The 72,089-nt window shown below is 40.9% G+C and overlaps 1 protein-coding gene across 2 annotated transcripts in view; it reads right to left on the bottom strand.

Annotated features, from left to right (window-relative positions):
• Positions 1-1,329, bottom strand: part of stx19 (syntaxin 19) — a 15,123-nt gene extending 13,794 nt beyond the window's left edge. For both annotated transcript variants that reach the window (XM_034109336.1, XM_034109335.2), the window contains exon 1: positions 1,240-1,329. The gene's annotated coding sequence lies outside the window, so the exon portion shown is untranslated. The remainder of the gene's footprint in view (positions 1-1,239) is intronic.
• Between the last annotated feature and the right edge of the window lie 70,760 nt (positions 1,330-72,089).

Below are 72,089 nucleotides of genomic sequence, written 5' to 3'. Positions count from 1 at the left end.
GTTGATATTATAGGAAAACAAATACATTACGTTTTTTTACGCTTTCATCTAGCAATATTGTGCCACTTGCTAGATATATTTATTTAGTTTGAAAGTATCCATTAAAATTAGCCATAAACTTAATTTTTAAAAGAAACAGGACACCCAAGTTCTAAAAAATGACCAAATACAGTTCAAGCTGAAGGGAAAAGTGAACTGTGCACCCTGGTGTGGCTGGTAGGAGTCAAAGCCGGATCAGTTTTTGTTTACATCATTATAAGTGACTGTCTGAGCATAATGAGCCGGATATGCACTCTGCTGTATAACTGTATGAAAAACAACCTGAGCATTTATCTGAGACATCACTCAAATTGACTCAAGTTCCTTTTCCTATGAAAGCCGGGTAGGTTGTCAGAGCAGGTTTGGTAAATACTACTTATTTACTTAAACTAAACAGAAAATAAAGGCTGCCATATGTCAATTCTGACTGCTGTTTATTAAATATGTAAAATGTTGAAATAAAAATAGATATCTTAACAGCAACTGCTGAGAAATAAGCGACTTGTTTAACCTCCAAGTCTTTAACTCCAGCTGATAACTTCTAAAGCTGAAGTAAACAAGTGAGGTGCTTGTGATTAAAACCGTGTGATACAGAATCTGATTCCCTGTATGCCTTTGATGAGTGAAACACATTCAACTTTAAATTCCTTTGCATTGAAATAGGAATACAAATACATTCCCTTAGTAGCACAGGGATTTGAGTTTTAGAGGCCGTAAACATAATCTGCTGCAAGCACATGATTGTGTGGGGGAAACAGAGTTAGAAATGGAGCATTTCGAATCACAACCTATCCCATTTCTGGATACATTTCAAACAGGAAATTCTATAAAACAATATGACTTCCAATATTTTCTTCAGGCTACTCATCTGCTTCTTAGTCTGTTTTTCGTCATGTTGACATTCTCTCATCTCCATTCTGGTGGAGCAAAAGCCTCCAAATGTTGTATTTTATCGCAGTTCAAACAGATAATTGCTTGTCTTTAAAATGTAACAAGACAAATTATTCTGCTTAAAATAGTCCAAAATTCAACTGTAAATCAAGTCTTACTTGCTCAAGGTAGTCTATCTTTTAATAGATAAATGTAATTCAACATAGAAAAAAAACGACCAAATACAGTATAATCTCAATGTACAGCACACTTTTACACACATTCACAGTCAGTGCCTGGAGAACATTGAGTCTGAAATGAAGATTTTACCTTGATGTTAGAATTCCCAGAGTTCACCAGGAACATAATCCAAAACAAACACATTCTTTGATATCATTACATCCTTTTCAGATCTCCTTGCTTTCACTGTAACTGTTAAGCTACTAACAAGCAGGGTACGTTTTTGAAGAAGTTTGGTTGAGTCAGATTCAAGCACCTCCCCTCCTTTTGAAGCCAATAGGAAAGCAGCACACTGAAGGACCATTTGCTTATCTAAAGAAATGAGATGTGACGTGATTAAGTAAATGAGAAGGGGGAGAGGCAGCACAGGGAGCCCATAAATCCTCCCCTCAGGCTTAGATAAAAAAAAGTGAAAAGCAAATAGAATTGTATTGTGTGCACTAAGGACAAACAATGGGCAATGCGGTTAGAGTGTCAACCAAGGCCTTTGGTTTCCTTTCCGCAAGGTTAATTTCTCTGTGAAGTGTCTGGGTTCACGTGGTAAGCCCTCTTGGTCTGGGGGTATTGTACTCCTTAGGCCCCAGTAACTCCGCTGAGTACTTTAGACAGATTTCTACTGACAAGCTCTCTAAAACCCAGGCGCCTTTTCAACACCGAAAGGGTCCCAGTCACTCTTTGCTATGCAGCATAACAAGCTGTGAAAAAGCTGTTTGAAGTAAGCCATCAGAGGGAGAGAGGGGAGACAAGTGTGTAGGATGAGAAGAGTTCGACAGGGGCAAAAGTTCAATCTTCGTTACTTGGAACTTTGCAGGCTGGTAGCAGAATATCTGTCACACTCCCACCCCTTCAAATGTAGCAGTCATGATGTTAGTGTGATGGCCAAGGATGTGTGGGAGAATACACCAAAAAAGTCTCTACGAAAGGTATTATTGGGTTCCCGGTTTCATGGGTCCATATTGCTAGAAATTTTAATCCTCTAAATAAAGTTTGTAATCAACAAAAATTGGCAACAGCAATATGCCTAGTATCAAATAATCTCAAGTTGGTGGTTGTGTGTTGCTTCAGTGAGAAATAAAAAAACACATTAACCATTTGATGACCAGAATGCTGAGTTTTTATCTCTGTTGCACCATATGTTACCTGTCTGTAACAATGCTGCAGCGGTGTGTAAACTGTGATTCATCTATCCCTTATGGCAAGATATTATGACAACAAAGCAAAACGGGTTTTCCTAGTGTCAGTATTCGCCTTCATCAGCATGGCGGGAGCAAGCTAATTGTGTGTAAGCCTGTTTCCTATGGTTGGTCAGTCATCAGTATCACTGATTATGGAGAACAGGTTCAATGGGATTTGCTCTCATTTCATGATTTCTTAATTGTTCTACTCTATCTATGCAATTTAGACATTCTTTGATAAAACCACAGGCGGAAAGATACTGTGCAATGGGCTTTATTCTCTCGTTTTGGTGTACAAGGGGCTTTTTCATGTCACAGTTTAAGTTGATACAGCACACTCTCTTCAGCGAGCAGTATAGGAGAGACAGAGCCCCTTGGTGGGGGGCTCTGCCTGTGTGTATAGCACTAGGGTTACAATAAGTAACCTTTGTTTGTAGCTTGTAAGTACAGTGTGGCGTTTGACAACTCGAAAGCTCTTTATGGAGAAAAGGAGTAAACACAACCAGGCCCTAAAGAAGAGTGAGGCTTACATTTATCAAAACAACATTTCAAATAAATGCAAACATTCTGATGCATTTTTTATTATGTTAAAGTTTGCTAATATTTTCCCCATTCTGTAACATATGTTCAATTAATCACACAAAGAGTGCAAACTCTTTTTTTAACATTTATATTTTATTAGACATTTCCAAAGACAAAAACATAAGGACAAGGACATGGCTCATAAACATCACAAACAGGACAGGACAATAACATGTAGGGTGGGGGGGGGTAGCGGGATTACAGTGTCAGTTACATGTTATGTATGCATATGGCGTTGGATTTATTCATGATTTGCTTCACAATATAGATATACTTAATTGTTTCCTCATTTTTATTATAAAACAAAAAATATATAATAGATAAATAATTAAATAAATAGTTAAATAAAGAAATATATATATATATATATATGCACACATATACACACACATACAAATGTATTCCTTTTCTGATTAATTCACCTATTCATCCATTTCCCATTTAATTTCACTAATTTCGTTATTATATCCATTATTTTTCAGTTTCTTCATAGCTTATTTCTCTTTATTTATTTGTATTTATTAATATTATTATAATTATAATATGTATTGTTAGCAGCCGAGATGGTTTGAGTCCAGGAAAGCCCTTATCTTATCCTAAAGCCTGTTGTCTGGCTTAACCGAATATAACAGGGAGAAAGCAGCTTCATCCATACTTAAGATGTTTAGGAAGTCCTCCAGCCATCTATTTAAATTAAAGCAGTTGGGATTTCTGACTTTCCCGTTCATAAGGAACGAGGCGTTTAGTTGAAAGGCATGCTATAGGGCTATGAGTTTACTTTTTTTTTTTATGACATTGAGCGGGGATTCCAGCAAGCACATAGGATCTCAGCGAGTGTACTACGTCCCAAAGAGATTTTACAGCAGACAATGTAAAAGACAATGTAAAAGGGTACCCACTTCCGCACAACCATGCCAGCATAGGCCCGAGTGTGTTTGATCCATCTTTTTGATTCTTCAGGGTGTGATGTAGCTCTCTGAAGGATTTTTAACTGTATTACTCTAAACCGGAAACACTTGGAAATTGATTTCCAGATTCTGTCCCACTCAACTGGGGTACGGGTGATGCCTACATCCTGCTCCCATCTTTTCTGTGTCTGCAGATTAGTATCGGCGTTGGAGGTGAGGAGAAGTTTATATACCTGAAATCATTCCTTTCTCGTTTGCAAGTCTCTTTAGGTTCATATCAAGGTGTTCATGACAACCTATCTTTATACCTTTTGAAGTTAAGTTTTTAATATTTGATTGTAATTGCAAATAGGAGGAAAAGAGGGATTTATTCAGATTAAAATGTTTCCATCAACACTGTGAACGGAATTATGATTTTTTGTTTTACTATTTGCCCAAACTGTATGTCATGTGCTTGCATATGTATAGTATTCATGTACTTGCATATGTATAGTATTGAATGGGTTACCGCCCGCTGTGAATAGTGGGTTTTTCATAATGGGCATGAAGGAAGGGAAATACCAGTGATGCCTAGCCTCCTTTGTACAAATGTAACCACACTGATAGAAAATTGAATTAATGGATTATTCAGATTGGATTTGGGGCAGTACCATAATGAATTTAAAGATATTGATTTATTGTTTTCTGTAATTATTTGTCCTTCCAGCCAATCCCAGTTAGCTTTTTTTCAGTGTCACTCCATAACCCCATGGGGAATCTGGCATTATACTGTATGAGAGGTAATATAAGTATACATTGGATACCCCCAGTCCACCTGTTCTCCTCGGCATAGACAACTCTTTTATGGTTGATTCGTGGTTTTTTATCCTTCAATATGAATATGAATATATGAACTGAGAGAATATAGTATATATTTCTTTAAACCAATATTGCGGGATTCGAAGGGGAATTGAGGATATTATATAGGTTAATCTTGGTAGGACATTCATTTTTAACACATCCACCCTTCCCCACAGCGATAGGGGTAAAGAAGTCCATCTTCTCAAGTCATCTTTAATAGTTCTAAGTAAGCCTGGACCATTCATTTAAACTGGACCGAAAATCTTGTTAATTGGTGATCTGATGTTTATGCCCAAGTATCTCAATCCATCAGCTATCGAAACAAGTGATTAGAGTGAGTCTGCCAGTTTAATGGCATGGCTTCACTTTTACTCCAATTTATTTTACATCCTGGAAAATAAGCTAAATTCTCTAATAAACTCTTAGGTATACTCTTAGCACCTTAGGTATAGAGTTTAGTGGGTCAACTAATGTTAAAAGGATATCATCAGCGTATACATTTATTTTGAACTGGTGTCCGCACTTTGAGATATCCATAATTCCTGCATTTTCCCGGATGGCACAAGCCAAGGGCTCAAGAGCTAACAAGAGAGTGCAAACTCTTGATTTTGTATCATTCCCTGAACAAAGTATTAATTAATTATTACATCACACAGCAAATGTCAACTTGCTACACAATCAAGGAGCCCTATAATTATTTCAAAATGGTTACGTGTGAAGAGAAAGAGAGAAATAAAGAGTCGTAAGACAACAATTCCACAGCAGCCTCTCTTACCACAACAAAGAGAGCTTTTTAAAAACTGCCAGATAAAATATTCAGTGTTTTCCCTCTGAGGGAGAAAAAAAGTGTAAGATAAAACTGATAAGGCATTGGAGGCCAATACTGATATGGACATAGTGATACTCTCAGACTGCTCAGTATGTTTGAAGTCGACCATTTTCAGGTAACAATTCAAAAAAGACCTCCAATGGCATAGAAGTCCAAGTGTAGACTTTTTGTCAGTGTTAAGATGACATAACTTACTACTTTTAAAAATGGTTTCCAGTATCAGCCTAATGTTCAGGTCTAACACATGGGAGAAAGAAAGAGAGAGAGCAGTAATGGGGAAATAAACGAGTGAGGAAAGAGACGGTCAGATGTGCAAGGATAATGAGGTCAAAGCCATCTTCATTAGGCCAATCACAAAGATTGATGCTGAGGTCGGTGACCTTGCCTACTTAAACGTGGAAATCAGAGATCTGGATATTAAATGTTCCTACTGGCCACTGTAGGTTAATTTAAGTTTTAATGTACTGTTAAGAAGTGTAGACATTAATTGCTAACCCTGCCAAAACCCCCGGTGCTACACAAGCGCTAAGTGTCAGGCTGTTCAACCACAGTATACTTACTCTGACAGGCCAGACCAGGGCAGAAGAAGATATGAGGTGTCTTCTTCCAGCAAGCCGTAGTAGTAAATAAGGAAACTGTAACATTTCCAAATCTCCAAACAATTCCATTACTTAACAACTAAAATTAGGCTTTGAGGGAAATATATTTTCTCCAAAGAAAAAATATTCAAATCTGCAAAAGTACCTGAAGGGATGAGGTCAGGGTGGCAGAACGGTAAAAAAAAAAACTTTCTGTCAACACTGACCTTGTTTAGCTCACGTAACATAAGACACATAACAATTAGCAACATATGATGTTATAATGAACATAACCAAATATTTTTGTTGCGTTTTTGTTTTGATTAATTTAGTTTAACATGACTTTCATAAATGTAAACTCTACGATAATCACTACACTGTTTGGGGATGTGAATAACGGGATACATGCAGTTGTACGGTATGTGCAGGCAGGCCCGGACTGGCCATCGGGAGGACCGGGAGGTTTCCCGATGGCCTGGCCTGTTAAGTGGCCTGCTGGCCTGAGGATTTTTTTTTAATGTATATATTGTGAACGCAACGCTGCGCAAATGTGGGTCGACTCTGCCTCACAGAGGGTGACTGGCTGTCTACATGATGTGGCCTGCCGACATGGCCACTTTCATACAGATCATACTAATGCCCTCGATTGGTCTCTGTGTGTCATTCAAGCTCGGGAGGGTGTGTGTTAGTGTATGTGTGGCGCGAGCGAGTGAGATAAAGCGCGCGCACCGGTTACGTGTATTGTTGTTGTTAGCATCTGGTGCTAGCTGCACTAACGGATATAAGGAGCTTTTTCAACAACAAGGTGGTTGGAGAGTCCTCTCCAGTCAGACTGAGAGACTGATAACTACAGCTCAGGTGAGGTAAAGGACTCTCTGAGTGTTTAGATAGTTAACTTAGTCTAAGTTATCTCTGTGGGTCTCAAACGGTTTGGTCACCATTTATGTAAACACATATTTCCATTTGAGGGGGGAGTGATTAGTAAAATACGCATGAATAATAATACAAAAAAACGTTAACTAGGTGAAAAAAAAACAACAAAACAAAAACAAAACAACAAAACAAAAACAAAACAAAAACTTGTTGAGAGCTAAAACTAGTCTTTGCTTCTGCCTCAACGAGGAGCAGGGGCAGAGGAGGGAGACAGGTGAGGCTGGTTCAGGAGCACACACACTCACAACTATAAATGAACCAAAAACAAATAAATAAACAAGTTTCAATGTTTTTTCATATTGGATATGATATGTTATTGGTTATGGCCATGTTTTTATGATTTTATGATTATTTAAATGTAACAGTTATGTTTCATATGGGTGTAGTCTCTTTATTTCCCCCTCAAAATGCACCAGATTGATGCATTTAAGTCCAACATTTAAAAAAAAAAAAATCTTACCGGGGGGGCATGCCCCCGGACCCCTATAGGATTTGAGGTCCACCCCCACTTAAAATATGTTCACATAGGTTCCTAAATAGATTTGCAATTTTTTTTAAATAGTAACCCATGTCCATATGTTTATTTTTGGGTAGTAGATTTAGAGGGCTATCACTACGGGCAGCAACGCTGTAAAAATTGACAAATAAATCCAGCAAAATGGCACAAAAAACTGGTAGTGGCCTGGCTGGGTGTATAATTCCCGGCCTGACTTATTGTCCCAGTCCGGGGCTGCACATAACTGGTGCACAGGTGCGCATGCGAGAGAGAGAGAGAGAGAGAGAGAGAGAGAGAGAGAGAGAGAGAGAGAGAGAGAGAGAGAGAGAGAGAGAGAGAGAGAGAGAGAGAGAGAGAGAGAGAGAGCAGCGTGCGTTGACGCTTGGCGGTGGGCGTGTCTGAAGCTTGGGGATTTTTTGCGCCCCCGGCATACAATCCCAGTGAGATGATAGTGAACTGTTCATGAACTTGTCATGAAAAGTTCATGGAATATCAGTGAACCATATTCATGAACAGCTCATAAACAGCTCATAACAAAGTTGATGAACTGTTCATGAAATGGTCATGAACATTAAATGGCACTAGGGCAGTTCATGAACTACTCATGAAACTCCTGTGCTGGAATGGTTCATGAACAATTCATGGAATATGGTTTTAGGCAGGTTCATGAACAATTCATGAAATGGAGTTTTCAGTGAGTGTGTAGGGATATTCAGTTTTCAACCAAGAACATATCAAGAACTGTTCATAACAACTTCATGAACAGTTCATACCCAGTCACTGAATATAATTCAATGGCTGGCTATGAACTGTTCATGAACTGTTCATGAACCATTGACTGTGGGTCAATTGGCAACCATAGAAAACAACAATTATGTCAATCACAATGGAACTTTACTCAAATTAACATACAAACATACATGTATACAGGTGGAGCACTACAATTAATCCTATCACTATTTGAAGCACAGTTCTTGATACTCAGCTGCACAAAAAATGTGTTACGGGTCCCAAAAGCTTGGGTACCACAGCAACAATAAATTATTTCTGTAGAAAACAGAAAAGTGCAGCAGCAATAATTATACACAGGATCCGGTTGATCGTCTGGATTGCTTCTTATTCAAAATTCAAAGTACACAGTTACATTCAAATAGCTGAACTTTACAAACATCACATTTCTCCATTTAAGTTATCCGTCTGTCACAGTCAATTACTGTATCTCAAGGAGAAATTCAACATAGTCAATATAAATTATTACATTACATTGCATTTAGCTGACGCTTTTATCCAAAGCGACTTACAATAAGTGCGTTCGACCAACAAAATACAAACTTGAAGAAAACAGAATCATATAAGTACATCAGGTTTCATAGAGCAAAAACATTTCAAGTGCTACTCAACTGGCTTTAGGTAAGCCAGCCCTTTATTAGTATATAAGTGCTTTGTTAATAGTTCTATCGCTCGAAGTGGAAAGAGTCGAAAGAGATGAGTTTTCAGTCTGGAAGGTGTGTAAGCTATCTGCTGTCCTGATGTCAATGGGGAGCTCATTCCACCATTTTGGAGCCAGGATAGCAAACCCACGTGTTTTTGCTGATGGGAACTTGGGTCCCCTTCGCAGTGCGGGTGCAGCGATCCGTTTGGTTGATGCAGAGCGGAGTGCACGTGCTGGGGTATACGGTTTAACCATGTCCTGGATGTAGGAAGGGCCAGATCCATTCACAGCATGGTACGCAAGTACCATTGTCTTGAAGTGGATTCTAGCAGTTACTGGAAGCCAGTGAAGTGAGCGGAGGAGCGGAGTGTTGTGGGAGAATTTAGGAAGGTTGAAGACCAGGCGAGCCGCTGCATTCTGGATGAGCTGCAGAGGTCGGATGGCACATGCAGGTAGACCAGCCAGGAGGGAGTTGCAGTAGTCTAGGCGTGAGGTGATGAAAGCCTGGACCAGAAGCTGCGTGGCTTTCTGGGTCAGCTGGGGACGCATCCTCCTGATGTTGTAAAGCGTGTATCTGCAGCAGCGGGTTGTAGCAGCTATGTTTGCAGTGAAGGACAGGTTGTTATCTATAAACACATAACGCTATCAAATAATACTTTTTATCAATATATCTATCTTTACCAAATATAACATATTATGGAGATCACAAAAGTACACTGTCAATGTTAATAAACAAAAAACAAGGCAATGTGCATGCAAGACTTCACTCAGGTAAACAAAACATATTACCCGTGCGCAGCAGCTAACCTGCCTGCGAGCCTTCGCTCAGGTCACATTTACCCTGACGCGGCTGAAGCCCGCGAAAATGGCATTTATTGTTGCCGACAGTTTAGTATTTTTAAAATACCGTTACTATGTCAAACATGCTCAAAACTTTCTGACACACTCTCCTAAACATCTCCAATATCATATCGAATTCACACAAGTTAACAGTCGATCATTTTCATCATGTACTGACCTGGAGAAAAGAGAAAAGTGCAGCAGCAATAATTATACATAGGATCCGGTTGATCGTCTGGATTGCTTCTGAGGAGGGGGCGGAAGTGTCCCCCCTAAAATAACCCAGATTTCACCGCTCACCTGCCAAAGGTTCCACCTTGGCGCTACTTACTCATACTGCTTCTCAAACAGTACAGATAAACCATAAAATGATATGAATGTCACCAAAATAAATACAGATAATGTTCAGTTTCAAATTCACTATTGTTTTGTTTTAAGATTACAAGTTTTTAAAAATAAAGACATGTTGAAATAGTAGATGAATATTCAAGAGGTCTTTAAAATCATCACACTGATCATCAAAAGTTCATAAAATGCTCATGAATATTCAAAAATATTCTGAACTTGCCACAATCATCCAAAATTCATGAAATGCTCATAGTCATGAAAAGTTAATGAAATGCTCATGCAAACTTTTTGGGGTTTTAATTATAATTTTGTGATTGGCTGGATCATGACAAGTTCATAAATTGCTCATAAAAGTCTGTCATGAGCAAAACAGGAACTTTATATGAATGAACAATGTTCATAAAAATGTCATGAAATGCTCTTTAAAATGGTTCATGAGCATTTTAAGAATGTTGGTTCATGAACATGACAAGTGAACATATAATGAGTTGTTCATGAATGTTTCATGAGTGCTCATGAACAGCTCATAAAGTCATGAACTCCATCTCGCAGGGGAAAGCAATAGCAATGTTAAAACGAAGTAAACTGGATATAAAATCCCCAAACAGGCGAAAACCTACCAGTTTCACCCACTGTCTTTGCCACCTCTCTCCATGCCTCGCTCCTCCGGTTTGTATCCCGGTAGATGAACAGAGACTGATCATACAGCACCGGGTGATTCACTACCGCTATAATGAATTTTCCCTCAATTTTTTGGAATATGAGGAAATAACCTGCGTAGTCTCTCCCAGAGCCCTAGAGAGATAGTATCTCTAGGGCTCTGGTCTCTCCCAGCATACACACTGTTTGATTGGCTAGCGCTTGTACTGGCAGATTTGCATAAACGGGATTTCATTGGCTGACGCTTCTGCCGAGGCGCCAAAAGTTGAACATTGCTCAACTTTTGAAGCGAGCAACGCCAGCAACGCTCCACGTCGCTTCCCAAAATGCAGTTTGGCTAAAAGTGACGTCACCCCATTCAAAGTGAATGGGCAGAAGCGTTGTAAGCTTCAACGCACGCCGCTGTGTGGACGGGCCGTCACGGAGAGAGAGAAGGGCGCACCGCCCGTTACCGGCGCTGTTGTTATTAGAATCTGCTCTGCTCTAACGGATGAGGCTGATACTACAGCTCAGTGAGGTAAAGGACTCTGAGTGTTTAGATAGTTTACTTTAGTCTAAGTTCAAACAGTTTGGTCACAATTTATGTAAACACATATTTCCAAGGCACTCCTTTATAATTATTGGGATAAACAGGTTTGCAATCATTCCAATGTATACTATACAGTAGGACAGTAACCAAAAATATCCTTTAAAACTGGAGAGATAAAAAAAAAAATGCATAAATAAATAAATGTTACGGTAAAATAAGATATGAATGAACAACACAAATAACATAAGTTACATTCATTTGTTATTGGCTATGGTAGGTTATTGGTTATGTTCACATACTTATTTGATTACATCCACTTCCACGTCTAAGATGACAACAGAGACTTTCGACCCAAAACCAGCTGTTGACTTGTGGATGCAAGCAGCTAATCGCAGACTCAACCAGAGAGAAAGTAGTAGGCCTACATCATCAGCTACCATGTCTGACAGAGAGGAAGACAGTGAGGAGAACAGTGAAGAGAACAGTCAGGAGGGTAGTGATGACAGCTTGTAGGATTACTGGTCGTGCTAATGTTGTCTTGTGTTCACCTCTGCATGTGTGTTCTGTGTTCACCTCTGCATGTGTGTTCTGTGTTCACCTCTGCATGTGTGTTCTGTGTTCACCTCTGCATGTGTGTTCAGTGCCGTGTGTCTGGCAAATAAAGTCAAGACCCCCTCAAAAGTTACGGTATATTTCATTTTAAGGATGAGCACCAAGCAACATCTCCAGGTGCTCCTTTGAGAACCAGGGCAAAAAAGTTATATGCACCCCTGGGTATGTGGCCTTAAGAGGTCCACTATACTTCAGATATGGAGGGCTCTGAATGAGAGAACATTTTTTTAAGAACTTATTAATATTATCATAGTCCATATACAAGCCTAAGGACTGCTAGTTTGCAACCCCTTCAACTAACTAATGTTTCCCCTTCTGTCTCCTATTTAAATCCTTCCCTGCTTTTGGTAGATGTCTGGAATAAAAAGTAGCAGGCCTTTATCCTCTCCTGAGATCCAGGATAAAGATCCACTTCTCCACAAAATCAACCGTGTCTAGCTTTGGACTCTCCTCCTCTTTTTTAAGCAGGCATTTCAACCGTTGGTCATTTCACCCCCTAGTGTCATGAGGCTGTCATATCTTCCTGTGGCCTGTGTGGCACGAAGGGAGCGTGCATTGCTATGCAACATCGCAGACAAGCTTATTGGTACAGCACATTGAGCAGAATAACAGATTAACTCATTTACTTTCCCAACAATTTTTTTAATTGCACTATACTGTAAAGTGACATCAAAACAAAGTGACTTGTGTTACTACAGTTATCCTACCAAAATAAATATTGGCACCAAATGATTGACTGTATGCCATCACGGTAATGTTTTAAATATCAAAACAATATAATATCTATACTAGATTGTTTGCAGTTTCCAACATACAGAAATACTTTGATATAGTCATAAATGGTAAATTGATAGTACATTTTACTTGAGTTTATAAATATTTGTCTGTTAACAAGCCATACAATTATAGTTTATAATATTTAAAATATATTAGTAATGGTATAATAAAGATGAAATTGTTGTTTGTTTTTGTAATATGAAATACATATGATATATCATATATTGGATCGTAGCAGAAAGAGTCATACAAACAACATTTTGATTATATTGCGTAAGAAATAATTATCTATCTAAATAATGTTTTATTTAAGCAATCATACACGAGAGGCCGTTCTTGAACGTCATTATTGGTACGACAGTACTGCGGCAGGACCGAGGCCCGCAGTACTGTCGTACCAATAATGACGTTCAAGAACGGCCTCTCGTGTATGATTGCTTAATTCAACCAGGTAGCATAGTCATCAGATGCAACTTTATAACAGCCATTCAAATATTTTGTATAGATGATTTACAAACCCATTATTATACACAATGTTATCTATGTAATGTTGAATTAATATTTATAACCAATTTCCAAGGATTAAATATCCTTTGGAATTCTTAAAAATTGAAAGTATTCATAAACATACATGCTTGGTATTGAGCACATGCTTAGTATCCTTATTTACTTTTTGGGTGGGGGCGGAGTCTCCTGTTAATAGAATTATGCAAATTAAATTGTGTAAAAAAACAACGTGAAAAAAATGGAACAGCCAGAGCATTGTGAAGGACAGCACAGCGACAGTATATTAGGGGATGATAGATCCTGGATGGACTGGTGAGCTTTATTTCCACGTAAAGAGGAGAGCAAACACATTTAGTCAGGATAAACAGACAGTGGTGGCCAGCCCTGTGTGTGTGTGTGTGTGTGTGTGTGTGTGTGTGTGTGTGTGTGTGTGTGTGTGTGTGTGTGTGTGTGTGTGTGTGTGTGTGTGTGTATGTGTGTGTGTGTGTGTGTGTGTGTGTGTGTGTGTGTGTATATGTGTGTGTGTGTGTGTGTGTGTGTGTGTGTGTGTGTGTGTGTGTGTGTGTGTGTGTGTGTGTGTGTGTGTGTGTGTGTGTGTGTGTGTGTGTGTGTGTGTGTTTGGTCCCCTATAATACTCGTCTCTCCTTGTTTGCTGGGGGAACAAGGATTTAACACAATGAAATAATCAAACATTGGCTTCATAAACAGGCCCATTCCTGTAAAAAAACAGCTATGATAGACTTAATCCTTAATAAAACACTGTTAAGGTAAAAGTATGTGGAGGGCGACAGACAGAGTCTCTACTCTGGTGATTGTAACGTAATGTGTGTATGTTTAGTGAATGTGCACGTTAGCTAGTGTTTACATAGGAAATTGCGTAATTTGAATCTTATCCTAATGTAACCATTATGGGCCTTCTGTCCACTATGTAAAAACACCATACATTGCCATTTTAGAGGTTGTCAACTTCCGAGTACACAGCTGCGGAAAGATTTGGAGCTTCTTGTTAATGAGGAACTTAAACAATTAAAATAAAGCATGCAAATGATGCACGTCATAACTCCATTCATTCACACATAAATACCGCACATGGAGCAAACTGGTACATCCAATGAGGGAAGTATATTTTGTTAACTGAATGACAAAATAATTACAGTACGGACAAAGAAGGTTGCTTTTAAGTCATAAGCCAGAGATTATTTACCAGAATATGACATCATATATATATATATATATGAATGAATACACATGTAAATATAGTGATCAAAAGATTAACAGAAGCCTCTAAATCTATTTAACACACAAATAACACTTTATGTTGGTCTGATTTCAACAGGAGAAGAGTAAGACATTATAAATAAAGGGGGAAATGGGTAAAAAAGGCAGCAGTATTTGGGCAAACATGTTCATGGAAAAAGCTGCTATTGTCAACTAATGTAGTATCGATCAAGCCTACAAACAGTAACACATCCATCATTTTGGGGATGGATGATTTTGACACATGAGGTATGTGCGTGTGCATTAATTTCTCGGGTCTCTATCATCTACAAAAAAAACGAGTCACACCGTTTCACCATTATCATAAAGGTCCAGATCTGAGATTGGCTGTTGTAAGCTGCCATTTCCTATCTCCAGGGGACAGTAATTGTCATTGCGGCGGTGAAGTGGTGATGTTCTTCAAATCCACACCATGACAATGGCTTTGGCTCTGACAGTTGGATGACAGGGAGGAGGAAGAGGGGGTTGTTGCAGTACAGGTCAGTTCAGCCCTATAACACACATCCCCGCTTCCCTAATACACACACATACATGCACTTAACATATACACAGGCTCGCCTCCCACCAGCAGGGCACCCCTAATCGAGATAGAAGAGCGCTGTGGCAAATTGAAACGCCTGCAGATGACAAGGTGGGAATGGATTGGCTCCTGTGCCCTTGTCATGTTGCTCCATCTGCACCAAACAGAGAGGAAGACAGATGGATTCCATGGCAGAAGGCCGGGTGGTGCAGGAAGACAGGTAGGAGAAGACAGACAGCAATTAATTTGAAATGACGTTGAATTAAAATATTATTAATATACTGTGAGAATAGTAACTTAAAGAAAAACATAAATAAATATACCTGTTTGGCTGGCTGAATGTAGTCTATTGTAAACAGAGCCAGTAACAAATCTTGCAGCACGTACTTGCATACACCCAAATCAAATCTGAACCTTGCAATATCACACGCACAGCAAACACAAGGTGGCTGTCAAGATTTGTTCGAGCTGCATACATTTCAGCTTTTATCAGCTTCAGGAACAACATTTAATTTTGGAACGTGTGAGTTAACTTTTTCTGAATCTAGAATATCTAATTGGACGTTTTTCAAACCTGTAAATGTTTTAGAGAGTGTACCAATGCTGCTTACAATTAGGTGGCCTTGTTCGGTGAAATTAAATTCTGATTCTTCCTTTTCCTTTAGACTTATTTGGGACGGTCCAGTAAAACAATGTTTCTAAGGGAAACATTGTCAGAGATTATCTGAGGGACTTTTACCAGACATATATTTGAAATGCCAACCAGCTCGTCCTCATCCTCCAAGGCTCCTCTCTTGTAAAAATCAGTAATCAGTATCTGAGTATTTCAATATTAAAGTAATGTGACCTAATTACTCTACGTTACTTTTGGATTACCTCAATATCAAATGCAATGCAAATTCATAAAAGTGAGAAGAATAATCATAAGATGTTTTTTTACTGAAGTGTTATATAAGACAACAGAACAATGTGACCTTAGAAAAGAAGAAACCAATAAATTTAGGATCGAAAATGTGTCTTCTTAAATGTAGTGTAGTTTACAAATGCTGTTTTAGTTTAACTGAAAAAATGAAAAGCAAAAAGCTACATTCAGACATTACATCTTAATAATAAAATGCATTAAAACATTTTAATCCTGCTATCCCCATTTAAAAACATGTACCAGTAATCTGATTACATATAATTTTTATGTAACTGTTAAGGAATACAGTTACCTTTTTTTGTTTCCCGATTACGTAACCCAGTAACATGTACTGTAATATTTTTCTTAGGTAGGTCCGTAGGTTATCATGAATTCTGGTAATCAGCTTCCAATCACATGTGTCCGTATTAACAGAAGATCTTTCTGAGTTTTTTTCACAGATTTTTTTTCTTCTTTGTTCAATCTCTCCTTTCTAGAAAGGACTTTTCAATAATACTGGACACAGGATGCCTGCGAGTGATCTTTTTCTAAAGTGAAGATATCACTGCAAAAGCCACTCCTGTCTCAAGTGCTGCAGGTGCTGGAAGGCATACTTATGGTGCATGTTATCCAATAATCTACCTACACAGACTGGCTGGTGATCCCTTTCTATCCCTGGCAGTATTTTTGTACAGGTCAGTGATCTCCAATTACTGGGAGGAGATCTGAAACATGTTCTTAATAATCTGTTTCCTTCTTTAACTTGTCTCAAGCATCAGATAAGGTGATAGTGTGTACAGTCTCATGAGGGGAATAGCCCGGTACTTTACACTGGTAGAAGAGATCATTAATAGCCAGAAGATTACTTCCAGTTAAAATGAAACACTGATCAAAACAACTTCTTGCAGTTCAGCAGCACATAGTTAACCCTGATGCAGGTCAATTCTATTTATTTCTAGGCAATGACAGCTCCAAACCATGTAATGAGTGAGGCAGAGGATGAAGAAAACAGAGTTATCTTAGGATTTGTGTTCAATTATTTTCAATTAAACTGCATGACCCAAGTTTTGAGGAATATGGGAGTTGTCACTCGTCCATGCTGGTCTGATCATCACTGGCATTCCAGTTAAAATGCTTGGCTGATATTTTAATTAGTCCAAGGATTCTGTGGGAAATGTCACAGTGCTTACGATCCAACCTTTATAAGATTATATGCAGACTGGTATGTTTTTCCTAAGGTGATGTGGTAGCAAATGCTGAGAGGCAGCTTAATGCTGTTTCCCTCCCTGGGGGATTAATCACCTGGTCTCATAACTACAGTACCTGCCAACATAATCATCCTTGTGAGATAAGGAGGCTCTGCCAACAGAAAACCTGGCAGACAGCAGGGGGAACAGCGAGACTGCAGGAAAGGGAAAAAAACACATATTTTGTCATACTACCACGAGATATTTTGTAGCTGTCTGCTTCTTGGATCGTCTGTTTGCGCAATACAGTCTCACTCCCTGAATGTCCAGGAGCGATGCTTGGTCAGGGTCCTATGGTGTGCAGTTGTGACGCGCCGAGTCTCCTTCAGCTTCATAAACGGACGCAAAGAGCTTTCAACTGATTGCAATGTATTCCCATCGGCTGCGGTATTTGACGCTCAGGGAAGCACCGCATCGGTCCATCTCGGCCGCATTTAAAGGCAATGTGAGCGTCCATTCCCATTAGATAACGGAGGATTTTACACCCGGAAGTAAGTATTCTCCTTACTGTCGATTGACTTTAAAGTGATATCTGCACTACTCATCAACTTAAAAAAAACAGATTATCCTTGTTAATTACACAACATTGATTGGTTTAAATTGTGTACAATGCTTTTGTATTTTTCCCCAAATATTTTTTCGGAGTTTAGGATGGCCGAAGACACTACACTACCCAGAATCCTCAGCTATCATTTGGGAAATCACCATGTGCTTTGCTTGACAAACCCCGTGATTTGTCCTCAAGCTCTGTGATTAGTTAACCAACTGCATTCCATATAAAAAAACATTTCGTAAAAGATAAAATCATACTTTATTCAGCAGTGCTTGCTTTACTCTTTGAAAGTCATCACATGAATGCATTGTAATAAATGGTTCGGCTGCATTAAATATTACACATCTGTCGTAGTTCTTTATTTATCTACAGAGATCGGGCCTCAGAATAGACCGGAAACTATTCTTTTCTGTTTTTCAGGTCTCCGGCTCGAAAATGACATTCCCAGAACAAATTACCATATCTTCCCTTCTAAAAGGGTTACATTAATAATCTTTGTTCTCAAAGTAATGATGAACCTGTGAGTTGGATGTAGAAAAGTCAGAATCAATATAGATGTTTTTTATTTTAAAGAAAATTCAGATTGAACAAAGTAAAAACTGTACATTATAGTGTCCGTCCAAAAATTATTTTGTACTTATAGTGAAAACTAACCTTGAATGATGGGTTAGTAGACTACAAGCTTTAGGATTCCAAAATACAACATATAATGAGTACACTGTATCAAGATTAATGCAAAACAAGTGAAATTTGACCTTTTTAGAGAGATTTAGCAAAAGAAACTCACTTCTGGGGTCATTTGGGTGGATTTTCCATATCTTTTTGACGAATGAAATCTCTTTATAACCTCTAGAGCCAATGGAATTGAGGGAAAGTTCTACACACACCAACACGTTACCAAATAAGGAGTGAGAGTGACGCGTAGCCAAAACCGGAAGCTGCATACACTCTGTTGGCTACCATTAGCGGCTAACTTTTTTTCTCCGAGTTTTACATAAAAATGGAATTATGGAATATAAATAATTTTTTCAAAGCGACAGACATTATCAACCTATGGATTAACCGATTCAGCCGCGTTTTCTCTCGTTTTAATGCCATTGAACACGTCTTTTGATCAGATTGACAGCTACGGTGAGACGATCTCCCGTAAAAGCTCTGTAAAGGTATGTGTTGTGATGTCTGTGTTTGTTTTCCCTGTCGCAAGTTCAGATCGCTCAGTGATGATACTATACCTATATAATCTGTGGAGTCTCAGCTTTAATTGGATGTATTGTATGTGCAGTTACGATAAGTAAAAAGGGCATCTTTATCTTGAGTTCTGTGCCAAAGTCAGTTAGCATTTTTTCCGCTCAGGGGTCATTTAGACGCTTCTTATGAGACTTATGTTTTGTTTTGTAAAAATGGTTCATATCTTCAGTTAGCTGAGATTCTTCCCCTTAATCTGGTGCTACACATTAATAGTTTCATAAATGTTAAGAAGCCCTGAGACACAGTCTCGAAAAAAAACGTTGGGGGTCCCCCCGGGCTTAACAGGTTTTTTAACTACTAGACCGCTGGGTCATGTTAAGACCATCTTTTCTGTGTTGCTGTGGGTTTTTTTCCATCGCTTTTGTGTTACGAATATCAAAACAATAACAAAATATATCCGTCGTAAACCAAACCGGAAACAGCATTATATTTTATTTTATTAACACTGTAAACTTGACAGCTTTTTAACCTAAACCACCTACTGGTGAAAGCACGTTATTACACGTTTAGAGTAATTTCAATGCAGGTAGATTGTGATGCTTTTTAATGACTGTTTTAAAATGTCTTTTTCTTAATGTCTTTCATTTTTGTAAAGCACTTTTGAATGCGTTATATTTTATGAAAACATTTAAACATTAAGAGTACATACAAAATAGGAGGAAAGTAGAAGGTCAATGATAGAAATATATAATAGAACATATCAAGAAGATACTGTAAATTATATCTAGAATAAAACAGTTTAGTGCCGGATGTACAAAGATATTAATATGAGGATGTTCAAAACAGACAAACTTATTAGGCTTTATTCAAACATGAAATACTACTTGAGGTTTTCTTTTAAATACATGTAAGCAAAATGTTTTGGGGGTATCTGATAAATATTAAGCCTGACAAAGTACTTAACGTGTAATATATTGCATGGTTTGTTTTGGGACTTGACAATCAACTGTCCTGCAATGTTAACTATGTTGAAGCACCTATTTTAACCGATATTATACATATGTATTATACTCTTATAAGATGTATGTAGATAGAATAAGAAATTTGCAGAATATGACAGTTTAATGGAAGTACACACATATTGATAGATGTCTTGTTGAGGAACCTATGACCCAAGTTTGTCATCATTGTATAACTACACCGTAGTTGTGTATATGATTAGGGATGCACCGATCGAGATCGGCCGATACTCACTCTCTACCGATCGATCGGTGCTCTCTAAACATGCCGATCACAAGAGCCGATCGCATGACGTAAAATACATGACACTTTTCTCTGTGCGCGGCAAAACAAGCTCGCCAAAATGCCTTCACCGGTCTGGCATTATTTAAGGTGTCAGAAAAAGACAGTAAAATAGCGGTATGCAACATGTGTGTGAAGCAGAAATCCTGCAGAGAAACACACAAGAGTTAGACCAAACACACTTAGCTATTTTATCTACCTCTGGAACAAGCTAAACTAGTTATAAATATATTTATTCTTCACTGTCGGGTCACTCATTACTGGATCAGTGAGCTGCATGTGATACTGACAGGCTGTCAGGAGAGGGAGAGGGGGGGAGGGGGAGAGAGGAAAAGAGAGCGCTTCCGCTCATTTCTCCCGTGTTATTATCCAAAGTGAATGTAAACTTCAATAATGTACATTTTTTAATGTAATAATTAAGTTGATTGTTGTTTGTGGAAGCTCCAGTGAATGAGCCCCATTAACCGAGTTTTAAATATAACTTAAAATGGAAGATTTAAAGTGACGTTTAAATCTTCCATTTAGAAACCGCCCACTCGATCGGCGATCGGTATCGGCCGATACTGATTCCGGCCTCAAAATTGGCGATCAGAGCATCCCTATATATTACATTACATTTAGCTGACGCTTTTATCCAAAGCGACTTACAATAAGTGCGTTCGACCAACAAAATACAAACTTGAAGAAAACAGAATCATATAAGTACATCAGGTTTCATAGAGCAACAACATTTCAAGTGCTACTCAACTGGCTTTAGATAAGCCAGTCCTTTATTAGTATACAAGTGCTTTGTTAATAGTTCTATCGCTCGAAGTGGAGTCAAAAGAGATGAGTTTTCAGTCTGCGCTGGAAGGTGTGTAAGCTTTCTGCTGTCCTGATGTCAATGGGGAGCTCATTCCACCATTTTGGAGCCAGGATAGCAAACCCACGTGTTTTTGCTGATGGGAACTTGGGTCCCCTTCGCAGCGAGGGTGCAGCGAGCTGTTTGGTTGATGCAGAACGGAGTGCACGTGCTGGGGTATACGGTTTAACCATGTCCTGGATGTAGGAAGGGCCAGATCCATTCACAGCATGGTACGCAAGTACCATTGTCTTGAAGTGGATTCTAGCAGTTACCGGAAGCCAGTGAAGGGAGCGGAGGAGCGGCGTGGTGTGGGAGAATTTAGGAAGGTTGAAGACCAGACGAGCCGCTGCATTCGATATACATATATGATATGTCAATAAACCTTAGGATGTCTTGAAAGGGATGTGCAAAATCGCCATATACAGTTTTTGATGAACCATTGGAGAATAACGAGTAAGGCAAGGCAAGTTTATTTATATAGCACTTTTCTGTACGCGACAATTCAAAGTACTTTACAAAACAAATTAAAAGACTTTTTAGGAATAAATACAGTAAAAACACATTATATAATGGCATTTTACAACAGGCATTACAAAGCAAAGATAGGCCTTACAAGGCAAGAGTAATGATGAATATGCTTTATTGAGATCTAAAGATACGTTGTGTGTCTTCTCAAGCAGCCTACCAAATATCTCACCTGATTGTTGGCACTTGACAATCGCCTTCACTGAATTTTACTCAGATGTAACTAAAGTCTGATTTAAGGGTTGTTTACATTTGTTAGAGATTTTGAGGGACAACTGGTCCGCTTTCCAAATCTCCGCGCGTCCCTAACAAGCTGGTTATCATACAGGAAGGAATCCAATGCTACTAAGTAACCGTTAAACAATAATCTACTTTAATGGTAATATGACAATGCAATACAATCAATACAGTACAAATTCAATACAGTTATCTTTGGGATCCCATATTTACCTGAGGTCACGTGAGCCAGCCAGAGGAAAGAGACTGAACACAGCGTGGTTCCTGTCTAATACATCGCTTACAATGGGAGGAGTTATCTGATCCTCCCTTCCAGACCTCCGTGATTGGCTGCCCAAATATCGCCAACACCTCACTTCTTAAATCTCCCCAATCACAGTAGCTTAGCTTCATTATCTCCTTGATCTGAGTTGACTGTATGTCAAACCCTCACCTTCCCCCATCTTCCTTTGTTCTCAAATACCACATGTTCAACAGGCCCCAAATCCAGCTCACAGTTTTTACACAAATCATTTCCCATTTTAAGCTTATTCATAGTTTGCTAACATGAATACATACAAATATTCCCTTACAAATCCCCCTTTTGGTCTCCACTTAAGAGATCAACTATTTCAAGACATTCACATTATAACCTGGGATTCAGACTATTTAAACATTCAGGAATGGCTCCACATATCAACTTCATATGACCGTGTAGAAATACCAAAATATGTAAATAACTCCATACATCAATTACATCACTTAGTAACAACAAAGTTAATAAAAAACCTTCAATCAGAATGATTGAGTACCGCCAATCGTAATAGAAATCATCTCTCATCAGTGTTTAGACAAATTGTTCATCAATAGCACAAAAATAAACAAGAAGAAAACAGTAAAATATATGTTTCCAAATAACATCTTTTATCATTTATCATTCAGTCCTCCTTAATCATCAAATTACAAACTTTAAAAAATAGCTTGCATCTCAAAGATTTGCTTCAAGACCATTATAGTAAAAACACATTTAAAATGTAGGATTATTAGAAATCCACCTGAGGTATAAAGTCTGGATTGTAAAAGTCCAGTTGAAATTCACAGTTTAAAGTATAACCTTCACAGTGGTGATTGAATTAATCTGTAATCTGCAAAATTGCAGTGTATTCAAGCTTTAACATTACTTCACGTATACTTCATTACGCTTTAGTCCAAAGTAAGGCACTTATCAATACAGTTATTTTAGTCCAATACACGGTTCAAAAATCTGAAAAAGAAGAATCAGACATTTATTGCGTAGTGTAAAAACCCGAAAAGATATATACATCTTCTACATTCTGAGTGTCAATTTTAATCAACTTGTCATTTATTTTGTGGGGGTCCCCATGGCGCAGACGCCGTGATTGAGCCCCACGGATCTGAAAGCTGGGCGTCGTACATCAACACGGAGTCATTGACTGTGGAATATCCTACTAGTGTCTGTGGAGCCTGGAGGGCGGTTTTGGTCATCTTTCGTATGGCTAGTTTAACTACAGTGACCAAGCAGATTATCACAATTAGCACAACTAGGATAAACATTGAAACGGTCACTGCAAATGTAACCAACCCCGCACCCCACAATCCAAAAGTTCCAGTTAAATCCCCAAGGGTAAACCCATGAGTTTCATGCAACTCTTTTATCCCCCTGGCGGTCTCATGAGCCATATCCATTACCTCAGGAGTTGCATCAGAGATGAAAGAACAACACTCAGATCCAATCACCTTGCATGTGCCCCCCTGGGCGGCTAATAGAAGATCCAGTGCCATACGATTCTGTAATGCCACAGTCCTAACCTCCTGTAATTCTTTATGTTCGGCTAACATGGCGGTGTTAGATGCATTTAAGTGATTTTCCACTACTTTGGACAACGCCACAATTTCCTGCTGAGAAACATAAATACCGTACCATGGTAAAAATAGACTAGCCATCCGCTGTCCTTTTGTAATTGACCTGCTGTTTCTATGTAGAGAGGGAAGTATAGCTGCAATCTCATCAGTCTTTACTTTACGGATTAAAGGGATTAGATAGGCCAGGTAACAGGTGCCATAGAAAATGTCATAAGGCATACAGCCATAGGCTCGGTCCCCACATACTAAGTAAACTCTCTGTGGGAGGGGCGTTCTGGCTAACTGCACCGTTATTACAGTATTACAGTCGCTGTGTCCCACATCTGGAGAGGTAAGAGATCCTCTTTCATTCTGGAAACAGATGGACACATTCTTCCACTCATGTACTACAACTGGGAGAACATAGACAGAACAGTCACGGGTAGGGGACTTACCTAAGGGTAACGGCTGCGAACAGTCATGTATTTTAACCACAACTGAGTCCACTGTTCTGGAGCCAAACCAGGGCACTACTGTTACCAAAGCCTCAACTAATAAAGATGGAGTGTGTGGTTGCAGTGTACTGTTACAACCCGGCTCGTGGGCTGTAACATAAAGCAGGGAGGCGAGACGAGAGGTAAGAATATATAGTTTATTCTTTGAAACACAACAACTAAATAAACACCAGCAACAAGTCCCTGAGGCTGGCGCAGAGAGAGTGCCCAGAAGAGTGAGAGCAACGTAACCGGCTGGGCTCCTCCTATATCCTGTTTCAACAGGTGTAGCTCATCAGGCAGGTATCCTCCCACAGGTGCGGCTCATCAGCACCTGAACCTGTGAACACCCACAAACCACAAACCACAAACCACACACACAAACAGACGGCACCCCACATGGTGTGGAGGGGTCGTCACACTCCCCCCCCATAAGAAAGGGGTTCCCCTAAGAACACCGTTAATTACCCAAATAGCTAGGGGCTCTTCTCAGATATTCCGGCGTGGACAGAAAACCACTCTGGCCAGTCCCTTAACTCAGCACCTGGAAGAACCTCCAGGTCGCTGCCGAACTGGCCCACCCATCAGACATGCGCGACATGACCCAACATGCAGAGACACATCTCTCCTCAACCCAGGCCAAAAGAAATACCGCAACAGGTAACCACATGTTTTACGGACACCTAGATGTCCCGACTGCCCATGCGCTTTTCTGAGGACCTCCTCACGAAACCTGACGGGAACCACAATCTGATACCCTGGCCCACCAATGAAGCCTTTCCTACGTGACTACCACTTTCTAACCAGCAATCCCCCTTGCAGCTGACAACCCCTGGCGACACCATTTCCATCCTCGGTGGAAAGAACCGTCTCAAAAAACGGACTGAGGGAGACATCCGCTTTCTGCTCCATCACCAACTCACTGCGGGATACCGACAACAGCAAGTCCGGAATAACCACCTAATCTCTCGCACTGACCTCTTCCCCCTGCTCAGACTCCCCCTGTGCACGGCTCACAGCCCGGGTCACAGAACAAGCCACAAACACTTTAGGAGAGCACTTGACATTCTCCTCTGCCTTAACAGTCACAGTGGGTGAAGATGACTGCATTGTAGGGGGTGGACCCTCAGCCCACACACGGCTGCCAGCCAGGCCATTACCCAGGATAACATCCACACCACCAATTGGCATTACAGGACGGACCCCCATGGCGACCTCACCCTGCACCAGACCTGAGTTAAGCACAACAGAATGCAGAGGAACAGGCTCAACATTCATTCCCATCCCTTGCATCCGGACAAAATCCCCAGTTCCAGATTTGTCCGAAAATGATAACACAGAGCTCAAAATGTAGGAATCATATGCTGCCGTGCCCCTCAAAATTCTTACAGGCACCCTAACGTCACCCCCCACCAGTGACACGTATCCGGTTGACATAAACGCAGAGAAATCCGGTTCCTTCAACCCGCATGGCTCATTAACCTGCTGACAGGGAAAGACGACAGGGATAGGTTTTACAGACACAGCACAAGCAGCAGAGTTAACCTGGCCTACATGGTTCCCCCTGCTAGCCTTAGCTTTGGGACAGTCCCCCTTCCAGTGCCCTCTCCCCTTGCAGAAATGACATATATCTGAATCACCCTGTGCCTGACCTCGCATCATACGTTCAGGTCTACCCCAGGTTGACATATTTTTCTCCTCCCATCTCCCAGGACCATACATATCCCCTTGGTCCTGGACCCTGAAGTTACGACCGCCCCTGTGCGTTAGCACATAATCATCTGCCAGAGCAGCAGCCTCTGCAGCAGTTGTCACCTTACGCTCGCTGATGTAAACCGCAATGTGTCTGGGCACAGCATTTTTAAATTGCTCCAACACCATCAACTCACACAATGCGGCATACGTATTCACTTTCAAGGAGTTACACCACCTACCAAAAGAGGTAACCAGATCCCTAGCAAACTCAACATGTGTCTGCCTGTCAGACATCTCCCAGGACCGAAACCTCTGTCGATAAGCCTCAGGGACCAACTCGTAAGCTTTCAACACAGCAGTTTTGACCATCAGATACACTTTGCTGTCCGCCACTGTTAAAGCAGAATAAGCTTCCTGGGCCCTACCTGTTAGCACACACTGCAGCAATAAGGTGCTATTAGCCTCTGACCACTCTCTGCTCTCAGCAACACGCTCAAACAAGGAGAAAAACGTATCTGGATCTCGTTAATTAAATTGAGGCACAACCCGCAGATTACCGGCCACGTCAAATGGAGTAGCTCTATCAGGGAAATTAGAGGCCTGACTTGCAGCCCCAGCAGGTAAACCCAACCTCCGCTCCTCTAACTCAAGCCTTTTAATTTCTAGCTGCAACAGCAACAGCTCCTTTCTCTGCTCAAAAGTCAGGTCTGTATCACGGCAGCCAGACGTACTGACACCGTCTCTGCCAGGATCAACCATATATTTTCCCCCTTTGAAAACACCCAACTCGAACAGATTTGCTCTAACAATTCCTCTTATGTTTTCCTTCATCCTCTTATCCCCAACATCCAAGCGGAAATGTTCAGCAACACTGATCAGCTGCTCACGTGAGAAGCCCTCGAGTAGCTCCTCTGTAGGCGCTCTCACAAACTCCTCCACACTCTCCATCATGACAACACTGAGTGCACGCTCACGCTCCTACACAGCCATGCTACCGCGGCCTGTCCCTCTAACTGCCACACAGAAACTAGCTAAACTCCCCGCTAGTCTTCAGGTGCTAATTATGGCGGGTACTTACGCACTAAATACCGTAAGCTCGGCGAAGCGACCGAAAAACCCGGCAACTCCACCCGCAGCCTCGGCGTGCTCCCGAGCTAATAGCTCTAACCACTTTCACACCACACTACAACCCCCCCCACGACCTCCAAGGGAGACCGTACTAGACCTAACAGGGACAATACCAACGGTACGTGTCTGCCGTGAATAAAATAATCCGTGTGCCACCCTTACTGTCGTTCACAACGAAACACTTACCCTCGTCAAGACTACTCCCAAACAACCAGCTGTGCGCCCCATCACGGCCCACTGTTCGTAACACGCTACAGCTGTGTATTAAGTTCTTCTCTGTTCACAACACAACAACTCCATTTTCGAAAGGTACCTCCGAAACGACCAGGTTCAACCACGAGCCCCCATATGTTACAACCCGGCTCGTGGGCTGTAACATAAAGCAGGGAGGCGAGACGAGAGGTAAGAATATATAGTTTATTCTTTGAAACACAACAACTAAATAAACACCAGCAACAAGTCCCTGAGGCTGGCGCAGAGAGAGTGCCCAGAAGAGTATCCTCCCACAGGTGCGGCTCATCAGCACCTGAACCTGTGAACACCCACAAACCACACACACAAATAGACGGCACCCCACGTGGTGTGGAGGGGTCGTCACAGTACATATTGGACTGGTAAAGTTAACCGAGCAATTAGTCTGGGCTAGAGCTAATTGGAATCTGTATTCAAAAGCTAGGTTAATATATTACTTCACATATATTAGTCTTAGGACCGTCAACTTTGTCTGGCAGGTAATCTTTATTTACTGTCTCAACAATGAGCGAGATTAAACCCTTGTATTGTAGAGGTTTCTCAGAGTTTATTGGGTACGATGGAGTGTAACAATCCTCGGCATCATCTCCAATGCGGGATGCTATGTCATTCCAGCTAACTAAACTGTAGTCAGTTTTTGAGAAAGGAATGGGGCTAAACATGGGAGAATGTACGGATTCTGGCAGGTTTTGGCACAGCCAACAGTTGCTAACATTGCGTTCATGTGTATAGTCTAACATTAAACTCATTGCCAAATTGGTCTTAGTTAGTTTAGGTGGAGCGATTAAGGCCTTTTTTGAAAAACATGTTTCATGATATGGTTCAATATATGTTCTAATAGAAGCGTGTCCGGCGACCCCTAAATTAGAAAAATCTGTTTCATGCTCTGGTTCAATAAATGCACATCCGGTGACCCCCGAATTGGGAGCTTTGTAATCTGGTTTCCTTGTCGTGCACTGGGACTCGTATTTTAACTGTTCTGCCGTGGTACACCACAGTTCTGGGGGCATATTTGCAATGGTGTTGAGTGTTATTCTTACCATCCGTGACGAGACCCGGAACTCCTGATACTGCGTCCTTTGATACGCTCTCCACACCGTGGAGTCGCCCCCCTTGTTAAAAAACACAGGGTACTTAATAACACAGTTTGGTAAGTCACATATTGCAGTTGGGCAGTTAAAAGAAACGTTCTGTGGTTCGTGAGCAGAGAGAGGGGCATTCCTCCTTCTTCTCTCTCTCTGTGTCTCTCTCTGTGTCTCTCTCTTTGTCTCTCTCTTTGTCTCTCTCTCATCGTGCTGAATGTTTGTGTGGTGATCGGAAACAACCTGTCTTTGTCGCTAGGCACTGATTGGCCCGTTGGTGTGATTTTGCCCTCAGGGTCTGGGCCCTTAGATATGAGCACCTTACTTTCTCCCCCGAGGGGCGAGAGCCCTCGCCACCTATCGTTGGAATGGCCACAGCTTCATCAAGCAGGGCTACCTTGGACAGGTACAGCAGGCCCAGGACGAGGAGGATGATGACAGCTTTCACACGCCAGCCTCCGGACAGACGCCATCTGGAAGCATTGATCCACCCCGCTCTGCCTCGTTCCCTCAGGGCCGTTCCTCCTCTGGGTCGGTGATAGGAGTGTTGTCCTCTGGTTCCTCCTCTGGGTCGGTGATAGGAGTGTTGTCCTCTGGTTCCTCCTCTGCGCAGACCACGTCCGTGATGAGGTCGTCTAGGGTCCTTCCCGGAGGTTTCCCCACTGCGCACTGATTCCAGTGGTACCAGATGTCTCCTTTCCCTTCCAAGCGGACAGCGTGAGATGTCCTCTGCATCACCCGATGGGGTCCAGAGAACCTGGGTCTCAGCCACTTGGGTCTGATTGCTTTCAGCCAGATGAACTCCGCAGTGTTCGCTTCGTGTTTCTCGGGTCCCCCTTTTGCCTCTGCAACCTGGGTGGAAAAATCTGCCACCAATCCCTTAAATTGCTGGAAGTATGGTTTCGAACTCAGAACCTCTATTTCCTTTCCTACACTTAGGGCCCCTGGGCCTGGGAACTGGTGACCATGAGTGAGCTCAAATGGAGAGAAACCTGTCCCTTTGTTAATGGAGCTCCTGATTGACATAAGAGCTAGAGGCAATGCGTCTAACCATTTCATGCCTGTCTCCTCACATGCTTTGCTGAGTTTTTGTTTTAAGTTCTGGTTCATCCTTTCCACTTTTCCCTGAAACTGTGGATGATAAACTGCTCCAAAACTGTGTCTTAGTCCTAAGGACTCTTCTACTGTGCGTAGGTGATGGTTCTTTAAATGGCTGCCATTGTCTGACCTCACTTTCCTAGGAAATCCATGTAATGGAATGTAATGCGTGACTAGGAATTTGATCACTGAGTCTGCATCTTCTCTTCTGCAAGGGATAGCTTCTGGCCAACCTGTGTATGCATCTACTACAACTAACAAATATCTGAATCCTCTTACTTTGTCAATCATGTCAGTGTAGTCAATGATGATTTCTTCTCCTGCCATCTTAGGTAAAGGAAACTTTCCCTGGTGTGGTTTCACTGTGGCTCTGATGTTATGGGTTAAGCAAATTACACACTCTTCTAGGTGATTTTCTATCATGTCAGGTAGGTAAGGGTGCCACCAGTGAGTCAGGTGTCTGCTCATCTGAGTTTTACCACAATGCGTTGGGCCGTGTGCTTCTTTAAGCATGGATCTTATCCACTCTGGGGGTATTACCGGTCTCCCATCTGGGGAGTACCATATCCCATCTTTGTTGGTAGCTCCCCTGTTTGACCATAGTTTTTTGTCTTGAGGAGACCCCGCTTCTTGAGCTTCTTTAAGCGTCTCGTCTGTTATTGCGGGCAGCAAGTCAGCAGATTTTAAGACAAGCATTTGATACCATGGTGTATATCCTGCCTTCTCTTTAGCTGCTTTGTCTGCTGCATTGTTACCCCAAGCCAAGTAGTTATTTTCTGTGTTGTGACCTTTACACTTAAGTAAAGCTAACTTGTTAGGCAACATTACTGCTTCTGCAAGCCTTTTGATCTCTTTCTCATGTTTGATGGGGGTATTTGTGGACATTACAAATCCTGCTCTCATCCACTGGCGCATTTCCACATGTATGACACCATGAACATATGCTGAGTCAGTATAGATGTTTACATCTTTTCCTTTTGATAGCTCTAATGCTGCAATGACTCCCACTACTTCTGCCAACTGTGCTGAGACTTTCCCTGTTACTTTTCCTGCTGCTCTTTCCTCAAACTGTCCCTCCGCTGTCTGGCTTACCACTGCGTAGGCCGCTTGGAGCCCGTCTGTGGGGTGTCTGAAACAACAGCCGTCTGTGAACAGGTTTTCTGCCTGTGGCATAGGTGATGTGTGCCTTTGTCAGAGTTTTCTCCAGCCTTGTTTGTCTCGTTGAAGTCATTGTGAATGCACTTGAGTTCACAAAAGAGACAATGCTGTGTGTTGTCAGTACTGTCAAAGGATGGCTCATCACAATGTGTGAAATCTTGTTCAAGATACGTGCTGTACCTGCCGCATGTCTCATGCAGGGAGGTTCTCTGTTTTCCACTCTGTCTAGTGTAACACTGACATACATCAATATTGTCCTACAACCCCCCTTTTTCTGAAAAAGAATCCCATTTACTGTGTTTTCATTTTCAGAAACATCAAGAAAGAATGGTAATGCATAAGATGCAGAGGCGAGAGCCGTGATTTGGGACATGGATTGTTTGAGAGAAATGAACGCAGCTTCAGCAGCCTGTGTCCAGTTTAGTGTGGCAGTGAGATTGCGCATGCCTTTCTCATTGATGAGTTTTCTGAGTTCAGCTGTTTTCAGGTTATACTCTGGGATGTAGTGTCTGCTGTAGCCTGTGAGACCCAAAAAAGACAACATGTCTTTTACTGTTTTGGGTTTCGGGTGGTTCAAAATGTGTTCCTGATGCGCTGCCGACATGCCCGTGCCTGCTGGGGAAATCACTCTGCCCAAAAATGTCACCTCTTTACGGGTGCATTGTAGCTTTTTCTTGGAGACCTTGAACCCTGATGTGTGGAGGCGCACCAGTAGGTTTCTGGTGGCCTCCAAACAAGAGGCTGCAGAAGGTGCTGCGATGAGAAGGTCGTCTACATACTGTATCAATACTACCCCCACTGGCAATGTAACGCCCTCTAGCTGTTCCCTGAGTACTTTGTTAAATATTCCCAGAGACAAACTGAAGCCTTGTGGTAGTCTTGTGTATTGTAGTTTCTCCCCTCCTATTGTAAAAGAAAAAATAGGTCTCATACTCTCTGCCAGAGGTATGCAGAAGAAAGCGTTGGCTAGGTCAATACAGGTGAACCATGTATGTTCAGGTGAGATATTACAGATAGCCGTGTAGGGGTTAGGAACGGGTATCAGAGCTGTAGTCGTAATAGCATTAACGGTTCTCAAATCATGAGCCATTCTGTACTCCCCGCTAGATTTTGATACAGGAAGTATGGGAGTATTCCAAACGCTTTGTGAGGGTTCTAACACCCCTGCTCTCTTCAGTCCCTCAACTGCCTTGTCAACACCCCCTTTTGCCTGTGGTTTGATCGGGTATTGTGACCGGTTCACAGACACAGAGCTGCTCACCTCAAATGTTACATGGTGTGGCTTTTAAGCAGAAACCTACATCATGAGAGTGCGACGCCCACAGGTCAGACGGGAGATCACGCAACATGTCAACTGTATATGCATGGTCAGTTTTTTCCCTACCATGATGTCTATCTACTTCGTGTCTCTCCATGTGGATGCATTCTTGTGTGCAGATTTTAAGACGATAAGCTCTGTGTGTGGGAGAGTATGTCAGTGCCGCGATCTGCGTAGGTTCCCAATCTTCGACTTCTAGCAGCGTCTTTACCATGGGACCAAGTTCTTTAGCTTCATAACCCTTCCTGATAGCTAATGAAATGTGTGGTGTGGACTCAGCAGACAAACAGTACCAATACAGCTGTTCATCAGAGAGCTCAACCGACGCAGCCACCCCCGCCTGTCCCACAAAGAGATTTGTCGTGGTAACGTCCCAAACGGCCATAGACACCTCATTATCATACTCATTCATAACTTTGGTCGTCTCTTCTATCATAGTTTAGCGTCAGGTGGGGGGGGGTCTGGAGGGGGGCCATAAGGCCTGAGGAGGTTAATCCATGGCTTCCATTGTTGAAAAATGGAGTATAGTCCAGGTGTGTTGTCCCGAGGTCGGTCCAACAGTCCCCAGAATATAGTGGCATGTTGGGTTGCTTCTGCCTCAGTGGACTGGGCCAACATCATCTGAGAACCTGATTTTATGGTAGATAATGAACAGTTGATGCTCGTGCCATTTGGGAATGATATTATCAGTCCATCCGGGGAACAGAGGATGGAGGCATTCGCTTTGATCAGAATATCCCTTCCCATGAGGTTAGCCGGGCTTTTAGGTGCAAGAATATACTGGTGTAAGAATGTCTGTCCTGCTATCTTGGTGGATAACAGCGTGGAAAGCGGTATTTTTTCTATTTTTCCCGAAAACCCTATGACTGAGACTGTTGTAGATGAAAGGGAGAATTGATGGTGGAGTATCTTGCTCCTGAATCAACCAGGAATGGTAGCTTTGAGTCTTTAACAGTCATAGTAATGTATGGATCCGCCAGGCCCGTACATCCAGAGTTCCCTGGGCGTCTTCATTCTTCGTAGTGCTCCCCCTCATACAGGACAAACTGGCCATAGGGGGCGGCCATAGCATTAGGGGCAATGTGACCCTGGTTTGGTTGTTGCGGCAATGAGACTGGGGCTTTATGTGGGCACTGCTTGAACCAGTGATCTGGCTGTCCGCAAATGAAACACACCTTCTGATATAAGTCCAATCCAGGAGTCATTCCAAAGCCACCTCGACCTCTGAACCCGCCTCTGAACCCACCCCTCTGTTGCCAAGAACCATTATCATAGCCAAATTGGGGCTGACTATAGGGCGGACCCTGGTTGGAAAGGCCCCCTTGTGGGTTTTGTTGCCCCTGTGGCTGCACGGCCGGCGCTACTGGGTGAACAATCAACTGTTTGGCATTCTTTTTGTCATTCTGAACTGTTTTCCGGGCTATTTCCAGCTGCGTTCGCAGTAACTGCACCCTCAAGTCCTCTTCCTCAGTTTTACTCGTTGTTTGTTAAATCTACCCATATGATGGGCTAAATGACGTTCCCACGTCTGTGTGTTTAACTGATCTACCTCTGGATTGTCCTCCATCAGACTTTTAATTTATTTCGGTACCGCTGCAAGCACTGCCTTACGAAACATCTGTATATGTTGGTCATTATTATCTGGACTGCAGTCAGTTGCCATTGTGTATTGTTGGCGTGCCCTGAGCAACATGGTTGCTGCAGCCTCTCCAGGTGTAAATGTAAATGACAGTGAACCGTAACCTCCCCCTGTCTGTGGGAAATGCTCTCTCATTGCTTTGCCCAGCTGGCTGTGAACATCGTTAAAGGAAATAGGCACGTCATCTTTCATTGTTGATGTTCCTTATCTATCCTCAACTCTTTCTACCTCATAATAGGAAGTCTGTTGTGCTAGTATTCTCCTGAAATCTCCCAGACAGATAGTCTGTCCTACAGCCATGTCCGCAAACCTTCGAATCCAATGTCTCCCTCCCTCAGTAGGCAACGGCATTTTATCGATCAGCGCATGTATGTCCCCTAGTGTGAAAGGATGATAAGCCGTTTTCCCACTTTGCGCGGCCACTAAAGGCGCCTGTAATACTGGAGCAATAAAAGCATGCTTGGTGGGGTCTTCTGCGGTGTGGTGAGACATTAATCTGTTACGGGGCATTGAAAGAACCTGACCTACTTCCACTCGTTCACTGATTGTTCCTGTCAGAGATATCTGCTTAACTTTGCACCTCGCCCTCCTGCTGTCTTCCTCTTCCTGTCCTGCTTGTTCCTGCTGAAAGTGTCCCGATAGCTGTCTTTATGACAAGCCTCCTGCTTCATTGTAAAACCCCTCAGTTTTATGGCCTGCTGTTTCCCTATCCCTTTTATGGCCAGCTGACCTTCCCCCACTTCTGTGGTTCGCTATCTCTTCCTCACTTTCATGGCCCGACGCCCCTCCCTCAACGCATGGGTAATAAGACGTAGATGTCTGGCGTGATCTGTTCTGAAAAGGATCACATTTCTCCCCCTCCTCAGCGCGCCTGCGTACACCAGTGTGCTGGCCCCTCCTCTCCCTAATTTCCTCTATATCTTCTACCGAGCCCTCATATCCGCTCTGTTCTTGTCCCCTGACTTCCTCCTTGCATCTATGTTGAATCTGTTGTTCATAGCACCGTCTTTCTTGTATTTCCCTCTCGTCTAGGAGGTCAGTTATGTATGTTATTTCTCTCTGTGTAGCACCAGAGTGGCTCTTTGTAAGATCTGTCAGAAGGGAAGTCAATTGTTCTGAGGTGGGCTCCCTATCAGGTCGACTGTCCCTTCTCGGGGAAACCACCTCCTGGTCTGTGTTAAAACTAGGCCTCCGCGTGGTGTGTGCGCTGTCTATTCTGTCTAACGGGGAGGAAAATTGTGTTTTTTTAACATTTAGTCTTTTCTTTGGAGTAGGGACGCCCCTTAACGGACTCAACGCTACTGTCCCCACCATTCTATAGTTCCCTACGCTCATGGCAGTCTCTCCTCCTCCTGTGTCCGATGCATCTGCCACTATCATTTGCAATTTATTAGCGCTTTCGTCGGGTAGAGAATAAGGGGGAGGGGGCTGTGTAATCAGAGTACCTAAATCCGGGTAAAGGAGAGAGGAGCGGGTGGGAATAGCTGGATTTTGTATGGGCCCCGTTTGAGATTTCTGCTCTGATTTAGAGACACCCTTATTTTGCATTGTTTTATAATATTCGACTCGTTCCGCTATATAGTCAAGAATGTCTCCATTTGTAGGCACCTTTGTGTCTTTATCTTCATCTTTTTCTATGGGGCTTTGGATTGCCATTGCACCCGGGAGATTTTCGTCTGTGACGGGAGGAACATAAATCCCAATCATTGCGAGGGCAGCATTGTGACAAATCCTCCTCAATCTATCTAGTGCTTGTATTTGTTTGTTCCATTTGCTACGGGCAAACCATCTGGGCTTCTGTTCATTTAGGTGTGCAAGTTGCTTTACAATCTGTCTTTCATATAGATTCAATGCTGTGCCCAAATTACCTACGGTGTCATCATCCTCCACTCTATTCTCTGTTATCATCTTATCGTGTAGGAATCGGAGATCAGTACAAGCCTTTTCTTTAGCCCCCTGTTTGATTCCACTTAAAATCAATCTCTTAATCTGTTCCCATTGCTCCCGGTAACTCCCTGGAATTTCAGAATTGTCTTTACCATTCTGATGTTCCATATTGACTTCACTTTTATCTGACTTAATTAAATATGTGTTCACTCGTATTAATATACTGGGCTATTGTCGTTGTTACTATTAACGTGCTTCCCTTCTTCAATACCGACCAGCAATGTAATGATTACACTCCAAGCTAAACCATAAACATGTCCAGGGTGTGTCACCCCCTTTCAGCCACTAGATAGCAGCAGCAGACCACAAATGAGCTTCACTCTTCTGAGTGCATTGTCTGAGTTCCACAGACAATTGCTCACACAGGTATTTTAGGTAAAAATCACACAGATTTATTCCCCGTACAGTTTGTCCAGCTTGATAATGTGATGTTTATTTCAACAGACAGACAAGACCTTGAACGATGCTTCGACACTCATAAAGAATGTGACCATTCCATGGGGCCTAAAAACCCAGGTCTTAGCGAGCCCTTTATCACACGTTAGCTTTTCAAATTAAGTTTACAGACAAAGGGAAACGAGAGCCGGTCCCGTCACAATTTCGGTGAGGTTCGCGGTCTCTCCAGGAATTGAACATATAACAGTCCGATAGCTTTTAGCTTTCAGCCTTGGTTTGTTATTTAACCCCCGTTTTAAACGGCGACCCGATCTAAAATATCAAGTTTCCAGGTTTTGTCGTGCAGGAATATAACCTCGCAACCCACAAACTGCACCGTTTCCACGCCACTCAGGAATAAGTATACCTGAGGTCCACGCCAAACTGCTCTATTTACGTTACGCTGGACTTTCTGTCTACCTGGCGATCAACGTTGTTACGGTTTGTATATAACTTTCCTAACATAGTAAAATATGCATTGTATATTCCATTTAAACTTTAAAAACACCGTGAAACGCCTACAGACAATCCTAAAGTTTTAGATATATCCAATTACAGACAGTTGATTTTCTTAACAGGCGTCTGCGTACCTTTTGTCTTGTAGTTGCAGGGCCCTGCTGATTGTCTGAGATGTTTAAAAGCGTTTGTTCCCGACCCATTCCGGTCGTCTGGATTCTTCCTCAGCTTTGTTATCAGACACGACGGGTCACCATTTGTTAGAGATTTTGAGGGACAACTGGTCCGCTTTCCAAATCTCCGCGCGTCCCTAACAAGCTGGTTATCATACAGGAAGGAATCCAATAAGTAACCGTTAAACAATAATCTACTTTAATGGTAATATGACAATGCAATACAATCAATACAGTACAATTTGGGATCCCATATTTACCTGAGGTCACGTGAGCCAGCCAGAGGAAAGCGACTGAACACAGCGTGGTTCCTGTCTAATACATCGCTTACAATGGGAGGAGTTATCTGATCCTCCCTTCCAGACCTCCGTGATTGGCTGCCCAAATATCACCAACACCTCACTTCTTAAATCTCCCCAATCACAGTAGCTTAGCTTCATTATCTTATTTTATTTTATTTAACCTTTATTTAACCAGATAAAAGCATTGAGATAGAATCTCATTTGCAATGCTGACCTGGCCAAGAAGGCAGCAACGTTACACATAACACATAACACAAACATATAAAATACAGAGAACATAACTAAGAAAACAAAAGATAAAAAAGCAGTCACTACATTGTGCACATTAGGACAGTACGAAAGGTGCACTACTTATTACTGCAAGAGCAGCTGGTGGTAAGGACTTCAGACAACTTTAATTTAAAACATGCTATTGAGACAAGTGCCCTCAGTTTGAGGCGTGATTGAAGGTCATTCCAAGACCAAGGACCATAATAAAAAAGACTCCTTTTCCCAGCCTCAGTCCGCACAGCAGGAACCTGGAACCGTATCCAGGCACTGGATCTGAGTTGACTGTATGTCAAACCCTCACCTTCCCCCATCTTCCTTTGTTCTCAAATACCACATGTTCAACAGGCCCCAAATTCAGCTCACAGTTTTCTACACAAATCATTTCCCATTTTAATCTTATTCATAGTTTGCTAACATGAATACATACAAATATTCCCTTACACATTTCACATCATTAATCCAAATCGGTAAAGTAACTAAAATAAATGTAGTGGAGTAAAAATACCAGGTTAACCTTAAAGAAAGCCCTCAGGATTATAAAAGACCCGCATCACCCCAGCCACAAACTGTTCTGTCTGCTGCCGTCTGGCAGGCGGTACTGCAGCATGCGGACTAAAACCAGTTTCATCCCGCAGGCCATAAGACTATTAAACACCTGAACTTTGAAACAACATCCATAACATTCATCTGGCTGCTACTTATAAATTATTTGTCAAATATATCATATTCCAATCACTTGTATATAGACTCTTATTGCACTATTTCACTTTTTACTATTTTACCTTTTGTATTTACTTGCACTATTTTTTCTGTGTATCCATTTTGTGTTGCACTGTTGGAGGAGCCTGTGACCTAAGGGGGCAGTGGCGTTTTCTCCTGGAGGCCAGGGGAAGCCAGGCTTCCCCTGTTTTTTCGGATTGTAGGTATCATTTTAATACATAAAAACACTTTGTTTAGTTTCGGAAATTCTTCTTTGCTGTGTGTTGCTGCCGGTCCATCTCTCGAGTGAAACAGCGCCCCTCTAGATGTTATGGTAAAACAGTAGATTGCACTCACTGTTGCGAGAGGAGGCTAGCCGAAATTGGCTTCCCTTGGTGAAAAAAAATGGAGGGATTGACCAATCAGACAAGGCTCACGTCATGCCCCTGACAACCTGTGATTAGTCAGAGCCATTTCAAGGGAAGCCAGAGGCGGCTGGCTTCCCTTGGTGCAGTGGCACGTCCTAAAACCCGGAAGTAAGCTGCGCTCACGTTCCCGTGCGTGCCGACCTGTCGGTTAGATAACAGGCGTGTGTAAGTCCTGCATCTGTATGATACACGGGGCCGGCCTTAGACTTTTGGGGCCCTAAGCGAGCTTTGGCTTGGGGGCCCCCCTCACTCTAGCGCGATCTCACTACACACAACACGGAACCAACTTTTGTCTTATGATGTTAGCATAAGCACACATATTGTATAAATAAGCATGTAAACACCGTGGACCTAACCTCCTCTAGGGGGGTCCGGGGGCATGCTCCCCCGGGAAGATTTTCTTTGCACTTTGAGATCACAATTAAGAGATCTATGGATACATCTCTCAACACCCATATGAAACAGAACTTTTACAAATCATTTAAAGTTTGAGTAGGTAAGTTTGAGAAACCAGCTCGAGATACACTTGTTATATTCCATGGAATGCTCTTAACATCCCGATAGCAATGAATATCTTAAGTGCTTTGACAAAAAATCCATAAAAAATGTCATTTGTGGAAGCCGTACTACTGCAAAAAGCACAACCATAAATGTTAGCCGGCCCGGCTAAAATAACTGGATGGCCTACCTGCCTGTCAGCCTTCCATCTGTGCACAAACTTATCTCGTTCCCTCATTGGTCATGTGCACGTTCGTGTGTGTTGGAGGAGGGGCTCTGTAAGGAAGTAGCAGATTTCTTCCGGCTGTGTATTTTCAAATTCTAGCGCACTCGAGCTGGTTTCTCCAAAATTACCTACCCCACCTTTAAACTGTATTCTTGTTTTGTCATATAGTATTTCATAACTGTTTTTCATTTATTCTCTCTGGCTGTCCATCTCATAATGTTCAAATAGAAACTGGCTGTCAATAGGAATATCATTCAGAAGAATTATAATTTCTTGCAAAAATCTGTCACAAAGAGAGGTTGCACATTTAAATTCAGGTGTTGTTATGGCAACGTCAGTGGCCAAACAGCCACATTTACTGCTGCAAATACGTTCAAACATGCTGTTGGCACGTAAAGCAGTGGCAACTATGCAACTATTTCAGCTGACTTTTTCTCAGAAATACTGTCACATAACATCCATATATTTCATTGCTAGGTTGATGCTTAGCTAAGCTAACTATGAAACACTTTGACAGGACTCCGGATCAACTGTGTACTGTAAGGTTGAAATCACCTGGTAACGCTAAAAAACATTACATTTAGATTGTATAACAAAGTGGTTATTTAATATATCTGGCTATCAGTGGCATTGCACAATATTTCGGGGCTCCCCTGCAGGTCGGACCATGGGGCCCGCCCCCTCCCCTAAATCAATAATAGAGTGACATGGGATAGACATCGCGGCCACTTTTTTTTCAGGAATCTTTTGTAAACAGTAGGCCTATAGGTCAGTAGGAACTTTCTGTATAAAGATACATCTGATTTAAACAGTATAGGGTCAGTAGGAACTTTCTGTATATTATACATCTGATTTAAACAGTAAGGTCAGTAGGAACTGTATAATAATATTAGTGCTGTCAAAATTATCGCGTTAACGGCGGTAATTAATTTTTTGAATTAATTGCGTTAAAATATTTAACGCATTTAACGCATGTGCAGAATGGCCCGCCCCATACGTGCCACCAGTGGCAGCGCCAGGGTATGGCTGGGGTAGGCTACACCCATACCAAGAAATGGCTTAGCCCCACCATGACAAATGATGTTAAAGTAAGCAAAATAAAGTCTGCCAACTCGCGGAGTAAATTGCACAGACAGCAGTTAGTAAGATTGATTTCAGTCGCCACGGTTTTGAAAACTTTTGTCACGTAGTGATCGTCTTCTCAATAGAACATCTTTGATAACGGCGTGGTGTTGTTGCAGGAAGTCCCGACGCAGAATACTCTTGCTGTAGTACAGGGCAGAGCCATATAATAGTAATAATATGGCTCTGGTACAGGGGTGCACATAACTGGTACGCAGGTTATGTGCGTAATCTGAAATGCGTACCGTCACTTGTGTCACAAAGCGCATTTGCGTACCGACGTACTTGTGAAGCTTTTCCAGAAAGCGGTTAGATCACCGGACGACAGAGTCGGTCTCCGTGTGCATAGACAGGCTGCTGTTAACGTCGGTCTGTACAACGGAACTGTGACAAAACTACGCCAACCGGCTGCGGAGGGAGACTCCCCCCTTCACTGGAGAACTGCGCTAAAACAGCTGATCACAACGTTCACACTCTGGTCACGAAGTACTCCACTAGCCCCCCCCCCTCTGTCGACTTTCCTGAAGTACTCCCCCGTTGATAGAAATCAACACTTAATGAATTAAGACCCCACGGTTTGATGATTGATACTGTAGGTGTGTGGGTTGTCTTTCATTTTGACATGCAGAACATTTTTATAATAAACATAGATACTGTATGTTAAATTGATATATCCGCCTTCTTTCATTTATCTTTCCATTCCCACAAAAATATACATAAATAAATGGCATATTTTGGACATAGTTCGAATGGTGATTAATCATGATTAATTAATTTTTAAGCTGTGATTAATCTGATTAAAAATTGTAATCGTTTGACAGCCCTAAATAATATACATCTGATTTAAACATCATTGACAAATACAAACAAGTGGCTGTGTATTTTTTGTAACATGAAGGTATATTGTAGAACGTTATAGCCTATCATCATTGGAGTTCACACAACGGAACGGTTCACATATATATAACATTCTGTATAAAAGAAAAGTAGCCTACAAAAAACAAACAAATAAAACACATCCTAAAGGCTACATAGAGGATGCAATCAGGAGCTGCTTTGTAGGCCTATTATTTTATACGAGCGCGTCTCCTGGCATTCTTCTGCGCAAAGTCCTGTATAACAGTCTTTAAATCTATACTGCGCGCGCGTCGGCTCTCAATACTAAGGACTGCTAACCCAGACAGTCTCTCTTGCGACATTGTGCTCCTCAAATATGTCTTTATTAATTTAAGTTTTGAGAAAGATCTCTCAGCACTGGCAACAGTCACGGGTATAGTTTAAAAAAAAATTCAGTGCTGTGGCAACATCGGGGATACTTGGCAAAATGGACTGATTTTCAATGAGCAGGGTTTGTGCAAGGTCTTTGATTGTTCCACGCTCAATTTTCTTTATAGTAGGCCTAAGAGCATTACGGAGGGACAGGATCTGGAAAGGAAACTCGGCTGACAGGTCGTCTTTATACTGGCCTGATAAAGCACTTGCGGACTCAGACAAATCGCTGTGCAACTTCGCTCATTCCAACAAATCGATTTTTGAGTTGGGCAACGACAATATCGATATTTGCGTAAAATACCGCCACTCTTAAATGCTCCCCTGGGTCTTGGAGCCACTGGTCCTCCCAAATCTCTGTAAAGTGCCTCTTTGTGCGCCTTGCACGTCTGTCTTTGAAGAGACTGTGGACACCCCATGAGGATGCCAGGTCTTGCGCGTGCACTTTTAAGCCATCAAACTCTCCTCGGAGTTGGGCAAGTGTATCGGTTGCGTGACCAAGCATTGCTGTCGCCTGTAAGAGGTCCACGTCTTTGCACTGGAGAGCTTGGGACACAATGTTGACTGTTTCAAGGACCTTGCCCTGTATTACAGTCATTACAACAAACTCAAAGCTCTCCATGGCCTTTTTCAAGCCCGTCGCCTCGGCACATTCCTCGCTTTTTTTGGAGAGCAAGTCTATCTTAGTTAGCGCTTGCATAATGTCAGCATAACGGAACCGCAATGATTGGACGGCGTCTTGTCTTGATGCCCATCGTGTCGGGCATAGTCTCTTCAGTGTAGGCTGGCCAGCCTTGGGCACTAAGAGGTGTGTTTCCAAAAGCTCCCATCGTTTGATGCTTCCACTAAAGATTACATATAGCCTTTCAACAGTGTCGTAGAAGTCTTTTATCTCAGGTATATTTTGGCATGCGTCATTGAGTACAAGGTTTAAATTGTGCGCAGCACAATGAATGTACACTGCGTTGGGCTCTTTATCCCTTATGCGTTTTTGTACACCGGAGTAGACGCCACTCATATTGCTAGCCCCGTCATATCCTTGTCCGCGGCACTTCCCAAGTAGTATCCCCTTTCTCTCCATCGATTCGAGAATTTCTCTCTCTAGACCTGCAGCAGTTTGGTCTGTGACTGCAAGGAAGCCCAAAACACTTTAGTTTATTTTCACCTCTGTAGGGTTTCCATTTTCATCATTTGCTATAGTAACATATCTGAACACTTGACTCAGTTGGTCTACTTTTGAAATGTCCTGGGTAGTATCCATTATAATCGAATAGAATTCTGCATTCTGTATGTCTGTAATGATTGTGTCCTGCACTTTTTTCGATAGAAATGAAATTATTTCGTTTTGAGTTTGAGGACTTAGGTAGTGCACCTTCTTTTTGCTTTCAATAAGCCTTTGCAGAACTGGATCAAAATGTGCCATAAGTTCTATGGTAGATAAGAAATTACCATTATCTATATCACCTATTTTCTCTCTGTGACCCCGGAAAGCAGAGTTGCGAGAGGCCAGTGTTAGTGTAACATCAGTTATTCTGGTTAGGACCTCGGTCCAAAACCCCACCTCTCTCTTAAACTCAGATGATATTTGCGCGTCAATGGTCAGATTATTTTTCCACGTATCATACACGACACATGCTGCCAAATGAGAGCGAGATAATTCGTGTTCCTTAATCTTTTTAGAGAGACCCTGCCAATCATTTATTCCTATTCTCCACGCTTGGTGGAGGTGATGGGCAGACGGTCTGTCACCGAACAGCCAGCACTGCTCATAGTACACCCGGTCCATAGATGGCGAGTAACATAGCCACTTCCACTTGTTATAGAACTCTTTTGAAAAGCACCTTCCCTTCCCATCCCTTTTGAATGGCCCTTCAGGCTTGCATGGCCCGTTATTCAGAATGTACCGTTTAACATCATCGTCTTCTAAATCTACAGGGAATTTCCCCCTATCAGTAGGGTATTCAGTCACAGAGTTGTCGCTGGCCAACGTGTCCCTGGGGTGGGTGGGAGCTGCTGTCACTGTCGGGGCATGGCTAGCTGGCTGGGCAACCTTGGCTATGTCTGAACTGGCCTCGGAGGGGGCACAGCTGACTTCTTGCTGACCTGCAAAAAGGAACAGATTATATTCCAATTCCAATGTAACCTGTAGCATACTGACTCGTACTGTTTATGGCGATTGGCGAATAAAACTTTCTATTATTCTAACCTGTCTCGAAGCGTGAGGCACGACTAGCTGGCTCGGCTGTAACGGGGCTGCTGGGGTCTATGGGGGCACGGCTAGCTGGCTGGGCAGCCTTGGCTATGCCTATGTCTGAACTGGCCTCGGAGGGGGCACAGCTGACTTCTTGCTGACCTGCAAAAATGAATGGATTAGATTCCAATTCCAATGTAACCTGTAGCATACTCTTACTGGTTATGGCGAATAAAACTTTCTATAATTCTAATGTCTAACCTGTCTCGAAGCGCGAGGCACGACTAGCTGGCTCGGCTGTAACGGGGCTGCTGGGCTGTCTGCCTGGACTCGGAGCTGACGGCCGGGGGCCGGGGGGGTGTTGCTAGCGGTCTATCTGCAGTAACGTTAGAGTCTACGTCTACCTTTGCTGCCTGCCGGAACAATGATGTTATTTTAGGTAGTTTTGCCCTCTCCTGTTCGGCTTTCGCTCTCATTTTGCTTTTCTGAGGACCGCTTGGGTAGTTGCGCTTCATTTTTCATGTTTACCGGCAACGCAACTAATGAACGTTATTGATATGAGCAATGCTTCCCGCTTTGTTTTGAACGCTGCCCAGCCTGCCAATGAACATTAGTTATCAGCCGGCTAGCCCTATCGCAGGTGAGCAAATAATTTTAATGATATACTGTTTTACTACTACCGTCAGCGTACACATGACGTAGCAACATAGCAGGGAGGGGGGGGGGCCCGCCCTCTGCGCCCTGTTCCCGCGTTACGAAATCTAAGAGGATAGCCTACAGTGGGGGCGGGGCGGGGCCCCCTAAGCTCCGGGGCTCCCCCGCACTGCGGGGGGTGCGGGGGCCTCCGCTACCCCACTGCTGGCTATAGCTACTTGCTAACAGTTTAGCTTACCCCCGCGATTCAAAGTAACGTCAAAGTAGCTGTAATTTATGCTTTGCTTACATGTTCGCATAACTTGGAAGTTTACTGACATCTACATACCTTGTATACCTGGCTAGAGTGGTGGCTCTGGGGTTGTTGTGTGAGTTGTGTTTATTATTGGCTTCCCCGTCGATGGGATTCATTCCATTTGAAAGTGCTGTTTGATGCTCCATGTAAACTTTGCGCACTGCCACTCCAACATCCAATCACAGAGCTTGAGTTGTTTGTCAAGCTCTAGGATTCTGGGTAGTGTAGTGTCTTCTGCCATCCTAAACTCCGAAAAAATATTTGTTTCTCCGAATCGAAGGGGAAAAATACAAAAGCATTGTAGACAATTTAAACCAATCAATGTTGTGTAATTAACAAGGATAATCTGGTGTTTGAGTTGATGAGTAGTGCAGATATCACTGTAAAATCAATCGACAGTAAAGAGAATACTTACTTCCGGGGTAAAATTCTCCATTATCCAATGGGAATGGACGCTCACATTGCCTTTAAATGCCACCAACATGGACCGATGCGGTGCTTCCCTGAGCGTCAAATACCGCAGCCGATGGGAATACATTGCAATCAGTTGAAAGCTCTTTGCGTCCGTTTATGAAGCTGAAGGAGACTCGGCGAGTCACAACTGCATGCCATAGGACCCTGACCAAGCATCGCTCCTGGACGTTCAGGGAGTGAGACTGTGTTGGTTTGCGTTGCTGTCTCCATGTTTTTCTTAATTGTCTCAGTAAATATGATTCAGCTGTGGTTTGTTTAACCATTCAGGCCAGTGAAAATACAACTCTGAAATACTGTTGGACTGGTTTTAGTGAAATAGTTTATTTTAGAGAACACAAGAAACAACACTAGGATTTCTTCTCAACTTTGAAGCCTCAACATCTACAGGAATGTGTTTTTATCTAATTATAAGCATGAGAAAGTATTGATTTTTCAGCCCAATATATTTTCCATCTGTCATGATACATGTCAGTAAGACAGGTGTGTGGGCATGTTCAATATTGTACATAGAGCACAGATGTCAGGGAGAAAGACTGAATGCAAAACAGAGGAAGGCTTTCGAGCAACATGTCAAATTGAGATCGAATCCATCCCATTTGTTCCTGTTAGCTGGGCGTCTCTCATCGACATCTGCTGATGAGAGTTTGTCTTGGACGATGTCCTTCATTTCACCTCCCAAGGTCTCTCCCAGTACTCCCTCCCCTCTCCTCCCATTTACACTCCCTTCCACGCGTTGAGATCATAAATTGCTGAATATAAAGCCTTGTTTCCAGTCCGTTAGACGCGCCAGCCGATGCCAAGGGCCTTCACATCCCGTTTTGCACCTCTGAAGGCACTTAGGTGGAAAAATCTGCCTCTCTCTCCCTACACCGTTGTCTCTGATATGTGCATACATCATTCAAGCAGCAACCCACACACAAGGCTTAGATGCCATCCCCCCACAAGGCCACGTTGTAGCATGGCCATTTATTGTAAGGGGGACACTTTGTTAGAAAACTTTAGATTAACAAATTGCTTCTCCAAAAGACAATATATATCTTTCCTGACAATTTATCCTGTAATGGCCCAATGTCCTGGTAGAGTCCCTATTGATGCTCAGGCAGAATATGTTGCATTGACCAGATAAAATAAATGAGAACTTTTCAGCAAAAGTCGTCGTGTGGATGTTTCTGGAGCAATCTTTATATTGAATAAATGTGATAATCCCATTTTGTGAATGTATTGTTAATATTTTTGGGATTTTATTATCTGTTTCCTTCACACAACTGTATATCAGCTAACCATATAACAAGGCTGAGACACTCATCTTTTGCTTGTAATAAGCATTGGATGATCATGTTGCTTTTTCTTTTATAGAAACAGAACATTTGCACCCAAATAAATATGGTGTTCCTATTTATTATGGGCATGAAACCGATTTATTTCAGCTAGAAACCATCAGCACCTTAATCATAGCAGCAGAAATGGCAATTCTTGAACAAAGGTAAGGTTCAAACTCCCATAATTCCCCATAATACGATCTCCCCGTGAATTATCCGCCCAGAAACGGCCCCCACTAATAAAAGAGGTGTATCCACGCGTCAGTAAATAACAACGATTAGTGTCATAAGGCGAAAGGTCATATACCAAAGGTGTTACGGTGTGTGTAGGAAGCAGGACCCAAATGCAGATTAAAGTGACAAAAAACTCCTTTATTTCAAGGCTATACTATTAAATAAAGACTACATTTACACTCACCGAGGAACAAGCCATATCACAAGACGAACCGACAAAGACAGACAGAAAAACCAGAACTTAAATACACACAAGACTAATCAACCAAACAAGAGACAGGTGAGGAGGGAGGAGAAAACACAGGGACACCAGGTGAACAGAATTGGGTAAATTAGACACACCAGGGAAACTGACAGGGAACCACAGACAGATCTAAACAAGACAAAACACAACACAGACAGATCGTGACAAAAGGTAAAACACCCAAGAATAAAAACATGTGACATATGAAAGGCCATTTCAAGGCAGCTCGTTTATGAAATAATCCTTTCATGCAATTATTATTATGTTTGAACTTAATCATAAATTGCAATTTCAGCTAGTGTGATTATCCTGATGATGGCTTCTAGCGGAAATATATTTGTTTCATATCCATAATATATAGGAATACATTGGTTTTGTGCTGTGTGTCTGGGACTGTCTATGTTTTGTTTCTATTGGTTTTTGTCACTACTACCAATACATTATTTAAGATTTTGAGCTGTGTGTGCTGAGTGCTACATATAGTATGTTGTTTTCGTACTTGTAATTGGATCAAACTTTCATTACATTTTATGAACCAACCAGCGCACTTGATGCCATGTCAACCAGCTGACATCCTCGTGGATTCATCTTCTTATTACAGACACATGCATTTCCTAACATTCGGTCTATATGCTGTAAAATGTATTATCTCTTCGATTTACACACGGCATCTATTGCACGTCTGTCCGTCCTGGGAGAGGGATCCCTCCTCTGTTGCTCTCCCTGAGGTTTCTCCCATTTTTTCCCCTTAAACTGGGTTTTCTCTGGAAGTTTTTCCTTGTACGATGTGAGGGTCTAAGGATAGAGGGTGTCGTTTTTTCTCATACTGATATTCTGAACAATCTGTGCTGTTGTATTTTGCTGTAAAGTGTCTCTACTGTAGGCTATTTTTATTATATTTACAGCACTTTGGCTCGACCAAAAATCGTTTATAAATGTGCTATATAAATAAAACTTGATTTGATTTGATTTGATGTCCGCACAAATCATTGGACTGGGCTCTGGCTTTCTTCAAGCATTGGCTACCAAGCATTATGATGTATGTCCACACATGGGTGGCTGTGGCTCAGTCGAAATAAGTAGATTGGGTTGTTTTGGTCACATTCTCTAGCTACTGTAGATGTAAGTCTATTCAAAACAAAGCCAGTAACAACTATCGCAGAATGTACTTTCATACAACCAAATCAAATCTGAACCGTGCAATGTCACACACCTAGCAAAGACAAGGTGGCTGTTAAGATTTGTTCGGGCTGCATACATTTAAGATTTCATCAGCTTCAGGTACACCATTTAATTGTATAATGTGTGAGTCCACTTTTTCTGAATTGACTATGTCTGATTGTACGTTTTTCACAGCTGATAATGAGTGAGAGAGTGTACCATTTATGCTAGTAATTGAGTGGCATTGTTGAAACTATTTTCCCAGATACTTACTTTTCCCTTCCATTTAGACACACTTGGCACCATCCAAAAAACTGTAGCTGTGGCGCAGGTGGATCCTGGCTGAGGCCCGATTAATTATAGGGTTGGCAGTTCAATCCCTGACTCCTCCTGTCTACATGTCAAAGTGTCCTTGAGCAAGACACTAAACCTGGAGTGCTTATGGGTGAAGCACTTGGTCCCATTAAAGGGAAAAAAAGCAACATATAGATCATAAAATACTTCTCTGCCTGGCCAAGATGTTTACATAAATGTGGAATACAATTTGATACATGGCCCTTTGCCGCCTCTTCCCAGAAATATGTTGGCATTGATTGACTCTGCAAGGGCATTCTAACATGACTTGTATCTCACCCATGCCAGTCATACTATAAATATAAAACATATTTGCTTCTATTGAGGCAGCTTGCCTCAGTGAGTGAGTAATTTCAGAATCAGAATCAGAATACCTTTATTAGTCCCACAGAGGGGAAATGTCCATCGTTACAGCAGGAAAGAGCCACATTTAACCACATTTCGTAAGATTAATGCAGACACTGTCAACCCTTCAAACCACATAGGGTTCTCTTTGTAGATCTTCAATATGGAGTTCAAACTGAATAAATATGGCATAGACAAATCAGAAATGAATTGGCCATACCTGCTGCATTTCCTTTTCATAAAGTGATGGGTACAAAAGGTTCTTGCTTTTTTTTTTTTTGCAGGTAAATCTCAATGCACAAATTCTGACAGTGGAGTTATTTATTGGGAATCGTCAATAGACTGTATATGGCATCGTCAAAACTCAGCGATCAAAGCACAACGTGGATGTGGCATGACCTCCATAAACAAATCCCTGCACGCGTAGTACATACAGTAAATACATCAAACTGACACTGCATATGCGCTGGTGTGTTCAGAAATAATAGTTTTTACAGGTCAACGACAAACACACACTGCTCCCTGCTGAACACATAAAGAGCTGAGCTGTTGTCAGGCTGTCACTGTGAGACAATGTCAGTGTCAAATAAACTGTGAACTATGAATCTCACCATGCAAAGGCTATTCAGGTGTTTTAAATTGTGTTTACGTCAAGACTTTTTATCGAAAGGTGGCCTTGTTACTAAGCAAACAGTGTAACTATAGCCAATAGCTGGAGTGTCTTTCATTAGTAAAGACAGATTATGTAACCTTATCATTCAAAATACAATTGAGATGCACATCTACATATGTTTAATCATAACCGGTACCTTTGTTTGTCTCGTTCTCTCAGGTCAAATTCTAGTTGAGCATATTTATCCAAAGGAATATATCAACGTTTATTTTTCGTGGGTTAGGGTTATGGTTAGTACAAAACAAGTACTACTCTTGCATGACAACATTTAAGAAGTGGTCTGGAACATGCTTCTCTGACTTGCATATCTTCGGACATTAACAGAGCTTGTTAGGAAATATTTGGGTGTTTTTTTCCCCTTCATTTCTAGCAGGAAAGAGAGATAAACACTGTTTTTCTGTAAATGTTTTAACCATCCTCTGATGTTAACTCAATCTCTGCAAGCTTCTGAAACCCTACATATACCTGAATATAAGCACTGTTACAAGGCCACAAGGATGGTTTATTTCATTATACAACACAGGGTTTTTCTACAAAATGCAGTTAAAGTGTCATTTTGCTACAATGTTTTATGGTGGATTGTGGAGGATTTATAACTATAAGTGGGCTTGCATAACAGTATTTCAGGTGACTAATCCAGCCCATAACCAACTCCAACTGCCAGGCGTTGAAAAGTGAAGCCGATGTGGAAGAGACACAAACTGCAGTTCATTGAATGGCCACATGAGGCTGACTCCAACAGGGATTCATTCGTATAGACCCCCATGTTATAAAGCTCAACTTTACAGCAGATATAAACATGTTTACAGCTGTGTTTTGTTCCATATCTTGTAGCGCCACTGAGCTTTTGGAGAGGGATCAAATACTCTGTATCAAAACTGCAACCCCAGAGGAGTTACAGCATATAGCATCTTCCAAACCCTATAGCCATCTTTCTTCTTGCCAAGACAGATGTCTGCAGGTTCCCGAACAGAGCAGCAGGTGAAAAACAAATGTTATGTGCCAGGCCTCGTTTAACCCAGGTTCGTTTTTACTCAATGTCTATTGTGTTAAATTGTAACATGTAAGAGAACTCCCTGTGCAACTTCTCTATATAGTGCATGTAGAGTCACATTTTAAATCATTGTGTCCTCAACTAAAGTGTATGTGTATGTAAAACTGTTCCTGAATATATTGACTTTCAAATACTCGTCAAGGTGGTGTGTTAAGATAGACCTGATTGACTGCAGCAACAAAGCAATTAGGATTTCTTGGGGGAGAATATAACACACCTTATAATCAAGTCATCAAATCTTTCCTTCCATCAAAGGGTGAAATGTTCCGAAATACCTGTTATACTAAATACGACTTTAAACATTAAGGCTGTTTCATTTGCAGTCCCAGAGGAATTGCTCATTTCCTATCAACGTGAGTCCCTCTGCTTGCATAAACCCCGGCTCAGACTCTATTAAAGTCATGTAGGACACAGGTAATTTAATTCATAAACCAAGATTACATCGGAGTTGTAATGGCCCTAATGATGAAGCATGATGTTTGAGTTTCGGTAATAGGATTGCTTAATAGGTGACAGTAACCAGGCTATTATCAGATACTAAGGAGGACAACATACACTGAGAAACAGATGTATTTATCTCCCCTGCTGGCAAACCGGACCGAGAGCAGCATGTGCTATTCGTCTCAGACGTCCTTGACATACTGAATACCATTGTGGGGTGTAAACATATGTTTTATATCTTTACTATCTCGGGACCGTGAACAGAGCACTTTCCAAAAACACTGGGTGCACATTACAACCACAGTTTAGTATTCTCAACCCCTGATAAGCATTTTTTGAATATTGTGGGAACTTAGCTCAAGGGCATTTTGTCAGAAGGTGTTCAGGGAGAGGAACAGACTTGTATTTCCCCAGGCCTGGGAATGGGTTTTAGTCTTCCATTTACAGTACAAGACCTCCAGGCCACTTCTGTTTAGCACAAAAGACTACTTGAGTGTCTTGTTGAAATGTACCCAGATTTAACACGTAACACAAATGCTTTTTCTTGGAATCAGTTAGATTCCAGTTCAGCCACCTAAGCTATGATACATTGGGAAAAATAAAAAGTGTTTTTGTTATTGACAGATTACATGTTGTCACCTTGTTCTCTACTCTTGCTTGTTTTTCTATCGCTGCTTCGCACTTTTATTCCTTCATCCTTCAGAATAGACAGACAGGTAAAGTTGTTTAAGGCTGAGGAACTAGAGTTTAGATAACCCTGAATTTCCACCCCGGAGGTGTAGGAAGAGAGGTGCTGACACAGATTAATAACGCCCGCTCTCTCTATCTTTTGCTCTGCCTCTCTGCCTTTTCTCTCTCTCTTTCTCTCTTTCAGCTGGCTGCATATCAGCAGCTTCCTTTCCTATTTGTCAAACATATGAATAATAATTACACGGTGTGCTAATTCATTGTCTCTCTCTAACAGTATTCTTCGGAATTCATGCATACTTAATCTGCTATTATTCTGATATGGGTCATTTCATGGCAACAATGGGCTCTGCATTTCCAGGTCTGTGGTTTCTCTTTGGTCTTGGACGTTTCATTGCCTGCAGGGTCCATGGATCAATTTCCTTATACAGCATCAGCACACAGGTTTGCAGATATATGCATTTTTCATATCTTCAAAAACGAACAGTATGAAAAAAGGCAATTCCGTAAGAATTAATACAAAAAAAACAGTAAAAAAGGGTGTGACATGAATGAAAATAATTAAACAATTTGAAATAGTATACATCATGGATAATCACATTATGCTTTTCTAGCTGTAGACAGTGCAGATTATGGAGTATTTCCTGCTCGTAAATCGCCACTGGTAATTTAACTTTAATTGTGGCAATTTTCATCCATCGGGTAATTGGCTTTTGAAAGTGGACCTTGCATTATCCCCGGCATTTACTGTATGACAAACAACATTTAGCATAGTGAAAAACAGGGGGAAATTACGAAGCTCTCAGAAGGGATGCTTATTCTAGAGACTCTACACATGCAGAGGTAATGAGTTAGCAGTCAAGACACACCAGCCGCACAATAGAAGGAGAGGAAGAGGACCAAAAATAATATGGTGTCTACATAATGAGATATAGATGTGTCAATGGCACAACATCATCATAGGGTTTAATCTAAAGAAGTAGCCTTTGGCCCATGGTATAGGCATATTATGTTTTAAATATGATTGGCATTACTCCACTTTAGAATGAAGCCGTCTTCTGCACCAAACCAGCTCTCCGGAAAGTAGATCCTCTGCTATGCCCCCCCCCCCCTGCAGCTTCCACAGGTGTCTATGTATACTTAGAATCACGATGTTCTTCACACAACAAGCATTGGTAAATAACAGATTGTTACTGTTTTTGTTATTGAGCCATTAGCTTAACACACTGATGATTAAAGTTAAATATTATTTTGATGTTCAAAAGCAGGAGACAGAATACTTGCGACAAGTCATTCCAGAACATGTGTCTGAATACTGAGACAATCTTACAGGTTTTTATACTAACCTTAACCCAAAGGACATTTTGACCAATCCATATCATCTTTATGTAAAACATATTTAACTTGGTTCTATAGGATTCAGCATTCTTCAGCAGGAAACACAATGTAATAGAAAACCAGTCTAGGTGCTAGGTTTATGCTATATAAACTGATGATTATGTTAACATTAAGGCTTATAACTATGATAAGTATCAACAGAAAATGTGACTTTTATAGTATATTCTTAGCAGCTTTCCATGTTGATCGTATGAAGTGAAGCTCTCCATATCACTGAGTTGGTCTAAAAGCAAGTACAATTCATTTGAAACTTTTCAAGCTCTACTAAAATGTCTCTATATAAACTGATATACAACTCAATAATTAATGAGATGACAAGTTATTTGCGGCAAGTTGCACCACTGTTTACCACAACTCATTTGGGGAAGATGCATCCACATCATGGAAAGTTCAACTCGTTCTCTGCGTCCTCCATCTGAACCCTGTGTTTATATCTGCAGCAACCCTCTTCCATCCTCATTCAGTACATTTCAAAGGAAGCATGAGCCAATGATTTGCATAATCCAGAATGTACTGCGCGGGTGCATGTGTATTGGGATGAGCATTGACTTATTCTCTGCATTACCAAATCTAATTATCCTTGCTGGCCTGGGGACAGGGCCCGCTCAACAAGCAAGAGAAAGAAGCTGGTCACAGATGAAAATGGGACAGACAAAAACGGAGATCTGCAGAGGAAGACATATAAAGAATACACTGGGTCTTCAGAACTGGGTCACTGTTTTCTATGGTTCAATTAATTTTCAGGAGTGTGACAATGATGTTTCCAAGACTGACCAAGACAATTTGGAAACCAGAACTGCAAACGACTATGCTGTTTTGGGAGATTTGAAAGACCCTCTGCTTTTGGCTACACTTCATTAGTTGTTCCTGTAGCACAAAAGAAACGATAAAAAAATATGCAAAACATCAAGTACTTATGGTGTGTTGATGATATTTCTGACTTGACTTTATATGAAAAGTAGTTGAAATGTTGTAGTGAAATTGCTCTAATGGTGGTGATTAACAAACTTAGTTTGACATTAACAAACCTGTGGATATAAATAAAAAGTGAGATGATTTCACTAAATTGCATCAGCGGGGAATGTGGAAGGAGGCACTGATGCAAAGCTTTGGACAATACATTGCAGATTTAAAAGTATACTGCTGATTGTGTAGTTGTACATTGGCAGCCGTTAGTGTTGTTATCAGTATAGACACTTGTGTATTTTGTGAGGTTAGTTTGTATTGTACAAACATTGAACACTATTCCATGAATTCTCTAAACAACTGCAGTTTTAACTGTTACTTTATAAAAAGTGTGAAAAAAGTCATCATACAACAAAAACACATTTGTTAAATGCATACGCACTGTATAAACAACATTAGATGATGATGAAAAGAAAAGGACATTAAAGACAACACACTGTGGCAAAGTTCCACAGTAAAGAAGCCTGCCTGCATCCTCATCCTCTCTTCAACTGAGGTTATAATAAAGAATCCACAGACAGGAGGAGAACAAAGTAACAGAAGCAGGCAGACAGGCGCTCTGACTACTGAGAGCCGGAGCTTGGCAGAGATCCGATCCACATGAGAGCCTCCTTAGATCAGAATCCTGCCTTCACTCAGGTACGCAGATTCACTCCCACCTCTCCCGCGCAGCACCCCTCTCTCCATCTCTTCCTCGCCTTCCTTCATCTTAGCCTCCCGCTCATTAAAACTCTTAATTGACTCATTCACACCTGCTCGTGCACTGGCTCATTTGGGACAAGCCTCTACCACCAGAGCAGATTTTCTCATCAACTGCAAGTTCACCCCGGTGCACACTGTCCTTCACTCACCTACAGGGCGAAACAATGATCTCAGACTGTGTGTGGGGGTATATGGGTGCAAGTCAGAGTGATTAAAGCCTCCGATATGTGAGTGCACACACATGAAACAAAGTAGAAGATTCATAGTGAAACCTACAAGGTCTGAGAGAGGCTGAAATCAATAATGTTTTACTTTTTTGTTATTAATGTGTGAATTGGAGACTCAAGGAGTACCCAAACCATTTATCAAAAAGTAAAACATAAAGAAAAAACATAAAAGCATATTGCGATCTTTACTTTTTTTAATGATACCTGCATCAGGCCAGATTTCTGGACTTATTGTAGATTTTATTTTTTATTTATGAGCCATTTCTTAATTGGAAAAGCACTTTTTTGTGTTGGGAACCAGTCCTCAGGCTTCTTTTACATGAGCTAAAACCTGGAGAATCAGTAATGCCACAAATCTACCGATTTCCAAATACAAGCACAATGTAGATTAATGCGTTCATCTGCCTATACCTTTTTGGAGGTAAACCATTAAGCTTCTCATCTGGCTCTCTCAAGTCTCAACCTGTATTCTCCCTTTAGTCAGTTGCAACCACCACTAATACATGCCTCATCAAAATCACATTTCCTAAATGTAGATATTAACCTTTGGAGAGCAGCAGGAAATGAGATTTCCCAAAATACACCACAGAACTGGGTCAATGGAAGCAAGTGGCCAGTTGTTAACTGTCAAAGCTGTCATCAGTCACACAAAGACATATCATGTCCTGCCAAGGTCTTTGTCTCTAGTGTTTCAAGTCTTCTTGCTAATGTCCATCTTCTCTGTGCAGTCTGCTGTCTCTCTTTCTACCGCCTTGTCAACATTGTCTGCATATGTTTACCTGGAACATATAATAAAACCCTTTCCATGTTGCAAGAAAAAGTATGTGAACCCTTTGGAATTACCTGGATTTCTGCATAAGTTGGTCATAAAATGTGTTCTGATCTTCATCCAAGTCACAACAATAGGCAAACACAGTCTGCTTAAACTAATACCACACAAACAATATGTTTTCATGTTTTTATTGAACACACCATGTAAACATTCACAGTGCAGGGTGGAAAACCATGTGAACCCCTAGGCTAAAGACTTCTCCAAGAGCTAATTGGAGTCAGGAGTCAGCCAACCTGGAGTCCAATCAATGAGACGAGATTGGAGGTGTTGGTTGAAGCTGCCCTGCCCTATAAAAAATACACACCAGTTTTGAATTTGCTATTCTTAAGAAGCATTGCCAGATGTGAACCATGCCTCGCACTAAAGAGCTCTCAGAAGACCTACGATTAAGAATTGTTGACTTGCATAAAGCTGGAAAGGGTTACAAAAGTATCTCTGAAAGCCTTGATGTTCATCAGTCCACGGTAAGACAAATTGTCTATAAATGGAGAAAGTTCAGCACTGTTGCTACTCTCCCTAGGAGTGGCCATCCTGTAAAGATGACTGCAAGAGCACAGCGCAGAATGCTCAATGAGGTGAAGAAGAATCCAAGAGTGTCAGCTAGAGACTTAAAGAAATCTCTGGCACATGCTAACATCTCTGTTGACGAATCTACGATACGTAAAACACTGAACAAGAATGGAGTTCATGGGAGGACACCACGGAGGAAGCCACTGCTGTCCAGAAAAAACATTGCTGCACGTTTGAAGTTTGCGAAAGAGCACCTGGATGTTCCACAGCACTACTGGCAACATATTCTGTGGACAGATGAAACCAAAGTTGAGTTGTTTGGAAGGAACACACAACGCTATGTGTGGAGAATTCAAAGGGTTCACACTTTTTCTTGCAACTGTATATGAGTCCTATACTTCTAGCTGACACAAACAAAGTCATGGGAGCTGCCTGTCACACTGTGCCCACATTTATGTCACCACAGCTGCTGCTGTTTCTCCTTTTACTCTCCTTGAGACTTGTTTTCCCTTCTTCCTTCTCTACTTTTCCCACAGTACCAAATGTGTGGCTTTAATGAGGCTTTGCGGTGCCCTCGAGGGTAAGAGATCAAAATGCTAATGTTGAGGTCACAGCATGTGTGTGCACTGTGCACGTATGTATGGATGTTTTGGTAGAGAAGAGAAGCTAATTGACTTTGTGCATTATCACCTATTTGTCTTATAGGTGTATGCCTGAAGATGCTTGTCTTTTTAGATATGTAAGTCAATATTTATATCACTCTATCGCCCAGAAACAATTATAAATAATTGTGAGCAGGGGGTGGAAATGTCATACATGTTTGTTAACTGGTCTCTTCAGATGGTTTGTCTGCCACAAATTCACATATCCCATGTTGGAGAGAGGATTGCCATAACTTGGTGCAAAAACGGAGGATAAGGGTCGCTGACTTTGGTGATCCCTTGACTTTTATTCTGGCAGGTGATTTTTTAATTATTATTTTATCAACATGTCATGAATTAGTTTTTATAAACAGAAATGCAGGGTTTCGAAGGGGGGTTATCAAATCACATTGGCTATCCTTTCTCTTTTCTTCTGGCATAGAGGGTTGCTTGAATTAATCTTAAACCCCAGAAATTAGTTCAAAGTTGTGGTTTTTTTAATTGAGTAATGAAGTAGGCTGAAGTAAGGACTGTGGTTAAGCTCACGAGATCTTAATGTTGTTTTCCTCTACATAAAATGTCATTTAATAAACTAACTATAGCTTTTATGTCTCTTGAAAAAGGCGGTTGCTAACAAGCTAAATGCGATTAAACGTAGTCTTTCACTCAATCTTAAAAGGGATGTTCATTTGTAAAAATGATTGCACAAAACATGGTTAATTTCTTCTAAAATCCAAAATCCAATGGAAAAATGGTGGGCCATCTGATCAAACTTAAATGTGTTCCAACCTCTTAAGACCAAATATATATAGATCTAGTGAAATACCCATCAGTGTAGTTGTTTTTATCAAGCTAAAACACCTCACTTTACAACTTTACAGTCCGTTATTTTTTTTTACAATATAACCATCCTTAACCAGCTTGACAGATAGGTTTCACTTTTGATTATGTTTTCCCACAAAGTATGCAGGATTTTCATTCAGTAGAAAAGTCTTATGCATTTTGTTCAAGGTTAGCACACTCAGCTGTAACTTTTATAACAGTCCCAAGATGTAGAAAATAATCACCTCTACTTAACACTGACTTTTAATCATCTGACCTAGGGTGAAACATGATGATTCAGTTCTGTTTTGTGTAGCAGGCAACTGAAACCTGAAATAATAGCGTTATGAAATTAATATTCTCATCCCAGGAATTCCTTTTTCTTCCACTCACCAATTTACGCTGTCAATACCTACATAAATAGGTATTTAATATTCAGACTTGTGCATGGCTTTATATATTTGAGTCAATACATTATTTGACAAAGCCACATTGGGCCCAGGCGGCTCAACACAAATTTGGTGTGTCGGACTTTTTTTGCCGTCCGCGAGGAAAATAAACAGGGCTCAGAGCCTCAGAATACTGAAATCTGTATTTTTTTAAATCTATTTTTCCTTCTAATTTGTTATTCTTTTCTAAATAACACACTGTTATTTACTCACCAATAACACACAATTATCCTTGTTTTTATTTATTTGTTTAATTCCATAATCTCGGGCTTTTTTGGCATCCGTCAGGAACTGAATTTCAAAATAAAAATAACCGGAAACAGACGTAGCATCATTGCGATACACAGCCACTGAACTGATTACCCAAGATCCTCAGCTATGGTTTAAGCTCGCTGATTGGATGTTTTAATGTTTAGCCTCAATGCATGTAGGGATATGGTGTTAATGCCATATCAAATCCGAAAAACATTTCTGAGTTTAGGATGGCCGAAGACACTACACTACCCATAATCCCCAGCTATCGTTTAGGACTACTGTCCCCGTGATTAATCTTCAAGCTCTGGGATTGGATGTTGGAGTGGCAGTGCGCCAAGGTTACGCCGAGCGTCAAACAGCTGTTTGAAATGGAACGAAACCACGGCAGACTATCCAAAGCTGGAATCGAACGCCCCCCCAGAACTACACATGCTGGCTATTGTGTTTCGCAAAATGTTCTATGGGACGTCTCTACTGAACGTTTTCGTTTTTCCCACAATTAGAAGTTTCCAGAATTAAACACATTGGTGTTATCAAATGTAAAACATATAATTAATAAATGGGTGAAAATTACTCCACTACAATTCAGAGGTTAACCTGGTATTTTTACTCCACTACACTTATTTTAGTTACTTTGCAGATTCTGATTAATGATGTGAAATATAAACAACCCTTAAATCAGACTTTAGTTACACCTGAGTAAAATTCAGGGAAGGTGATTGTCAAGTGCCAACAATCAGGAGAGATATTTGATAGTTGGTGCTTGAGAAGAGTAAACATTTATCTGCAATTGACATGAATGGAAACGAGTAAAAGTATATTCATTACTCGTTATTCTCTACTAATAGTTAATTAAATATGGTATAATGGCTATTTTGCATATCCCTTTCAAGATTTCAAGATTTTCTAAGGTTTATTATACACAACTATGGTGTAGTTATGCAATGCATGAAAACCTGGGTCGCAGGTTCCTCAACAGCGCATTACAAGACATCTATCATTATGTGTGTATACCTCCACCATTAAACTGTCATATTCTACACATTTCTTATACTATCTACATACATAAGAGTATAATTCATATGTATAATATCAGTTAAAATAAGTGCTTCTACATAGTTAACATTGCAGGAAAGCAATATATTAGACGTTAAGTACTTTGTCAGGCTTAATATTTATCTTTTGATACCCCCAAAGCTTTTTTCTTATTTAAAAGAAGACCTTAATCAAAAGTATTATTTAATTTTTAAATAAAGGTTAAATCGTTTTTCTGTTTTGCACCTCCTCCTATTAATATCTTTGTACATACTGCACTAAACTGTTTTATTGTAGAGATCACTTATAGTATCTTCTTGATTTTTTATATTCTATATTTATATCATTGACCTTCTACTTTCCCCCTATGAAAGTATATACATATATGTACTCTTAATATTGTTTTCATCAAATATAACACATACAAACAATAATTCAATAACGTGCTTTAACCATTAGGCGGTATACACAAGGTACACACAGCCATAATAACTTTGTATTATAAGTGTAGGACACTTATGTATGTACAACATCTGAAGATGTGTAGTTTTATTTATGTTTTCACATAATTGTACAGCATATTGCTATATTATTTCAGACTCAGTATTTACATTCTTATATTCAAAGAAAATCATTAATATCTTATAAGTCCTTTTATATCACCTGTGCACCGTTATGGTGTAAATATAACCTATCTACGAATTAGATCAAATGTAAAAGTCAGCCGAATTAGTGTTGATACTGCAAGGAGAAGTATTGTGTGAAGAGAAATTGAAGATGTTGTTTAATTGTTGATATATTTATGAATGATCCACGTCAAGTATTCAGTTTCGGCGGCATTTCTTCCAGTTTTTCCAAAGGTCTTCTCATCAGGGCTCTATAAATAAAGAACTACGGCAGATCTGTAATATGTAATGCAGCCGAACCGTGTATTAAAATGCCGTTATGTGATGACTTTCAAAGAGAAAAGCACAAACACTCGGAATAAAGTATTATTTTCTTTAAAAAAAAGTTTTTCGGATTTGATATGGCATGAACACCATATCCCTACATGCATTGCGACTAAAACATCCAATCAGCGAGCTTAAACCATATCTTAGCTAATCAGTTCAGTGGCTGTGTATCGCAATGATGCTACGTCTGTTTCCGGTTATTTTTATTTTGAAATTAAGTTCCTGACGGCATGGCCGTATCCACCATTGAGGTCACCGAGGTCCGGACCACGGTAATATTTTTCAAGCTGTGTATATAACAAAACTTGTGAAATAATTGCACTAAACGGGGTTATTTGTATTACTTCCATTTACTGACGATGGGGGCGCTGCATAACTACGTAGCCTCGATTAAAGCAAACAGAAGAAGACGACATAGAATGTAGAATGTATCAACAAACCACCGCAGCCCGGACTTGAACCGGAGCGGTGGAGGAGTGATGAGGTATTTAGAGATCTGAGTCCAGCGGGCTGCTTGTGTTTCTGTTCATCAGGACATCATATGACCAGCAGATCCTGTGTGAACGCTCTACGTTAGTCAGTGGACGTCCGACAACATGCACACTAACTTATATTGCAGCTATAGGCTATACTTTGGTTTAAATTGCGTGAATAAACTAGCTAGAGAGCTAAAGTTAATTACATTCATCCAATGTCAGAAGGATTACCTTTTAACAAACGTTTTAATGATTTTCTTTTACATCAATTTGAGTAAAACATTGGAGATATAACATTGTATTGTTTTCTTTTTACACTGACTCAGATATAATGAAAAGACTACGTCAGTTGAAGCTCAGCTTTAGTAAGGAATAGACAGGACAGGCAGAGAGAAAGAGAAAGTGATGGAAGTCAGGGAAGAACTGCAGGTACAGTCACACAAAATAATTTAGGCTTAATAACCCCATCTATCTATCTATTTATCTATAACAATAGTCTTCATTTACAATAGGCATCATTTTAAAACAACATACATTTGCAGTTATGATTTCATAATAAAACACCATTTACTTACATCTTTGTTCTCTTTTGAGAATCAAACAAAACAGATTTAAATTTTAAAAAATGCAAACAAACAAGTGAAATGAACTAAATCAATCAATCAATGTTTATTTATATAGCCCAATATCATAAATGTTACATTTGTCTCAGTGGTCTTCACAGTTTGTACAGAATATCAGTATGACAATATGACACCCTCTGTCCTTTGACCCTCACATCGTACAAGGAAAAACTTCCAGGGAAAACCCACAGTTTAAATGGCTGAATTGCTTTTAATTCACTGGCAGGAGCGACAAGTGAGGAGGAGCAAAAGGTGAACAACGAGGGAGAGATTGAACAAAGAGAAAGAGTAGAGGACAGAGAGAGTAATGAACAGGAAGAAGACAGAGAGACTAAAGAAGATGGAAGAGATGGTGCAGGTCCTTCTGCATGTCCAGATCAGTAATAGTAACAATCAACTGATTCTTATGTATTACACTTTCAAAAATAATTTATGCTGCATCCACTGACATGGTTTGAAATCAATATATTATCAATGTGTGACCCCCCACAGGACTTAAAAAGCACCTAACTAGATCATGAAAATCCCAAAAATCTCGGGGGTATCCCCCGAACCCCCCTAACATGTTTGGACCTCTGTATTTAGGAAATCCTGGATACGGCTCTGCCTGACGGATGCCAAAAAAGCCCGAGATTATGGAATCAAACAAATAAATAAAAACAAGGATAATTGTGTGTTATTGGTGAGTAAATAACAGTGTGTTATTTAGAAAAGAATAACAAATTAGAAGGAAAAAAAGATTTAAAAAAATACAGATTTCAGTATTCTGAGGCTCTGAGCCCCATTTCTTTTCCTCACAGACGACAAAAAAAGTCCGACATTATACGATTTAAAATATAAACAATAATCGTGGCTTGATATGAGTAAGAACAGCTGAACCACACAGCTTCCGGTCTTCCAAGACCCGAACGGACAAAAAGACATACTACCAATAGAAATACATTGCTTTTAAAATCGTTCTGTGTGACACGAAAAAAAGGGGAAAATCGTGTTGGTGAACACGAATCAATAGATTAAATGTCGTGACTATAACACGAAATGCCGTGAGACTGGGTTGGAATGACAGCTTGGCATTCCTTATACTGCTCAATTCTCAATGTACGTAAACTGTCGTGTTTGACCTCATGGAAAGTTAAGCAGAGTCGACCCACATGCAGGAGACATGGAGACTTAACATCTAATTAATTTCAGGCTTGGTCCATACAAGACAAATGAAAACAGAACAGAAGAGAGGGAACATCCCAATACACTACATACAGGAATTTAACAATCACTAAAGCTAAAACCAGGACACAAATAGAAGCTGAACTAATGAGGGGATGAAATGCAGGTGTACAGGAGGTCAGGTGGTTGTATGGCTAATGGGGAACAGGTGAAACTAATTAGGCCAAGAAAGACAATCAAAACAGGCGGGAAAACACACAAAAACAGGAAGTACAATTACACAGATTGAGAACACTTAAAATTAAAACAGGAAACAGATAAGCTAAAAACTAGAATCATGACATTTGGTAGCTGTTTGCTCTGCCTTTCCACTCCAGTTGTACCGCTTTTTACAGTGATCACTTCCACCTGGCATCACATTTGGGCCTTCAGCTTTCCAAACCACTAAAAGGCTTTGGCATGTGTACTGTTGTTTTTCACTCTATATTCTGTGTGTGGGAGGGGGGGGACAAGCTCTACATGGCAGCCCTATTGATGCAAGACAATATTAAAACTATTCCTATTATGCTTTTGGGGGGTTTTCCTTCCTTGATTGTAGTCCATTGTTGACTTCCATAACATAGTGACATCACTACACTCTCGCTTCTATTAGCTAGTGTTGCACGTGATAGGCTAAGGGGCGGGACATCTCTAAGTGGTTGACCAATCACAACAGAGCCAGCCAGCTTACCAATCAGCGTAGACTGGTTTCAGACAGAGAATGAAAATAGGTGCTGCAGCACAGGCATAATTAAATAATTTGTTAAACCTTGAAGCATTCACAGTATAGAGGCACAAAATACACGAAACCTCTAGACCCTTCAAAAATAAATCTGGCAATAATATTACACATTTCTAAGTTTCCTAACATTCATGTAATGTAGTTGTTACATTACTGAACATTGTCAGACAAATTATGTTATTGTGTTATATCACAGGGAATAACGTACTCTAAGCCTTGCTGCTATACAAGCTACTTCAAGGCAACAACATATACAGTGCTGAGAGCTTTGGGTTGCCTAAACCAGAGAAATAATGCAGAGAGCTCGACACGTCTCCCGCAGCGTTGCTTCAATCGCTGGGAGGCTGGGGCATTTCATGAGGAATGGAATGTGTTCAATGTATTTGTTAGAGCTCAAGGATACAGACATCTTGGTGAGTAACACTGCATCAACTTTTGTTTGTACCTCAGAGTCTCAACTCCATCGGGCATCTTTTAACATGGAGTACAGACACAGACAGAAACTAAATCAAACTACTCGAGGACATAAAGGTTATTGTTCCTTGTCCATCACAGGGCTCATCAGACGAGTTCTGCATCTTCAGCTTGACAACTTTATTGTGTTTGTGTTTTCTCCTCCGCTCCTTCTCCTTCTCTTCTCTAAGCATCTGCTCTCTGACTGAGTTATAGTTAAAGTCTGCACTTTGTATTTAAGCAACTTATCAATAGGACAAATGACAACATTGTCAATTTAGCTTTATTAAAGTCTACTTTTTACATATAATAAATAAACATACTTGAATACATTATTTAACTAGCCATTTGCAACTTGTAATGCTATTAAGAATTTCTTCAAGGTTTTAAGTTGTCTATATCATACTTCGATAGATTCAAAATGACTCTAGAGAGCGGCTTCAGGCTGCAGTGGTCATACAGCTATTTTCATGCTCAGTGCCTTTTTCTGCCCCCTCTGCTCTCTGTACTTCACACCACTCAAAGATTAGTTCCCCCTGAGTGGTGCTCGCTCCAGGAAAATGGCCTCATTAACAGCCAACGAAGCCACGCTGAGGGCGATCTGACTCTGTCTGCGATTAGGACGCACAAGGCCCAGCGCATGATGGACACTGGCTGAGAAATTGAAACCGTCCACGGCAGGGCAGCTCTGTCTTATTATAACATAAATAACAGTTATTAAAGTGTCTGCAGTGTGGGGGAGTCCATCCTAATAAGCTCTCAGTGCTGCCTCTGCTTTCCTTCTCGCTCTCTTTTCCTCACATTTACTTCTCTTTCCAAACTTTCACTTCTGTCTCTGCTCCATGTGGGTCCCATGAAAGTGCTGTGAAGAAGTATATTTATCTCTGGTGTGATCTTCCAACCCAGTCTCACAAAAAAACGTGTAATAACTACGTTGGTGTCACAATCTTAAGGAGAACCCAAATGCAGCACTCGAGAAACCAAGGAGAATTGGTAATATACTTTATTGGAGATTCCACTGGATCGGAGGAATACCAACCGGGCAGTATAACACACCGGAGGACAGTGGGCAGAAGCTGAGTCAGGGACAGGCAGAGGGTCAGGGAGTAAGCGAGGCGGTCAGCGTGGATACAGGCAGGGTCGGATAACAGGCCAGGCAGGATAGTCGAGGGACAGGCAGGATCAGGAAACAGGCAGAGCAGGCAGGTTGGGGACAGGCAGGGTCGGAACCGGGTAGGCAATCTAGTTTTGAACGCGGGAGAGACAAGCATGAGGCAAAGTAAATCTGGCAAAGAGTGTGTGTCAGGTGCGGGTTTAAATACTGGCAGAAGCTAATGGGTGCAGAAGAGAAAGAGAGTGAGTTAACGAGTGGGTGTGGAAAACAGGTGAGACAGGTGAATGGAAAACTACTGGTGAATGATGGAGCAGACTATGACAGTTGGTCCACAACTTGTGACGTAGTATTTCTACAAAAACGCATCTGAAATTGTAGGATCCCTACGTTTTTTTTCACCATGCATTTCCAATGGCTGGAGTCTATGTCACGTGATCTTCAAATTTCTCCCTGCAGAAAAAAAAAACATGGCCAACATTCGTTTTATTCTCGGTGGAAAATGCCTATTTTAAGGTTAGTTTGGTCATTAAAATGCGTTTTGATGTCATTTGATGCGAGAAATATGAGTTGTTATTTCAGATGATGCGTGCAGTGGATGTACATGATCTTTGGTTTGCTAGTTATTACGAAGATTACTTCAGGAAATTGTGTCCATTCAACGTTTTCATTGTGACCAAGGTGGTTGCTAGGGACGCTGCTATCGATATTATTTCTGTTATGTTGTGTAAATTACACAACATAACAGAAATAAGAACAGTGTAACTGGTGTTATCTTTATTGCTACCCCCTTCCCCGTCAATTTATAGTGTTGGTCCACAGCGCAAACGTATTAGTTTAACAAAATCTGCATCTAAAATTGTGCATAGATACGTTATTTTCCCCTGTGCAATTCTCCAACCCAGTCCCACATCACATCGTCATAAACAAATACCGGAAACAGACCGAAAACATTTAAAAATATAAAATAATACTTTATTCCGAGTGTGCTTGCTTTTCTCTTTGAAAGTCATCACATAACGGCATTGTAATACACAGTTCGGCTGCATTACATTTTACATATCTGCCGTAGTTCTCTATTTATAGAGCCCTGATGAGAAGACTTCTAGACAAACATGTAATTATCGTAGGTGACTTTAATATTCATGTTGACGATGATAAAAATAGCCTTACTGTTGCATTTAACTCTATATTAGATTCTGTTGGTTTCTGTCAGAGTGTAAATAAACCAACCCACTGTTATAATCACACTCTCGACCTTGTTCTGACTTATGGTATTGAAATTGAGCAACTATTAGTCGAACCGCATAATCCTGCTTTATCCGACCATTTCTTAGTAACTTTTGAAGTACTGTTACTAGACTACAAAGCATTAGTCAAAAGCTCTTGCAGCAGAAACCTATCTGTTAGTGCTATAGCCACATTTAAGGAAGAGATTCAACCAATACTTAACTCGATAGCATGTCTGCATGTAGGGGAGGAAACTTATACAAAATGTACACCACCCCAAATTGATCATGTTGTTGATAGTGCTATAGATGCGCTGCGAATAAAATTAGACTCTGTTGCTCCTTTGAAAAAGAAGAAAATAAAACAACATAGATTAGCTCCATGGCATAATGCCGAAACCCGCAAAATAAAGCAAAAGTCTAGACAACTTGAAAGGATATGGCGTTCCACTAAACTTGAAGAATCTCGTTTAATTTGGCATATTACTCTCAATGAATATAAGAAAGCACTGCGTAAAGCGAGAGCAGCCTACTACTCTTCATTAATAGATGAGAATAAGAATAATGCAAGATTTCTTTTCAGCACTGTAGCCAGGCTGACAGAGAGCCACAGCTCGATTGAGCCTTCTATTCCCTTAGCACTCAGTAGTAATGATTTTATGTGCTTTTTTAACGATAAAATTGTTACTCTTAGAAACAAAATTAATGACCTCTTGCCTTCGACCAGTATAGTGTTATCAACAGCTCCCGGAATCGTAAGTTCTAATATTACACTAGATAGTAAACTAGAATGCTTTTCAGCCATTAACCTAACAATTACATTCAATGATTCTCTCTTCTAAACCATCAACGTGCATGTTAGACCCAATTCCAACTAAGCTGTTGAAGGAAGTTTTTCCATTAATTAGCACTTCTTTATTAAATATTATGAATATGTCTTTATTATCAGGCTATGTTCCACAATCATTCAAAGTAGCAGTGATAAAACCGCTTCTTAAAAAGCACAACCTCGATCCAGAGGTTTTAGCCAACTATAGACCTATTTCTAATCTTCCGTTCCTCTCAAAAATTCTTGAGAAAGCGGTCGCAAAACAGTTGTGTGATTACTTAAAAAACAATGATTTATTTGAAGATTTTCAGTCTGGCTTTAGAACACATCATAGCACAGAGACAGCTCTGGTTAAAGTCACAAATGATATTCTAATAGCCTCAGACAAGGGACTTGTCTCTATTCTTGTTTTGCTCGATCTTAGTGCTGCATTTGATACTATCGACCATGATATCCTATTGCAAAGACTAGAGCACTTAGTTGGCATACAGGGAACTGCTTTAGGCTGGTTTAGGTCCTATCTATCTGAACGCTCTCAGTTTGTACGTGTTAACGGTGAATCTTCCACGCAAACCAAAGTTAGCCATGGAGGGCCACAGGGCTCAGTGCTCGGACCTATTTTGTTCACATTATATATGCTTCCGTTAGGCAATATTATAAGGAATCATTCTGTAAACTTTCATTGTTATGCGGATGATACTCAACTATATTTATCAATCAAGCCTGATGAAATTAATCATCTAAATAAAATTCAAGACTGCCTTAAGGACTTAAAAACGTGGATGACCTTGTACTTGGCCCGAAGAATCTACGAAACAAATTATCTAAAGACATACTAACTATGGATGGCATTAATTTGGCCTCCAGTGAGACTGTAAGGAATCTTGGTGTTATATTTGATCAGGATTTATCCTTTAACGCCCACATAAAATCAATTTCAAGGACCGCCTACTTCCATCTACGTAACATTGCAAAGATCAGGCATATCTTGCCTCAAAACGATGCAGAGAAACTAGTCCATGCATTTGTTACTTCTAGGCTGGATTATTGTAACTCTTTATTATCAGGGAGTACCAAGAAGTCAATCAAATCGCTTCAGCTGATTCAAAATGCTGCGGCTCGTGTACTGACCAGAGTTAGGAAAAGGGACCACATTACTCCTGTTCTGGCTGCCTTACACTGGCTCCCTATAGAACACAGGATAGAATTTAAAATTCTTCTTCTCGCCTACAAAGCCCTTAATGGGCAGGCGCCATCTTACCTTAAAGAACTCATTATACCCTACTGTCCTACTAGGGCATTGCGTTCCAAGAATGCAGGGTTGTTGGTTGTTCCTAGAATCTTTAACAGTACAATGGGAGCCAGAGCCTTTTCTTATCAAGCTCCACATTTGTGGAATCAGCTTCCAGTTTGTGTTCGGGCGGCAGACACCCTATCCGTTTTTAAGAGTGCGCTTAAGACCTTCCTTTTTGATAAAGCTTATAGTTAGGGCTGATTAGATTCAGCCCCTAGTTTTGCTGATATAGGCTTAGTTTGTCGGGGGACATCTTACTTCTTCCTTCTCTCTGTCTATACCCGTGTACACTCATGTTCCGATTAACCCAGCTTCCCCAAATGTCTTTCTTTTTGGTGTCTATATACGCTGGGATCCGGAGTCATGGATGATCCTGCGGTCCTGTGTCCTGGATCGCGAGCGCTGGATCTTGAGTCGTGGCTGTGGTCCTGGATCATAGGTCCTGGATGGATATCCTCGTGGATTCATCTTCCTATTATACACACATGCATTTCCAAACATTTGGACTACCTATGTTGCAAATGTATTATCTTTTCAATTTACACACGGCATCTATTGCACGTCTGTCCGTCCTGGGAGAGGGATCCCTCCTCTGTTGCTCTCCCTGAGGTTTCTCCCATTTTTCCTTTTAAACTGGGTTTTCTTTGGAAGTTTTTCCTTGTACGATGTGAGGGTCTAAGGACAGAGGGTGTCGTATTGTCATACTGATATTCTGTACACACTGTGAAGACCACTGAGACAAATGTAACATTTGTGATATTGGGCTATATAAATAAACATTGATTGATTGATTGATTGACATGAGGAACTGCCGCCAACACTGAAGACGTGACGTGGATCATAAATATATAAGCAATTAAACAACATCTTCAATTTATTTTCACACAATACGTCTCCTTACAGTATCAACACTAATTCGGCTGACTTTTATTTTTGATCCAATTGGTAGATTGTATTTACACCAAAACGGTGCACAGCTGATATAAAGGACACCTAGTGGTTAAAGAATGTTATTGAATTTCATTATTTTTATTATTAGATATTAATAGGATCCCTATAAAGTATATTCATTACTCGTTATTCTCTACTAATAGTTAATTAAAGACGGTATATAATGACTATTTTGCATATCCCTTTCAAGATTTCAAGATTTTCTAAGGTTTATTGACATATCATATACACAAACGGTGTAGTTATGCATTGAATGAAAAACGTGGGTCGCAGGTTCCTCAACAGTGCATTACAAGACATCTATCAATATGTGTGTATACCTCCAGCAATGTTAACTACGTTGAAGCACTTATTTTAACTGATATTATACATATGTATTATACTCTTATAAGATGTATGTAGATAGTATAAGAAATGTGCAGAATATGACAGTTTAATGGTGGAGGTACACACATATTGATAGATGTCTTGTAATGCACTGTTGAGGAACCTGCGGCCCAAGTTTTTCATCTTGTCAGGTATTGAACAATCAATAAATAAAGAACACAGAATTATTCAATATAAAAACACAGAATTTGTGTGATTATACTAAATGATTTAAAAATAAACACCACTGCATATTTACAACTGTTACACATGTTGATGTAACGCAAATGTTTCCAACGTGGGATCAATAAAGTATATCTTATCTTAAGATGATCGATGGCTACTGCCATATTTGCAAAATGTGCCTCTGAACCTTGACAAGTGCATGTTTCAGGCTTATCAATTAATGTAATGTAATGTTATCAATTAACACCAGGGGTCACAAACATAAGACCAGCTGTTACATAAAGCTCTTCTGACCTTAGCTGTCATGTGGGTATATATTAATGCTGCCCATTATGGGCACAAGTAATTTTCACCCATTTATTAATTATATGTTTTAAATTTGAGTGTTTCTATCCCCTAAACCTCCAGGGATGTACACAGTTTAATACTGGCAACTTCTTATTATGGGAAATACGAAAACATCTTTTAAAACTACAATTCCCAGTAGAGACGTGCCATAGAACATGTTGCGAAACACACAATAGCCAGCATGTGTAGTTCTGGGGACGGGGTGGGGGAGGAGGGGACCCGTTCAAATCCAGTTTTGGACAGTCTGCCGTGGTTCCATCCCATTTCAAGTGCTGTTCGACGCTCGGCGTAACCCTCGGAGCACAATCAAACATCCAATCACAGAGCTTGTGGACTATCACAGGGTTTGTCAAGCGAAGCGGAGAGAAAACTTACTTCCGGGTGTAATATTCTCTAAAGCAAATGAGCTGCTCCGACCCTCGGTCCTGACGGACTCCAACTTGTGTTTATTAATCAAATAAATAAATAAACACAAGGATAATTATGTGTTATTGTTGAGTAAATGGAGAATTGCACAGGGGAAAATAACGTAGATCTATGCCACAATTTTAGATGCGGATTTTGTTAAACTAATATGTTTGCGCTGTGGACCAACACTATAAATTGACAGGGAAGGGGGTAGCAATAAAGATAACACCATTAAACAGTTACACAACATAACAGAAATAATATCGATAGCAGCGTCCCTAGCAACCACCTTGGTAACAATGAAAACGTTGAATGGACACAATTTCTTGAAGTAATCTTCGTAATAACTAGCAAACCAAAGATCATGTACATCCACTGCACACATCATCTGAAATAACAACTCATATTTCTCGCATCAAATGACATCAAAACGCATTTTAATGGCCAAACTAACCTTAAAATAGGCATTTTCCACCGAGAATAAAACGAATGTCGGCCATGTTTTTTTTTTCTGCAGGGAGAAATTTGAAGATCACATGACATAGACGCCAGCCATTGGAAATGAATGGTGAAAAAAAACGTAGGGATCTTACAATTTCAGAGGCGTTTTTGTACGTCCCAAGTTGTGGACCAACGTAGTTATTACACGTTTTTTTGTGAGACTGGGTTGGATCTTCTCCACAGCTTTGAAACACAACATTAACTCTCTGGAGTCGGTGGACGCGCCGGCGCGTCCAGGTGCGCATAATTTTACGTAATTAATCATATATTTTCGATTACAGCCACAACATCCATCTGTGCCGGCCCCCAGGTCAAGATCTACTGTTGCTCAAGGGCCTTCACCAGAGCCATCACCACCAAGGACCAGCAGACCAGCATCACTACAGCTGCCTCCACCTCCATCTGCGGCTGCCATCAGGTCAAGATACACCTCAGCACAAAGGCTCCACCACAGCCATCACCTTCAACCCAGCCAGCAAGGAGGTCTCGTGGAGGTCTCGTATAGCACTTGTACACCCCACCTACACAGCAGCCCATGCACCATCACCCCCACCTACACAGCAGCCAGACCCACTGTCTTGGAAGACAGACAAAGACCTTGACACTGTCTTGACATTTATAATGAATAGTTGGTTGAAAGTTCTGATGTTCAATTTTGTAAATAGTGAGATTTTCCAGTTTCTTATATTTATATAAATAGTTGGTTGAAAAAAACATATTTATAATAAATTGTTGGTTGAAAAAAAAAGGTTGAATGCTCAATTTGTATTTTTACACATCACATGAACCTTGGTATGTAATATGAAGTCATTATTCAGTCCTAATGTATCTCAGTCCCTGCTGTGGTGAAAGTAGAGTGATAAACACCTGTTTTACTCAAAATTCGAATTCATTTTTTTTCATTTTAGACATGAATTGCACATTTATATACAGTGTAATTCAAATATTTCACTGCTTTTGTGATCCTAAGACTTTGGTAACCAAATCTAAAACACCAAAACAATTCGATCACATGAGTAAATGTGTGTTTTCACAAGAGTTTTGAAGATTTTCCGAAAATCGGATGTAACATTTTAAGCTTTTGAGCTACTTATCTCATCAAACAGTGCTCTAAGGTGAGTAATTTACATAT

The sequence above is a fragment of the Pseudochaenichthys georgianus genome, chromosome 21, assembly GCF_902827115.2.
Source record: "Pseudochaenichthys georgianus chromosome 21, fPseGeo1.2, whole genome shotgun sequence".
Lineage (NCBI taxonomy): Eukaryota > Metazoa > Chordata > Actinopteri > Perciformes > Channichthyidae > Pseudochaenichthys > Pseudochaenichthys georgianus.
The sequence above is the reverse complement of the archived record's forward strand: the minus strand, read 5'-3'. Positions and strand labels throughout refer to the sequence as shown.